We start from the raw sequence: 61274 nt of genomic DNA on the forward strand, positions 1-61274 counted from the left end.
TCTCCAGCTCTCTAACCTCCATCTTCCCTGCCCCTCCACCACCCGTACATCCATCAGAGCGCTGTCATGGTAGAGGGGCTTCCATGCTCCTTCCTGATGCGGCCATCAAGGCCCTCCATCTAACACGAGCCGACACATCATAATAACAGTAAGAGGCCTTTCCTGTCCAGTGTCATGCTTGGAGAGATTAGTTCCCCTCCACAAAACCCAGGTAATTTGCTTTTGCTGAAACACATTTGTAGATCGTATTCTTTCAGGTTAACTAGTTCATGAGAAGAGATGAGACACTTGCTGCACACTGTTTGCTTCCTTAAGCCATTATTCCTCTCAGCCAATTTAAATACAAACCAAACAGCTTTTTTTCCCTGCATGTGTATAGCGTGAGTAGCTGAATGCATACATGTAGTACTTCAGCAGTTAAAAACATAATACTTTTTTTAGACATGTATTTCTATACACATGCATATTGTGTTTGTATGCATCACAATATGGAGGTATTCTTACATTTCCAAACATCCTTGGAATGGAATGCAAAATTATCATACAAAATACTTTGACTTTAGAGATATTCATTTAACGTATACTGCTAGTCTACATGTTAAAATCACGTTAATTACCAATGAGGACTAATGTCATTATTTCCAACTGAATTACAAAGACGAACAGGTTTGAATATGTCACTGACTTCAAGGAACATAAATCCATCTGCAACCCTGAATTAAGGACTGTCAAATAACATTTAGTCTGGGCTTCCAAAAAAAAAAAAGAAAAGAAATGGAAGCTTACGTTGAACACGATTTTGTACATAAGCTGAAATAAAACCCAAAAGTCTCTGAGCAGGAGTTCATTCCTGCAGGTCTAATGTCTATTTCATTCTTTATTAATCACCTGCACTAAATCCCCTCTGTGTATGAATGGGCTGTGCTCTGTGTCTTCTCACATTTGCTGCATGATCATATTTCATAAACACTGCATTTGAATTTTTATGTACAGAGTATGCAATATCCATGATAAACTGAATATGTAAATAGGTAACCTTTATTTATGAGTCCCTGCCAGAGTCGTACTCTTAAAGTATTACTTTGGATGATAAGATGGATAGACAAAAATGTTAGTTAGGGGAATACTTGTTTGGCCGTGGGATGATTGATAATTAACAGGTTAATCTATACAAGTTGGAGGTTATAATTCACCTGCTTTCATACAAGTTTTTTTCAAGGCAGAAAAAATGAATGATCATATTTGTAAATTTAAACCATGACTAAAAAAACCAAGTTTTAATCCTCCCTTCGAAAGAGACACACACAAAAAAAATTGTCTTTAATGCTGCTAGCTGACTTCTATTAAAATGTATTGTACTGCTGTACAGAGCGGAGAATATCTACAAATTTATTTGAATGAATCACCCAGGGAAGTGCCTAAAACTAGTCAAGTCTCTGTCTTTTAGTCACACGTTTAATCCTAATGCATTACATTTCCGGGCTGTGAGTGCCTTGGAATTACCCGTCCCGTCCTGGAGGAGTCCTTTTTGTTATTGTTTAGAGAATGGTTAGCATGCCGGGGATGCTCCAAATACGATTTTACATCAACTTATGGAAATCCATTGTTCCTTGAACATTTCCACATACAAACCAATATATGCTTTTCTAAGAGGTCTAAGACCTCAATTACATCAAAGGCAGTTTGTCCTGCTGCTGGGCTGCCTGCTAAAGGGCTTAAACAACTGTGTCAATGCTACCCCCTTGTGACCGCACTGCAGCAGGAGCATTTCTGTGCAGCCGTCTTTCACTGCAAGAAAAACGGTCCACTACAATAACATGAAAAACAATCAACATATCGCATTTGAACTTATATGAAATATCAAAAAGGACTTATACAAAGAAAATAATTTCAACATTGCTTACTGTTTCAATACTGCCCATTATTGTGCCCCAGTAATTCTATCCAAGACACCTTTATTTCAACAGAGTCGGTGTGTAAGCCTCGTTTTGAAGGGCAATTGTCTGACGTCTTCATTGTAGTTTGAACTATGAAGCAGAGAATAATAAAGATAAAAAGAAAGTCTGAGAGATTCTATTTTCACAATAGGAATTGAAATGTGTCATCACAGCACCTATTGCATTTGTAGCTCCCAGATCTCTTTCATTAAAACCAAAGACGTCTAGAAAGTTGCTATGCTGACGTGCAGACAGATGTGCATGTCAGAGGCATGAGAGGGAATATTTTGGAGGGCACTCCTCCTGCTGTCCTAGCCTCGGCGAGAGAGAAAGCATGCAGTCTTTTATTGTATGGACTTGAAAAGAAATAATTAGACACGCAGATATATAATTCTGCAAAGCTGCATGGCTCACTTGTCACATGTGGCAGAAAGAAAAAGGGGCTGAATCCTCTGAAGTGCAGTTTGCCATAGGCCGCTGCTTTTATTTCCCAAGTTTGCTCTACCTTCAAAGACACCGCGTGGGATTGGGAAGTTAGAGCACCGGGGTTTGTCTTCTTTTCATTGTAGTGGGAGTCTTGGGAAGCGGGAAATAGGAAGGATTTTACAAATATTTGCATTTTGCTTGAAAATTAGTTCCATTACAAATGATGCTAAAATTACAACATACGTACAACAACCTAATGATATGACAGATGTAGGATCGTTTTAAGGCCAAAAAACAAAACAAAAAATCATCAAACAATGCCACATCTGCATGTTTTAAAACTATAATTATCATGCTAGCCATAATGGTGTCAAATTTAAATTACAAAACTGGTTGAGCTTTTCTTATAAACTCTGTAATGACAATGAAAAACACATTTTTCATCACTAAAAAGTGGAAGGAAGTAAATCAATCAGAATGGATATGCCAATACTAATAAGCACTGAAGCATGCCTGGTGAGACATTAGTGGTCTAAAAGTCTGCGAAAAAAACAGGCACCATATTCTTTTACTGTGGCTCCACATACAAAAGGTTTTAATGCTTTTTTTGTTTACCAAATAGTGTAGCAAAACAGCATATAAAAGCAAACCAACACAATTTAAATGAAAGCCTATGATTGCCTTGTAAAACTACATTGTAAAAGAGATGGACGTTGGTTCATGTAACCCCAGTCTTCCTCCATAATTCACTGTGAAGCGACGTTGGCTGAGGCCATATTAGGGGGCTGCACTATGTTGACATCTCACACAGCCCCTGAGGTTAGGCCATGTCAATCACAGGACATGTGATTGCAGGAGTCCCCGCCTGCCCTCTCATTGACACCTCCCATTGACTTTCCTTCACGCAGATCACTGAGCCTAAACCATTTCATTCAGGGTGACCCACCGTCTCCCCCCACACACACTGGACAGGTTGATTTGTGCCTCGCTGGCAGGCTTCAACAGAGCTATGACTTTTATCCACTTAAGTATGTATATTTTACCTGACAGTATGGTTCCATCTCTCATTAATAGTCAGTGCACACTGGAAGGCATGGCTCCCAGCCCCATGCATGTAACAAACAATGTTCACTTCCAAAGAAGAGAAATAGTGTTTGAATTATTTTCTTCCCTGACCTTAGGTCCATGTATGTAAACATGTGACCTAATATCATGCTACAGCGATGTTATTTATGTCATATAATCATTTCAACTCCCTCAGGATGCGGTCGGCACACAAACATGACCAAAATACATATTTAGATTTATTTGTCTGCAACTGTCCAATAAAACATATCCTTTGCATTTCCATCTCTGGGCTTTAGTCCCAGTGGGAGTTGCTGGCTGAGAAATGTTGTGCTTTCAAGCTTCAGGGAACAACGATGTGAGCAATGTTCAGGGTGGGGGAAAAAAAAAAAAAAAAAAGTGGTCCGCTGCCTAAGTGTTGTACTATAAAGAGAGAAGAAGTAGGTTTTCACATTCCAAAAGCCTCCAAGGGTTTTTAGCTCCGCAGTGGAATGTGGGTGCAATCATCATCCTCATCTCAGGAGACACTATTGCAGCCTCTCAACCACTCACTCAGTCTCTTTGTCTCATATTCCTTTTATTTCTACATCTGTAACATTATTTTCTGGCTTCTTTTTAGTTTGTCCATCTCTTAATGCCCCGCCTCACCGAAACAAGCCAAATGAACGGCATGTTTTCTATCAAAGAGAAACGTTTTCGAAATACCCAAATGAGCCTCAGTTATGTCATTGCTGCTCATGAAAATAAAATGCACAACTTTGTAATGAAACAAGTCGATTGTAAAAGCGGAATGAAATATTTTATGATGTGCTTATGAAGAAAGAAAAAAAAAAGAATGTCTTGATGAAAGCTGTGCCCTTCAGTGCATTGTGGATTTCATCCTCATGCCATCCACACATGTTTTAGGGTGTTTGTGGCAGCAGAGGCATCCCCTCGGTGACCACAGTCATAAATGAATTACTATAAAAAGGGTTACTCAAGGGCTAGATGGCTTTTACGTAATTGTGCGGTGGTGAAAGGGGGTAAGGGTCTTTCCATAAAATTTCAATAAATTGTGCATTTTCTCAATGACTTGTTGCCCCAGTGAACAGTATAGTAAGAACACTAAACTGAAAGAAATGGGGTGCAAATGCTGGCAGAGGCAATGCCATTTTGAAACATTAGAAAGGTAGCAATACGCTTTTATAGTATTTGCATATTTAGGCTTATTTAAAATGTCATTAGGAGGTCATCTGCACATGTGACATCTGTGCAAAAACTGACTGCTAAGTGCACCTCATATTCACAGAACATTACAGGGCCAAATGAAATTCAGGACCAGACTGCTATTCCCCCTTGAGTAAATCAAAACCCTTTCTTATTAAATATGCCTTTAAGTACAACACCAAGTTAACAATGTTACAATAAAATACACTTGTAGCTTAAATTGTCTCATTTACCACAGAAAATGTGAAGCAAATTCAATCAAATACATGTTTAAGCAGACTGTTGCCAAAACCAGTGAGCTCAACAATATAATGCTCCTGAAAGTAACTGAAATCCTATTTCTCTATGACAAAGGTTCCCAAACTTTTCAGACCACTAAGTACTAAACAAAAGCTCTCAAGTATCACTTCTCACTGCAGAAACCAACAGTGGTTTTTCACTGATTTCACCATGCAATAGCCTCAGAAAGCCTAAATGATGACGACGACAACAACAACAACAACATCTCCAACGTACTGTTTCAAAATCAAAGAATACATTTACAATTCTTACTAGAAAAGACGCCACCCAGCGACTCTGACTCCTCTTCAGGATTGAAATATTTGTTCAAGCTAACGTTCGTGTTACGCAGTATCGGACGTGTTACGCGTTATCACCCAACGTTAGGCACAAACAATTATTAAATCTGAAATATTTAAAGGATTTACAACTAATTTTTACATCACTGTAATCTGATGTGTATATAAAATAACTGTTTTTTTTAATAATGTGAAATTAAAGGAATTTAATTTTTTGGACTTGGGCCAACTGGAGTGCAACTGATAGATATTTCAGCAGGGGTCTCGCGTACCACCAGGTGGAGTGTCCACAGTTTAGGAATCACTGCTCTATAACCGAACATGGTTGTGACTAAATAAGCAACAATCTAAGATCAAATAATGTGATTGTTTTGGGACTGTGGGGGTGTGGCTTGAATCGCTGCTCCAGACGTGCATGACCTTTTCCTGTGTATGGACCCCAAATATACTGGTTGAAAAAATAGGTTTGAAGTTGTACATATATGCAGCTCAAATCACAATGCAAGCCATTTTTCAAACTCACTGATATTAAAACGTTCTTTACTACCTCTTTGAAACGGTTGGCAGCTGCTCTCTGGGTATCTGGAATATTGGTTTCTCCCACTTTCTGTAATTAGCAATGATCAAGAGGAATTATAAGCGGCAGTTAACAACATTGGACTCCTCAATGACCCTGATAGATGGTCAATTATAGTGATCAGGTCATGGCGTTTATTGGATTTAAAGTGGCAGTGATGGGCCCTTTTGGCCTAGTGTGGGTAATTATCACATTTATGCATGATTTAAGGCGACAGTGTATAACAAGAAAGACTTGACTTAAATTTAATCATTTTCTTATCTATGCATTTATGCAAAAGTTAACAATGGATGGCCATGAGTGGAATAATGCAATGAGACTGGAATTAATGTGATATCCACGTACAGTAGAGCCACTGTGCGGGACACTACATGTTTGAGAGTGGAAGAGAATTTACTGCTTCGTAGAACTTGTGCCACTAAAGATTGCCCTGGGAATGTGTTGTTGTTTTTTAGTACTTATATGTACATGAAATACATGTGTGTAATTCCCTTCAGTGTATCAAAGATGTGCTTTTCAATCACACCTAAACTGTTTTACAAAAGTGGTTGTGGTGCATTTTATTGTTACTTCAACAAGGAGCTGCATTTCCAACAAATGCTCAGAATAAAACATCTCATGGTCAACAAGCCTTTAGTTTTGCTAGCAGGGGAAATCTGCCAATTGAGAGAAAATGCTATACACCGATCACAGCTGTCGATACATTTTCTCTTCTTCCCCATCATCCATTATTCTTTGCCTGTTCTGCAGAAAAAGGCATGTCGCCACTTTTGCTCAGGCAGCCACAGACAGCTTTCTGAATCTAGACACCAGAGTATGATCAACGGGAAATCTGCTGCTCAGCTCCTCTGGTAACGGAGAGAATGCATCAGTGCCTTGTTTATTTACTTTTTCCACATGCCAGAAAAGGTCAGAGTCAGAGGATTATGCTGCATGGCCCAAGCAGAACTCAATAAAAGCCCAGCAATGAAAACAATATCATCCATATTTTAAACAGCTGGCACCAAACAGAGGGAGTCTTACACTAGGGTGCCAATTATTCTACTTCTCAGGGTTTCGCAGCAAACCACAGTAGCTAAGGTGTGCCTTTCAAATAAAACCATTACTTTGTGTTGTTTTTGAAACAATGGAGATATTTTGACAAATACGAGAGCTATCATTTACATGTAGGTGTATTTTAATCATAAACCGCTAACTAATCCTAAACACTTAGGGGGAAGTGCAGGTTTATTGGAGTTTAAATGCAGATGTTTTTCAGGCAGCAAGTGTGGTTGTTTTCATGGTCTGGGTTTGTTTTCCCTCCATGGACTTATTAAAGTCAGTGCAGCACAGTCTGTGCTCTATAATCCTGATGTATTATTAATCATGTCTTCCCGTGCAACTCCAAAAACTTCCCTTTTTGATTTTTTTTTTTATCACATGAAAGTGCACTGAATTTGAAACAAAGCCAGGTCCTGGGTGACAGGATGCTTTATTTTCTTCCTGTTACAGAATTTTAAGCAAGTAAATACAATGGCAGCATTGTTTTGGAAATAGTTTCTGACACAATATGCCTTGTCAATGCACACTACAACATGTGTATGGAGATTGATGTTTCCAGCATACACTGTTGAAAGTTCACTACTAGTGTCATTCAAAAGAGATGTCTGCTGACAGGCCAGGAGATATGTTGCATATACAGGAAATGTTATATTTGATTTCATAACTATTAGTGTTGTAGGATTTTCTAGCTTGGTTTCAAATGGTCATGTAAAGAAAAGTTTGCATCCAATAAGTCCTTTACTTTTCATTAATTGAAGAGATTAATGAAATGTCATTATCTATACTAAGGGCCTGTATTTACCTTTTGCAGTAGCCTCAAGGAAAACCATGCTTGTTTCAAGCTTCAAGTTTTGTCCAAATAAATTAAAAGAGCAATTTGATTTGATTTTAATCACCCATAAATTGATTTTCATAAGACAGCCTGGCTAAGTCTTTCTCTTGTCGGAGTTATATTGCATCTTCTTTTATCATATTTGGTGATCAATAAACAACCCTGCAGCAATGCGGGAGTCGTCCTCACATATACCACACTGCCATCATAGCAGGTGCTCATGGCATTATTTTTTTTTTACCTTTTTTGCCTCGCATGGGTAAGATGATAATCCAAGCCTAGTCCACTGACAGACTGCAACATGATTCACTTGGACAGTGACTGACTGCACATCCAATTTGTTTCAACTCCACAGCAGCAGCTTATTATCTGAAATGCATGAGATGTCTGTGCATGAGAGGCGTGATCAGCTGGGGCATGCGCTGGGGCTGCTGGGAAAGTAATCAATAAGGGATTGTCTCTTGTAGTTTAGGCCGACACAATATGACAGAGCTGAAAATTAAACAGGCAGATATTAATAATAATGGAAATCAGAGGCTCATGGGTGAGAGCAGGGGGAGGGGCGAAACTCAAAATATACATCATGTTCGGATGTGGGTGTACGCACGCATGCAGGAGGGGGTGGAGGGTGGGTATACTTAGTGTTTTTAGCTTTTTTTTTTCTTCTCTGGAAATATGTGAAATATGAGACAGAATACAACAGCAAAGGCATTTTGTGTACATCTTTGAAAGTCACCCGACATGAAGAGTATTGCCGACAATTTTAATGTTAATGGTTCTTTTCTGACCTACTAGAAACAGTTCACTGACCACAATTATTTCAAACCTCCACGTGTAGTAGTTTTATGCTGTTTAACACAAGTGAACTTTTGGCAAATGTTTTAAGCCCCTTGTGGGTTTGGCATATTACTGATCAGCAGATGTTCATTTGAGATTGATGCTCATAATATGCAACAGCTGAAATGACTCAAGAGAAACCTAATCCTATGACTGACACAATCTGACTGTCTGCATGCATACGTTATCATTTCATATGAACTTTCTCCGCTCCATGAGAAAATTTGGAATATGGCACAGAACGATAAGCATTCACACGTGATTCAAAGCTTAAGATTACAGAGACAGGGCATAAAAGTGCCTGATTACATGATGTAAGAGGGGTCATGGGCAATAAAAGAAACATGGAAATAAACTGAGGCGGCTAAAGAGAGATTCCCCTGCCTTGTCAATTAGCCACGGCAAGCCGTTTCTATTGTTTGAGCAACAAACGCGCCGTCCTGGGTGGGGGAGGGGCGGAGTGGGGGAGTTAACAAACTGCATTACAGGCCATTACAGATGCAGTGTCATTGATTATTTATACCCTTATAAAATGCCTGGCTCCCTGGTGGACCAGGCTTGCTTGGCTTGCTCTGATAAAATGTTCCCTCTAAATCACCACACCAGAGCAAACAACACATTCAAACACATAAGAGAGCGGAGTGACAAAAGTCCTGCGTGTGTAATAGATGTGAAGATGAGTGTGTGAAGGGCAGAAACTGTTGCGATAGCCTATCACAACATCTTATTAAACTAATAACTCTTCAACATCTATCCGATATAAATGACAAGTGTGATTTGATTAATTTTTAGTTGGCAGAATCTCCGTCTTGTTAGAAGTAGATTCCCTCCCTACTGGAGTTTTGTTCACGCTGGATGTTTTGCATTAGTTAGCAGGGGAGCAGATGGCTGCTACTAGCTGAGCTCACGAGGAAGTCAGCACTTTTTTGAACTTTCATGTTGTCGGTGTCGGCGCCGGAGCAGGACCTTCTTCAAACAGTCACCTCGCCATGGGAATATTCCCTCTCGGATATTAATGGTCGCCCTTGCCGAGACGACCACCTCAGCATAAAGCCCACTGGGATGCGGCGTAGCAAATGCCACACCTTTCACCGCCTTGCTCCTTAATGACACCACCCTGACATTGTGGCGCCTTCAAAAACTCAGTGAATAACATATATCAGCCGCTTAGTCAACTAAAACACTCGTGTAGTAATTTGACACAATGCCCTCTGAATGTTTGTTAATGGCATGATATACGGCTGCTCATGAAATACAACCTTCATCACACAGCTTAAAAGGTCCAAATGCCAGATGTCCTACGGCACCGCATGTTGAAAACCATGCAAGAAATACATGATGGTCTCGATAGTGACAAACGCATGCCAAATGAATTGCAAAGAGGTAGAGTAAGTCCATATTGGACACACTTCCCAGAGCACGGAAAGTATGAAAGAGAGGACAACATCTTGTATCATCTATCTTCCTTAAATGCTGAAGCCGTGACAAAGTGGATGGAGAAATTATGATAAATGATAAGACGTATTTAGTCAATATCTGTAATTCTCTTTCTTCTCCCTGCTGTGTTTTTAGCCTCACATTGTTTAGTTGAAAAGACACCCATTCATTTAAATTGCACTTTGAAGGCCAGATTGTGATCAAATTGAAATGGACATAGTACATGTTAATATCAATATCTCCATCTAGGAGATAGATTGTCAAGGTGCCTTTTTGTGAATTTATATCTTATTTACACTTTGAGTGGGGCGGACCTGCAGACCACACATTCGACTGTAGGTGTTTCTTCTCAGGAGCACCGCACATCATGAGAAAATCCTTTCCATTCAACTCAATTAAAACTATATAGCACATCTATTAAGCAGTTTAACACGGGGAGTAAGGGACAGGTTTGCATAAAATGAAAATTTTATTTGACTTATTAGTGACACCTTTCAGGGACGACTTTGGTTTATTACCATTAATTAAATGTATAACTCATTGCGAGGAGGGGTTAAGGATCAGATTTCAAGTTGTTTTTTTTTTTCATCTGTCACATTAGTGTGCCTTCCGATGAAAAACAAACCCATAGTTCAATTGTACTAGAGACTTATTAGGCCCCCTGGTTATGTTTTATTGTTAAGCCATAATAATTATGACGGACAAATTACCTATATGGTCATTTCAGTTGGCTTGTTGATCACATATAGCATTTAAGACCACACTAATTGGATTCTGAAGTATAGTCATTTCTGCCATTCATGAGTCTGAAAAAATGTATCCTATTAGTAGGTGAAGCATTTCAAGGACTTGGATAAGCATGAACTGTTCTATGTTAAATTACCATGACAGAGATAATATAATATAAGAGGAAAAAAAAATCTATTTTGACTGTTCATAGGTAAAGCACAGGTGTGCCAATGTTATGTAATTATACACAGACTCTGTTCTATTCCATTGACCATGTCACAGTAAGCCAGCACGCACAATACCAGGCAGGACCCTGACACTGAAAACAGAAGAACTCAATCATTATTTCATTGTTTACACCTGTGCTTGTCCTACTGTGACATGCCCAAAAGTCTTTTGATAAAAAGAAACACTGCATGTCGAGTACAATATAGCTTAGAAGCCGCTCAAAAAGCATGCTCTCCATAACATAACAGCCATGTAGTTTAGATCAAAATGTTTCACAAATTTATAAATGTCATATTTAGAAGTTTTTCAAAGAATAAAAATCCCTCATGCCTGAAAGTGGCTTACATATAACTCTAAACCAATGATTGATGAATATGCAAGTAGTCCCCGCCTCTTTCTCTATGCACCCTGTATGTGATGGATAAAAACCTGGCTGTCTTAATCTGTGTTTTCAGGTCTGTCACTGCAGTTCCAAAATGGAAAGACTCCACCATGGTGACAGCTTCTTGTGCACATGAAATGTCTTGTAGAATATAAAAAACACTATATGAAAATGTTAACAGGGTTAATTACTTGATTTTCACTGAATAAGGACTTTAGAGAAAGAAACAAATGCTCTGGTACATACAGCAAAATTTAACTCTGCATAGTAGTTTAACATAAATGCACTGATAAGTCAGATAAAAAAAAAAAAATACAAGAAAATCTTTTAAACTCTCTCACGGAGGCAAACGGTAGCCAGAGAAGTGTGTGAAGAATGGGGGTAACATGGTGATGGTTCCACACTGTCATTAGGATAATAGCAGCCCTGTTCTGAATATACTGGCCTTTCCAGACTCCTGGCAGGGGTCCCAAAAACAAGAGCATTGCAGCAGTAAAGTAATATCGAGTCCTTTTAGACAGAACTTCAAGCTTTATATTAACATTCTTAAATGGCATTTTTATGAGCCCCATAAATATCACTGTGAATACGACCTAACATTTTTTTACCCCACTTTCACTCCCTAAGAAGTCAAATTCACACATTAGCTTTCACATTTTATCTTTTTAAAAAGACATTGGGCAGCGCTTTAAAGTGTAACATTAAGTTTTGCAGCCACAACACACCTTTTAAGAGCAGATACTCTGACATGTCAATGCAGGAACAGCACAGGTGTAAATAATGGCATTAATGATCGCTTTGCATTGTGGATGTTGGCTCACTTTGTTAATGATATTAATAACACCTGTGCTTCTCCTAATATAACAGGTCAAACTATCTGCTGTGACAAGGATCAATAAACGGCTCCCGCTTGTTACGTCATAGAGGTTAAAAGACTCTGGTGACCACTGGTCTTGTAGCCCTATCTGGCCTGTGGGCAAGAGGAAGTACTCTAAACTGCCAATAAACAGAGCAAGATGTGTGTCAGTGTGAGCAGCCCTGGGAACTGAAAGCATGACAGGAAGATGAGTGAAAAGTACCATGCAACACAACATAACATCCCCTCCAAGGAGAAAGACGTGATGGTGGTTCATAATGTCTTGTTACGCCACACGCACATTCACACACCTCACTCAACTATTCAGAATCCACACAGAATTTCAATTTCCTACACAACATACCAGAGTAACATCTAATTACGCCACTGAAGAATGATTGAAGGGTGCAGTAATGGCCTGAATGGTGACTCCGTGAAACACCTTGTTACAAACTGTTTCCTGGATGCCATCAGTCACAGTGCAGCGGGGATACACTACAGCAACAGGTAGCTGACTGTATACAGTCAAAGGAGCTCTCTGTGTGCTTTGACACACAAAGTTGAAGAGTCCAAAGGGAAAGGACGAGGACAGGGATGAGAGCAAAGGACAAGGGGATCATGCTGCCCAAAAAATGTTTGCAGACTGGATACTGAACACCGTTGTTGAGGTTACTATTTATCTCATGCCAGCCAAGTTGGCACGCACATCTGGCGCTGGGTACTTAGTGCAATTATTTATGATTTCCTCCAAGATTTAAAAGCTCTTCGCCCGGCCTTGTAATGCAGTAACTGATTGCACTGCTAATGTAATTAAGGGGAGATTATGATGTCCACGTGGCACACCAGATGGTGGCATTCACAGCGATGGGGGAAGGCACAACTGGCACACCACTGCACAAGGGCAGTGAGGCGCAGTCAGTCGGAGCAGTCCAGACTCCCCACCAGACGGAGGAAAGTATATGTGTGGATGTGCATGTGTGTGGGGTGTGCGCGCACGGATGCATGCGAGTGTACGGGTGTATGTTTGATGATAAGTTGAGTGATAAAGTGTAAGCTGATAGCGATGAGCATATGTAAAATACTACCAAAGAAATTACTTCCAGCAGGCGAGTCTTTAAGTGCACGAGATACATTCAAAAGCACCACAGGTCAAATGTACTTATATCATGGAAGGCTGTCATGTTATCTTTTGGTATTTCTAAGAAATGTCCTCTTTTTTTGGAAGTGATTTATTGTCAACTATAAGTGTGAAGAATTTCGTAAATGAATCTGACAGTTCATACATTCTCAACTTGTGCAATTCAGTGCTTTAGCCAAGAAAACAGATGGCATAAATGGAAAATTAAATCACATTTGGAAAAGCCATCATGTTTCAGGGAGATTTCTCCAGCCAGGGCAACAATGAGCCTCGACCAAACTGACCTTTAATTAGAAAAAAAGCATGATATTCTAAAGGCTTGCAAGGCTGTATCCTATGGGGGCACTAAGGGTAGGCTTCTTAAAGCTTGTTATTATAAGCTATTCAGGAGACACAGGGATTTTTTTTTTTTTTTTTTTTTTTTTTTTTTTTTTATGCTTAGACAGAAAAGAGAGGAGGAGGGGGCTGAGGGTTATATATGAAATGAGACCTGCAGATTTCTACACAGCCCATAATGGGTTCACGCGGGTGACGGGGACATTGGGGCGCAGTAGATTTCCCAAGTTGAGATAGGGATATTATTACTCTCGGGGTGGCAACACAGAAATCTCCATCTTCAGTCCCCAGACTAGTGTCAGCAAATTACAAAACACAGTGAATGACCTTTACACGTGAAAAGAAAACCTTTGCTGTTTTTTTATCATTTAGGTGCAAAGTCATTCACAAAGGTGTAATTTTGGTCAAGGGGCTCTTCTGTCATCCACTGATTACCACTCATGACTTCAACATTGTTAAGACTTACTACAATGTGCGTGTGATATTTTATACAAGATAAGATGAGCCATTATTTATGGGGTCGACTGTAACCGAGATGTGTCATAAAGTAAGTGTGAACAAAGAAATCACAGTTATAATGAACCTTTTCAAAATGCCAGCTGTAATGCTATGTATCCTACACTGGCTGCTCCCCCACAGAAATCTGCCATGGCCATCATTCATCTTACCACACAATCCTCGGCATGCGATGTGTCGCACATTAAAACATTGTAAAAGCTGATGGTTTTCACAGTTAGCATGTGTTGCTGATATCTCCAGACTCTCAACGAGTGTTTCATCACCTATTCCATAATTAGACCATTACTATAGCAGGTGCACCTCTTCCCCGCCGCAGTTTTTTTTTTTCTTCTTCTTCTTCTTCATCTTTTCGACTGACACCTGAGATTTTATATTATCAACTTCAGCACTGCCACAAATTCTACATAAAATGAGCGTGCCTGTTTCAGTGGGCCGTCAACACCTTGACGTGATAACATGTGTTGGTAGGATTATGTGCGCGTGAGGTGGGTGGTGGTGATGATGTGAGGTGTTAAGAGTGGGTGACAAAGATTATTGGAAAAGGAAATCTTCCCAGAAGCAAGTACATTTCTTTGCGGCTGATATCCACATGCAGGGAGCTGCAAACACAGTAAGCTGCTGTGCTATATTATCTGAAGAACACTGTTCAGCAGCAGCTTGCAGCAGTTGTTGTTCTGTCAACCATTAATATGTCCAAAGGTTTTTTTTCTCTCCTCAGATTATCAACTCAAACTCCGATTTAAAGCAGTAAAGGACACCTGGGTTCAAATTATACAATAACAATTCAGGAGGGTCAACTTAAAGGGAACCGAGTACAGAGCAGGCACGTGCTTCAGAAAACTGGTCCTGCCTGATCACTTCCCTCCTGACCTCCTCCTGCCTACTGACCCTCTTCTGCTTTCTTAATACAGCAGCACATAAGTGTAAAAATGTACCATCATCCATACTGCCCATTAAGCCTGCGTGACGACCACAGAAAATACAGGCTGTATTATCATCTCTAGTCCTCACAAGTTTCAACTTATTCTTTTTCAGCACCAAAAAAAGTGATGGATATCTCCTCTTCTTATTCATGATAATTCAGTGAATAAAAATCTGAGTTCAATAAAATAGTCATACATTTAAACAAATGCAGTTACTCAGCTTTCAGCACATGTGGTTTTCATATATATTTTACCAACCAGGTCAAATATCAATTCCTGAATTCCTGAGAAAAAAATAAAGGGGTGCCTGTTATAAAAGCTCATATCAAAATGCCTAAATAAAACAGCACAGCCAAACAAAAACAACAAAAAAACGATTCAAATTAAATAATAAACACTATATTGACGTTAAAAACATATCTCTGCAATAACAAATCCTCCATAGTCTCACTGCTCATGACTGATCTAACATTAGATAATATATGACATTTTACATTAGTAATGGTATACAAATAAACTGGCCTTGCCTGGTCAGCCATGTCTCAGTCCCAGCTGATGCTGCTTGTTGCAGTTAGCCGCCAGCTTCTTCCTGCTCAATCTTAAAAAAAAAAAATGTTTTGGTCCCTATTTGGTAAATAATCCGCCGAACGACTTGTCGATCAACGTGTCCAACTACAGGCGCTAGTTGTTGACTTCAACCCGTCAAGTTTTGGTCCGTTTCATCCGAGTTTTGTCCGAGTCCAAAAAGAAATCTTAAACTCCTTCGCATGTTTGCGGCCCACATCCGGTCACGTCACCGGAGACCTTTGACCCCTCTCTGACGACAAACTTCATGTCCCGAAAGATAAAATAATTTGGAACGTGCGATATACTATAAACTACTTGTTTCAAATGAGATGTTCTTAAGATATGGACACTAGTCAAATTAAAAATACACGTTTATTTATTTACTTTTTCGCATTCAAAAATGCATTCAATCATCTATCTATCTATCTATCTATCTATCTATCTATCTATCTATCTATCTATCTATCTATCTATCTATCTGTCTGTCTGTCTGTCTGTCTGTCTATCTATCTATCTATCTACCTATCTATCTATCTATCTATCTATCTATCTATCTATCTATCTATCTATCTATCTATCTGTCTATGTATCTGTCTGTCTGTCTGTCTGTCTGTCTGTCTGTCTGTCTATCTATCTATCTATCTATCTATCTATCTATCTATCTATCTATCTCTCTATGTATCTATCTGTCTGTCTGTCTGTCTGTCTGTCTATCTATCTGTCTGTCTGTCTGTCTGTCTGTCTGTCTGTCTGTCTGTCTATCTATCTATCTATCTATCTATCTATCTATCTATCTATCTATCTATCTGTCTATGTATCTATCTGTCTGTCTGTCTGTCTGTCTGTCTGTCTATCTATCTATCTGTCTATCTGTCTGTCTGTCTGTCTATCTATCTATCTATCTATCTGTCTATCTGTCTGTCTGTCTGTCTGTCTATCTATCTATCTATCTATCTATCTATCTATCTATCTATCTATCTATCTATCTATCTATCTATCTGTCTGTCTGTCTGTCTGTTTGTTTGTTTGTTTGTTTAAAGTTAAAGTTAGAAACTAAATAAAAACACATGATTTACCGGCTCTTCGGTTAACATCAACAGTATGAATGGAGGTGGTGGAAGTTTTCGGTCATATGAGGTGGCACTTTTCCCCTGAACGTCTCTCTCGAATTACAGAAGTGTTATAAATTTTAAAAAGGGAGAGCTGATCACATCATGTTCAGCCATGTAAGTCAATAAATACATCTCACTGTGTGGCCCCAGTGAAGACACCCTACCGGCATATGGCACCATGTCACAGAGCAGAGCAACACATCTTTGATTTGAATAAATTAGGATAATAGTTGCACAATGAAATAATTTATTTGATTGGTACGATGGGGGTAGAGATAATAAACCTGATGATGGGAAGGCATCTGTCGCCTGCTGGTGTTTTGGACAGTCTACAAAGAGGCTTTCAAGTTTTGAACTCGGAGATGTACATCCTATTGTTACAGCTAAGCTAATACATTGCTCTTTGTCTTACTTCTATCTGATTACAGTAATGACGTGATGATTGGAGAGACAAACAACTGTCAGGAGGCCTGACCTGTAATGATAGTTATTTAGTGAAGCACCACCTTAACTTAGTTAGAATAGCTAAATTGGATCACAGAAGTTATTGCAAAGAAATACACTCATTAGTCGATGTGGTATTACTGCCTTAGGCCTTTATTTTCTATGCATACACCAGTCAATCCAACAAAGTAAACGGGCACGTTAAGCATTCATATGACTTTCTGATTTCAACATATTCTTATTTGCATCGTTAAGCATTTCCAAGTGTCTCAGCAAATCTGCAGATTTATGATTAGGACCATTATTTAAGATAGCCCACATTTAAATCACTTTTCAAAAGGGGTCCTGCGCAGCAGCTTACAACTTTTTTTATTTATTTTTTATTTTTAATGAATAAATATCTACAGAGATCTTACACCTGGCACGCAACTGTCGTAAACACGATAAGTGTTTACATTTTGGTTAAATAATGTCCGACACCTGACACCGGAAGCGTTTACTTCCGACAGGTTGGTGGGTTGAAGTCCGAAGTTGAAAAGGAGACGGGGACTCAACAGGACGACAGGTTTCAGCAGGTAAAAACAAAGAACACGTGGAGGACTCTGGTTTCTCGTTTTACATCTGGGTTTAACGGCCCAGAGAGATCGTGGTGGGGTCTCCGGTTATCAGTTAGTTCCAGTTAATTAATATGGCAGCCGGTCGGCAGGGTAAACATGAGCATATTGTAAACAAGCTGCAAGTTGAAGGTTAGCTGCAGTGTTCGGGAAATATACTAAATTACCTTTAATTACCTGTACTTGTAATAAAGGTGGGGGTTTCACGGACTTTGCCGCATTTAAAACGCCAAAATTGTGAAATAGCAATGATAAATGCTTAAAAAAAAAACCTTGGTCTTAAGTTCCAACAAAACGTGGTAAAACGAGCGAGCGACAGACGAGAAGGTTTGTTTTTTGTAATCAACACGGTACCTCGACATTTTTAATAAGACAACAGACTGGTACATGAAGTCGACTTGTGTGTCCCTGTGATGGATTTTCTGACCACAGTGTTTACCATTTAGGTCTAAAACGCTGTCTTAACAACTCGTGGCTATATGAATATTCATGAATGACGATATGGACTCAGCATTACGTCACCTACCTTCTGCTCCATGTAGTTGACTAATATAGCTGTTCTGCATTATGGATGTGGAGATCGAGCCTCAAGTCCACCACACTCACTATAAACCCGTTGTTCGATATACCAGTCATACAATTCAAGTTTGTATTCAAGGTAGGGATGTTTTCCTCTGGAGATGGAAATACATTTGGATGGATTTTTTATTTTTTTTTCCCTTGGTCTGCCCGGATGAGTCTCTAAGCCTTGATGTTGTGCTGGGAAAAAAAAACAAAAAAAACAAAGCTCATTTTGAACAAATTATTGTTACAAAGAGATCCTTCATTCTATTAGCTAATTTGCTATCCTGTTTCATTTGAATAAGTACAGCTATCCAACATTTGTTAAAGAGACAGCTGTTTCTGGAGCAAATCCCCTAATTTGATCAACTTAATTGCAATAGATTTTGTAAATATCAAGATTGAATGCAGCAACTTTGTCAGTTAGTACAAGAATGCTTTAAACCTAATCTAATAAAATTGCGTAAGGGAACCTTTGTAAAGCCACTTACCCTGTAAAAGGCTTGCATACCCATTAGGCAAAAATTCCCTTAGACAGGAATAGATAGCAATTGATTGGGACTTCCTTGAAAATATGTGATCAGTCCCCCTAATTTGTGATTTGGTGAAGTCATTGGGTGCTCTCCAAAGGCTGTTTTGTCACTGGTCTCACTTGTCATTTGATCCTGGATTAGGCGTCCACTTTTTCTTCTAGATCCTAATAAGCCTCATCAAGTAGTCAATAGTGTGGCCACTTTAGCCAAGAAAAAGCCTGTCCATTCTCCATCTAATGACTATGAAGGGTGCAATGTTCATTTTGATTCACATTTTGTGCATTTATTCAGTGTTTTCTAATTTAAAACAATCTCTTTTCCTATTCAACTGTATAGTGGATGTATCTAAAGATGAGTTTTCGAATAAAAAAAAACAACAACTGTTGATCAGTTTAGTATGTTTTCTCTGATGAAATGCCAAAAGTGTGATGAGGCTCTTCTGCCCTTCTAACAGATCTCCGACATGTCTGAAGTGAGCAACCAGCTATCTACGGACTCCATCTCTGCTGTCGGAGTAGTCACTTCACTCAGCAAGGTCCCTGACGGCTACTATGTTGTGAGTAGAGATGTCCTGAGCCAATGATAATTATCGGTATGAGGGCTGGTCCGGGCATATGTCATGTTGATATTGGCTAAAGTAAATCCAATACTTTCTTTGCTGTATTGTGCTGTGTTGCCCACCTCTGCCTGTTTGTGTTGCCGGGTTGCTCAGTGACAGCCGGAACTTTACAGTACAAGCTTTTTGCTGCATATGAGGGTGAAAACTTCAGTGTCTGAATCAAAAAAAATATTCAGACATACATTACATTTCATTTAGCTGACGCTTTTATCCAAAGCGACTTATAATAAGTGCATTTCAAACATGAGGGTACAAAACCCAGAACAACAAGAATCAAGAAAGTACAATATTCTTCAAGAAAGCCAAACTATAAAGTGCTATATACATACAGGTGATTGATTCTGTTGTGGCATTCAAATTGGCAAAAATTATCAAATTTATCATTATAGAAAGATCAGTGTAAAAAGCATTCAGCTGATTATCACTTTCACTGTTTAAATGATGGTACATGCTGCTAATTGACTGTAATTCCATGAGTAACTTAAAGAAAGGCTAAACTAGAACATGCCTGTTGTTTAGGTCGTGTGCTCTCTGTAGTTTGAATCCTGCCAAAGGTTGTTTATGAGGTAAAAGAGGAATCGGGATGTAACACTGCTGTACAACTGTGAGTATTGTGAGATCTCTTATCTGTAGCTGATTGCATCACATCTGTTTCTGGAGCTGCATTGTTCCAGTTGAAGAGGAATTGGACTTCTTATTTTGAACCAGAGCTTTCAGTATCTTGATCAAATATAGCTCAGGAAAAACAGGGTGGGTCAAATTTAGAATTTTATACGGCTATTATTTCAGTGTGTAAGATACATATTTAATCAACATTAGCGTAAATATAAGGAATTGGATTGGACGCGATATTGGAGATACCCAATAATTTGAGGCTGATCAGGAGTGTGCCCAATAAAGCTCGATCAGGACGTCCGTAGTCATATTTGGTTGAACTGTAGGAGCTGCAAAATGTTTTCAAACACAGTTGAATTTCACAGGCTTATATCAAGCCTACACTTTATAGTATCTCCTTTTCAAAGCACAAGTGTAATAAAAGACTTTGCAGGAGTTTCCTCTTAGACTTTTCCATCACAGTTTAAAATGTTTTTGCCAACATTATGACAGAGCCAAAATCCAAATTGTCAATCAGTGGTGGAAGGTCTAATCGGAGATCTAATAAAGGTTTTGTTTTGGCTCTCTGCTCTTGCTGGTACTTGTAATTGTTGAAACTGATTGTGTAGCATAATGCACAGCCAGGATGTTGGCAGCCTTCCCTAACTGTTAGATGACTTATTCATTAGGTTTACTTTGATGATTAGGAGGATTCCCTTTATTGGTTGCCATCAGTGTTGTAGACACACCAGAGGGAAGGGTTTAATGATGTTTGGTAGATGTCCATATCATTTAGGTTTTTTTCCATGTTTCCTTTATATACAAGTCTCACAGCAACTTCAGCATTAATAGGAATGCGTCAGGATGTGAAGCAGTGCAGGATAGGTTGGCTAATGAAAACTTTTCCTAACTGAGTTGGGGAGGGGTAAAAAAGAGAAGAGAGTGTATAAGTTCAACAAAGCACAAAACAAGCTCAAGGGCAGATCTCTCTTCCTATTCAGTCCTCTTTTGTTTTCATCCTTCGCCCCCCAAACCCTCCCTCTTCTTCCAGTTTCCATCTCTTCCTGCTCCACCCTACACACCCAGCTTGTTCTAATCTCTGGCAGATGATGGTGGGTTGGCATCAGAATGGAGCCACTGGCAGGGAAACTGCATACACAACACACGGCAGTGACAAACGGAGAGAAACCCCATCAGACTTCCTCCTCTGCTGCTCCAGTTCATCTCAGTGGATGTGCAAATACTGCGTATTGCACATCCACTGGTGCAGCACACCAGCAGTTTTAAGTTTGGAAATAGTTTACACTTACTTAAACAGGAAACTATTACTGCAGTTAAATGCGAGACATTAAATGCCTTTTTTTTTTTTGCCACCAAGTTTTTTGGATCATGATTTGGATTTTGACTTTAAACCACCACAAAAGCAAAGATGCATGTTCGTGTGCTGCTGCTGCAGCATGTCCATGTGAGTGTGACGGAGTGTACCCACGTTGGGCATCTGCTTTTGTAGATGCATATTACTCTCTGAATAATGTGCCCTTAAAATAACAGTAAAATACTACGCCACTGACTTAAGACCAGATATTACCAGCAATCACTTTCCGCTGCCTCAAGATAGTAATGCAGCAACAACACACCTGACCAAACACACTTACAAAGACACTCCCGCTAGTTGGTGCTGCTTTGCTCCGGGTGGAAGATAGTGGCCTCAGTCTTGTCCTTTTATGATGTGAATGTGTTTTTTGTTTTTTTTGTGCTTCTTGTCTGTCTGACACATTTGTCCCTGACAGGATAGCTTGTTTGTTGGAAAACAGGGTTACATTCCAGACAGCTTAGAGTCTTTGGGAGGCTTGTATTTTGAGTGATATAATTCACTCAACATTAGTTTTTCTGTATAAAGTAAAATAAAAAAGAAGATAGCCTTGAGGGTAATAACATGCCAGAAATAAAAAGTGAAGTACAAGTCAGTCTCCAAGATAAAATTCAAGGCCTTTCAGACTCTGAAGCACTATTTCATATTTATTCATCCCATCTTCAAGAACATCTTTTGAACATCACTATGGGGTCTTTCATCTGCAGACTTGAAATACAAACAAAAATATCAACACTCTTTATCGGCGTGTTAATGCACCACTGAGGAGGGGAAGTCTCAGGATATTAAGCTGTATTGATTTTTTTTTTTCATACCAGAAATCTTTTCAAATTCCTCCTTAACACTGACTGCTCACCATACTTACCATACATTTTATAGAGCAGATCAAAGGGGCTGATTACCTCTTTTGCTCTCTGATACGGTGCGCTCACATCTCTGAACTTGAGCAGGTTGTTCCAACACAAGAGAGCACAGGCCCACATCAAACGCTGTTCCACTGGGATCAGGAGCTTTGCCGAAGCACCAGCAGCCACCCAACATCAAATAGTAGAGCACACTCCTGCTCTGTGCAAGGGTTGCAAAGAGGATATGCCAGCAAGCTGTTTCCCCCCAGCTTTCAGCTAAACTAATTGCCCCCGCACCCTAGGACCCACTCGACTGCACTTAATGCACAGCCATGAGAGTTACACAAATCTTGGCTTTCTTGCTGCGATTCAGATATTTCCCCAAAATTTTAAACAATAATTTTAAGTTATTTTTGTCAAAGGAGCTGCAGCTTTAGTTCTTTAGTATATATTGTCAGAAGTCAGTTTATTTTCAGTTGAAAGATAAGACCTGAAACATTTTATCTTTCCAGCTTTTCTGTTCTTCTTTGAAAAGTCTGTTTGATTCCCTGTACCCCTCCTATTTCTTCTTCACCTGCTTTCACTCTCCAGAGATTTTTGATTGTATGCTTTTATATCTTTGTATCCACAGCTGTACCTCTCAGTGCTTTCATAGCAACTTGCTGGTGGTGTCTGTCTCCAGAGATGGTTCATAGGAATATTCAAGCACCCCCCTAAAGACATGTTTCATAGGTGGGCTTTTTAGATCACTGCAAGCTGAAGATTTTAGGAAGTGGCAGTTGAATCTGTCATTGCGTTTCAAATCAAATGATACAAGCATATCTCAATATCAGAGCTCTGATATCTGTTATCAGACATGTGACATTCTCCTCATTGAAGTCTGTGTAATGACGGAGCCATGCACACTTGAAAGTATTGCGAGGTAAGCCACTGCAACTTTACACATGCTTTTTGTTGCCGTGGCTCAGCAGTCGGCGTTTCACATTCAAGCTGCGTCGCATCCTTGCTGCCGGCGGCTGTGGCAGGATGATGCCTGAGGTGCCTCCGAGGAGGACCGTGCCCTCGTTACTCCTCAACTTGACTTTGGGTTTCACAAAGCGAGCCCTTTGTTTACGCTGACAGAATGCGCTGGCTACTGACCTGGAAAAAGTGGCCAAGACGGGTTGTCTTGTAAGGAAGAGGGAGGCTGGTGATGTATAGGCTCCTTCTGGGACCTTTCATGGAACTGCTGTTGGAGACGCCCCGCAATCCCTCTCTCCGCTCATCTTCTCTTCTTCTCTCTCTCTCTCTCTCTCTCTCTCTCTCTCTCTCTCTCTCTCTCTCTCTCTCTCTCTCTCTCTCATCCTACTATCTGTCTCCGTTCCGACTCCAGTCTACGCTCTCATCCCATCGAGTCAGTGGTGGTTTTGCATGAATCTCCCCATGCCATGTTTCCCCCCCACCCAGTCACCGGGGTCATTCATCATTATTGTCAAGGGGGTAATGTGTGTGGGTGGGTGCAGAGATCTATGACTTCTTCATTTGAATGAACCTCATTAGATTGACTCTTCTTTGTAAAGGATCCCTTTAGAAAATAACTGTGGCAGTTATTTAGGTGATTCTCACATGATAGGCAATGGAACATGACGTTTCAGCCAAGCATATTTGCTCGAACGATGGAGGAGTCTCTGTGATGCAGTCTGCAGGTTAGATTTTGCTTTATCATTCTGCCCTGCGTACCTGCATTTACATAGCAATGTCGTGTAGGACCTTGAGCTTGACTTGTGGTGCCCACATGCTGTCAATATGATGCAATCTATTTTTTTTACTGACTCTACTGCTCGTTTACAACTATAAATGGCCCTATTGTACAAGGGCAAACTGCTCAGGTCTTTGGATTTAGACCTGTGCTTTAAATTCTCTCTAATTTATTCTTGGAAAACTTGTCACCTTAAATAATTGAAGTAATGCTATTCATAGTGCATGCGCAGTGTTCTCGGTTTACCTGTGTGTTGCTCAAGGAATATCACAGCAGGTTTATTAAAATAAAAAAAAAGATGGATTCCATATTTACTCCACATATAATCCCTGCTTTCCCTTTTAAGCACATTGAAGTTTGGTTTCCTTATTAGAGCAGATCCTTGTCAGGGCATCTTTAATCAGCCTGGTCCCAAGGGATGATATTTTTAGCCACCTTTTTGGAGGCTAAGACTCCTTTACCCACGCAGCGCACTAATGAGATGGAGCACGAGTGTAGGCAAGCGTTAATTAAGGCTAGTATGCAAAGGAAGAGGCAAAAGCAGCATGCTCATGGCATACATACATTAACTTTATCCCACCTCCTGCATGTTTTTTTTCTCTCCTTGTTTTTTTCGCTCTTTTTTTTTTTTTTTTTTTTCACGTAGGTTGCACAAACAACAGATGGCTGTGATGCCGACCTGTGGAAGGACGGCTTATTCAAATCCAAGGTCACCCGCTACCTCTGTTTCACCAGAAAAACTGTAAGCTTGAATGTAAACTTCTCCCATTTCCCTTTGAGTTCTTCACCGACACCTCATCTGCAGCGCTTTTTTTTTTTTTTTTTTTTCCTCCGCCAGCAGCTATTAGCCGCACTCCTCTGCCACACGAATATCTTCATGCACTTTGCACTTTGATCAGTAAAAGTCCCACTTAAAAAGGCCAGCATTGGCAGTGCAGTTTTAAAGTTTTTACATATAATGGATTTGCATGCATATTCCAGATGAATAATATCACAGAGATATTTTTCATATTGTAGGCCCTCCTGAGGGTATTATTTATGTTTATTCATGAAATAACAATGAGCTGTATTTTAACTATTCCAATTTATTCAATCAACAGTGTCCCTGTAGAGAAAAATGGTTCTACCAGTGATTCTTGAAAGCTGATGCACATATAACTTTTGAATATGAAAGTACTTTTTTTTTATGGAAGAAATTACACCACAAAAATCACATTCAGATTGTTTTTGTTGTAACAGCTCCCAATTTGAGCAGCCATGACTCTCGTGTGGCTGAAATGATCTTTGCATTTTATTTCTTATAATGCTGTTGGGTCATTTTTGGACTCATGCCTGCAGCCTACAGCTGATGTGTTTCTGCTCGCCTGTCAGCTGCACTGTGGCCATAAATACGCCTGCTTACATCGCCAGGATTATCAACCCGTCCAACCTCGGCTCATACAGCTTACTATTGGCTGTCTATTAATTAAGTTTCCCGGGGTTGCTGGTGGATAATGCCGACAGTATTGTAAACAAAACCTGCATTTTTTTGCTATTACTTTGCATCAGCTCAATTTTAGGACTTAATCAAGTCATATTTTTCTCACTATGTCCTCTAAAAGCCAGGCACCTTGGCAGCGGCTGCCTCGTGCCTGAGCTCAATCTGGCCCTCAGTTTAGTATATAGCATACAAATAGCCTTTCCCTAGTTCCTGTATATTATCTTAAAATGTGTGTCCACATTGTTTTAAAGACTTTGACACAAATAAAACATGACAGAGCCATCAACAAAGGCTATTTTGTCTGCCAGTCAATGGAGCTCCCACTGTAATTGTCTATGACAAAAACAGATTCTGTAAAATTAGCCCCTGAATTATGTGGGGGGAAGTAAATAGTTTGTGATTTATCATACTCTAGTTTGGAGGTAGATAGCTCCTTTTGTCAGGTCCTGATGGAAAAAATCTTTCCCCACCCAAAAAAAGGGAAAACACACACACAAAAAAAAGGCTTCATGCATAGTAATAACATTCATCCATATTCCTCCTTACGTCAGTATAAAAACTATGAATAAAAAATGTCTCTAATGGTAATGACTGTCGGGCAACAGTAGCAGTGGAATCCAGGCTTTTTCGGACGCATCAAGTCACGCCTGGCTCGCCCCACTCTCTACTGCCGCTGTGTATTATTGCAATTTATTATGGCAAAAAATGAAAATGTAATGGGAGGCAGGGAAGAGTCATGCTTGAAAATGTCAACTACACAGTCCCTGATTATTTTTAACTAGTCCCATTCTGTTGATCAGACTGCCTGTTCTTGTCTCCCATCATCCCGCAGCTTCTCACCAAAAGGTTGAGAATGATTACAAGTTCAAAGATGCATTCTCTCGCTCCAAAAAAAGCTATTAGAGAGTAATTACTTGAGCTATTTTGTCAACCATTCTCTTTAGAGACTTCCTGAGCTTTTAGTAAATCACCAACTCTATTATCTCTACATTTTCTCCCCTGAGCCCTCCAAAAATGACTAACCTTTTCTTCTTCTTGCTCTCTTGTCCTTTTTGTAAAAGTTGAATTTGCATATGTGGTTTTAAATGTCTTGCTTTTGCTCTCCATATCCTTCAGGGGCCTGCTGTAGTCGTGGACCTGAAGCTGACTGACATTAAGGACACGTTGCCCGAGTTTTTCACACCTGTGCAAGAAACAATGGACACAAGTAAGTAAACAGTCAATACCGACCACAGGCTCCCTCCCTTCCCCGTCTTGTTTTTTCACTCTCCGACCAGCTTATGCGGAGGTCCTCAGGGGCAGCTTTGCTTGAGATAGTGAATGTTTTATGGGTGCAGGTTAGCTTAATTTATGGCAGACTGTGGAAATAAAATAAACATTTTGCCCTGGAGGTACAAGAGAAGAGAATCATGAGTCATTGTTTATCTCAGCTGGAGCTGTGCTTTTCTTTATGAGGGGCTTATTTATTTATGTATTTATTTGGGGAGAGGACGAGTGGTTGGGGGTTATCTAATATTAATGAAATGCATTCCCCAATGCTTTAGTGCTTTTTGAGTGCTACGTATTTCCCCCCCCCCTCACTATCCATGCCTTGGAAATGTAATAATATTTTGGTGTGGGGAGTGAGGACAGCTTGTTTATTATTTTTATTATCATTGCATTTGCACTAGACTTTCTAGTGTTGCAGGGGAAATAAATGAGCGAGGCACAGATGCAATATAAGAAAGCATGGGAATGCTTTTTTGCCAGAATGAAGAAAAGAGATTATGTTCTGTTTGGCCATGTTGTAATTTAATGTTTTATTACTTTATGTGAATCCATGTTTAATGTATACATGTGACATTATGTATGAGTCCCTATCTACAATATCGAGTTGAAATCCCTGTTGTGCACTAAAGCTGATGGAGGATTCACTTGCTGCTGTCATTTTACCGACTAAAATGATAAAAACGATAATAATGCATGTGAATTTTGTGGCTTTCCAGTGTCCAGTCATTTCCCTTTGAGCATAGCAAGTCACCCAGACACTGATATTGGCTCATCTCTTATTCTGAGACTGGTAATGACTAAATAGCAAAGTACACATGGGATTTGTGAATATATATTTTCTCCTAGAGGTTGTAAATGTCTATAAATCTTTTTCTTTTTTTTAGCCTGAAACTCAGAAGAGACAGAAGTGAGTATTCAACCACCAATTCTTTTCTGACACCCTCATGTGTGCTTGACTCATCAGAGGAAGCTGCCATGAGGAAGAGGAGGCTCTGTGTGAAAATGAGCCCTCGTGAGGCTGTCGCGACAGCTGTATGTGACATCCAGATCATCGCAAAGTCCAAGTACCATCTTGTTAACTACACCTGTATAGGGTGAGCTTGTTTGACACCGGGAATGAATGAAATCCTACAATGACTCATTTTGTCATTTGCTGGTAGGATTGCTAACTTTGCTTTTTAAAACTTTGTGAAACACTTCTCCTTTTTTTTATCTTTACACAGTGAGATAAACAATATGGGAATATGGTATCGGGTGGGAGATGTGCCTCAGCATCAGTCGTCCCAGAAAAGCACAGCTCCAAGTGACGCCCTGCCTGACACAGCAAGGTACCATCATGCCACAATATTCAGCAGTGCAACTTGTAGTTCAACTTTCCTCCATGCTTTCCTTTTTATTTCCCACTCAATGTACTCGTGAGCTTTTGTTACTCTTCTGCACCGTATGTACGACAATGAAGACACAAGCAATTGATCACTCCCGGCGCAATCTGCCGTAAAGGTTGTAGCTGGACAATGAGGTAGCGAGGGTGAACCGGAGAGACAGGCTAACTAGACAGGATCCCCTGAACAAGAACATGAGTTCAATGAGGGCTAAACTCCTGCTATTTGCGGTGTGTCCCAGGAGGGCAGAGGCAGGTCGCTGCTCTGACTGAGGTGACAGGAGTGTTGTACTGTGCAGACAAAGAGGAGGAGATGTAGCCCAGAGAGGGAGCGACAGCTGCAGAGGAAGGGAGGAGAGCTCCAAGATCTATGCCATGCTGGAATGTTTGTCCCCTCCTCATGCTCATGCTGCTCCGGCTTCCTCCGCCTCAGGCCGCCGAGTGAATGGAGCAAACCTTTGTACTGTGTCCAGATCAAACAGCTCAATTATTTATCACAATGAAGAGCTGGGGATTTCCACAGCAAATTGTAAATAAACAATTGAGACTCCTCCTCAGTGTGGTCGTGCTGTGGAGAGGGAAGCTTGGCACGGGGCTCTGATGTCTTTGCCAGGTTGAAGTGCTATGTTCTGCCATCCTGTGCCGGGGCTGAGTAAAAGCCACTTAAAAGCCACAACAGGCCAGAGCGGCGGATGCCAGCAGGCATATTGAAAACAGAGCTTCTGTTCACATGGCTAACGCAGTGGGATGAAACAATAAAATGGACAGCTGTGGATTCAAAACCCAAGCTCAAACTGCGTCGAGTTTTGTGACTCGTCCATATTTTGGAAGTCGATGGTCAATAATCTTTGATGTGTTGGAAGTAATGGCGAGCGCTCAGGCCCATGTGCGCCTTCCCAACTCTTGCCGGTAATCCTCAGTCCTTTTGAAGCCCACTTTCAAGTTGGTGAGGCTCAGAGGTTGGAATAAATTGCACCTCGAAGCGACTCACACCCCCCTCCCGATGCCTGCTGAGATCACAGGCTGCTGTTTTTGTATTAACATTAAAATTCATTCCACAGTCGAGAGTCTTCTTTTGAGAGTATTTCCATCCGTAATGCGTTGACACATAAGGACAGGACTGTGGGCAATTTACACAGTGGCAGTTCTTTGACTGTTTATTTCTGTGTCGTTACATGCACTTCAGACAGCCATACATAAAGCTATAAATAGTTCTCTAATTTCTTTAAAGTCACAGATTAGATAGTTTGACACAGAGATTTATAAACAGCCACTCAACACACTCTGATTCTTTAAGTAAGTACAGTACCACAGTGTAACTGTCTGTGCAGTATCACACCACTATGCTTTATTCATATTCAGCAGGAGGAATTTCTCTCCTCCATGCCTCCTTCAGGCTATCTATAACAACTTTATGGCCTTTGGAGAATAGCACCTCTTAAATTTAAGTGCTCTTTACAGTCAGTGGAAAAGATGTTTTAAATACAGTCAATAATGTGTAAATTTTTAATGACCCTTATAATTTTGAAAGCTGCAGTGATCCTTCTCAAATGTTACGTTGCCTCGGGCAGTAAGAGCTTGTTAGAGTTGTGTACAAACGTAAACCACAAATCAGTTGGGGTTTTTTCAGCAGCAGAGCGCTGCGGTGCTCAGTAACTGCAGCGCGTTGCATCATTATGGGATGCACACAGTTATTGCATCAAGGCTAAGGTGTTGTATTTGAATTGTTTTTGTATTGTTTTGTCAGCTGGAAACAGGGTGTTTGCAAATCTTGGAAAGTTTTAAAAAGCTATTCAGTTACCTCAGAGAGTCCTCAATTTAATTTACAGAAGTCTTAAATGCTTTCTCATTTTTACGCTGTAGGCAGTAATGTTAGTTATAAATTTGTGTCTGTGTTATATTATGAGCTGTCAGGAGATGTGAAACACTTACAAAGATTGAGATTGTTGCAGTGAGTTGGAGTGAGTTAGAGTTTTAGTCAGCACCATCAGACCGAAGTACTGTCTCTACTGTTAGCCTAAATATATAGGTGAAAGGCGTTTTTATCAAAAGCTTAAACTCGATAGAATTGTGAGAGCAACTAATGATTGTTTTAATTATTGGTTAATATGCTGACTTTCTTTATTAATCAGTTATTGATTAAGTGGATCAAAAGTCAAAAAGTAGAATGCACACAGCCCGTGTTTAAAACTCAAAGAATTGATTTACTGTCATATATGACGAAGAAAAGCAACAAATCCTTACATTTCCAATGCAAATCGAAGTGATTGAAGTTAATAATTGAATATCATTAGATGCAAGTCAGTTTTTTTTTTCTTCTTTTAACTAATTGGTTTGCAGCTCCTAACAAATTCAGTCATTTTTAATCAAGATTTGTACCGTGATGTGCAATCTCATTTTCTTTTACTTAAGATAGACTTTACGAAATTTGTTTGAGAAATGTATTGTTCATAAACCAGCATCAAAAGCGTTACAATGATACCCAGCCCTGGATATGATAATAAAGAGTTGATTGTCCATCACACTTTGGCTAGTACGATCATTAATCATAAATTAAAATGCATATTATGGGGTATTCAAAATAACAAAGTATTAAAAAAAAGTCATACATTTAACTCTGTAAACCCAGCAGAAACGCTGTAAAAAGAAATACTAGAAATTAGTAAAAGAATAATTACTTTCCCCATTCAGGTACGTTTATTAGTTGAAGTAAGATTAAAGATAAACACTAAACTGAAATAGTTATTTCTTACTGGCTCAGGCTGTTGCACCATATTGAGCCACTAAAACTCTGGGTAGAGGCCTGTTGAACCGTCTGCTGTGCAAATGCGTTTAAATCTTGTGTTTAATGTCTCCTTATCAAGTTTGTCTAAAGCATTTCAACCAGCGGCGGCATTTTGTTTTGATTCATAGCTGCAGCTTGATGTCAACCACTTTGGCTTGTTCTTTGTCAAGACAGACCGTATCAGCAACTCCCTGACTTTATAATGTAAAAAACCTGCACCATCCGGTCAGCCTTTTAATGTGTCCAGTAAAGTATCTCCCTCCTTCCTCCTCCTGACCAACGCTGCCATTTGTTCTCCTGATAAAACTGTCATTGCTGAGGCTGATATCTGACCTCTACAGTGACTGCTAGCATAAATTAGCCTCGTCCTAATATTGCAATTTCTTTCGCCTCACTCAGAATCAAGGTTTTTGACATTTCTCTTAGAAATTGTACACACGGACACTTTTTAAATCAAACTGTACAGTGATAAAAATGTCAAGGCCCGGTATCTTTTTTTTTTTTTTTCATTGCATAGCTGGCTTTTTTGATAATACACAAAACCCAGAGAGCCATCAGTGTCAGAATTGGCATGCATATCAATACATTTTGGATTGCACAGTCTTCTACCTGTGACACTCCACACATTGCTGCAGCTCTGCAGGAGTATTATATCAGCTTTCATTGCACGCTGGTTAACCAAGACTTCCCACTGCACACGACTCTTGAGAGAAAGACACACCGTGACTGTCAGTGTGTGGTATGACAGATCTCCTGTCTGAAGAACAATCCTTCCCAGCTCAATCTCGCTCATTACTTTGCGGCGTTCAGAAAAGTTGCAAAAAGTGGCGGAGATCAAGCAACAGGATGCAGAGTGGTGCCAGGAATGATCGAATGATCAGCTAAGATCTGATGGGCGCAGACTATTCAGTGATTTGCCACCAAAATTCAGAGAGATCCTCTTTTCAACACCTGACACTGAGCTTAAAGGAGGATAATGATGGGTGAGAAAGCAGCTCCCACAAAGCAGCACTGTTGGCACATAGAGGAAGGTGTGGAGATGTTGTCACGGGAAAGGCAGGATGTGTGTCAAAACAAGAGCTCCCAGCTCTCTGTATCGCAGCTCCGGCTCTTCAGTCAGTGATATTACTCTCAATCTCATCTTACCTCTCCGCTGACTACCGCTTGTCTGTCCCCACTGTCTCTCCCACTTTCTCTTCTCCTTCCTTCCCCCCCTCCCCTCCCCTCCCCCCCAAGTATACAACTCTTTTCCTTATTCCACGTGGGACAACAAAAAAGAATTACATGCACAAAATCGTCTGCATTTTCATATTCATGTTGTCAAGTACTCCTCAATGTTGTGGTTTGCTTTGCTCCACTAATATGATTTTAACTCCGGCAGATTTCAAGGGAACATAATACTCTTGATCCACGTTGTAATTGCGTAAATCTTTCAGGCCGTGTTCCCAGTTTAACTATAATTTGATGAGGAACTATGCTATAATTGAATATTCAAATTAGGAATATGTGTCAATATGGCTCTCCTTGCCTGAAATGAGGATTAATTGTTGTCAAAACTCCAGTGGCCAACATAATACGAGGCCCCAACACTGCTGTTGATTAGCAAATCCACTTGCCATGTTTTTGTTTTAAGAATTAGTTGTCTAATTGATTTGCCATATGTTACCCTCTCCAATGCACCTAAAATTGTATTTAGAAATCACCAATTTGGATTGAGACAATTTTGCGTTTTTCAAACAGATGGGAAAAAGCAGCCCTGGAGGTTGCCTGTAGAAAAGCATTTCATGAGCATGTTCTTTTGTTTGGGGGGGATTTCAAGTACCATTTTCATTTTTTTCAAATACATAGATAAAGAGACAGACTTAATGCTTTTCTGTTGTCTTTGTTTCTTCCGAGTACTAACGTAACAACACAAACACGGACAACTTTAAAAGACATTTAAACCATTTGCCTCTAGTTTATCAGTCCATGGCATGTCTCGGGACTTTTGAAAGATGTGTACCTTTCTTCCTCAGCAGTGGAATCAACCTTTGCAAGGTAAAAGAAGTCTGCGTTGAATATGGCAATCGTTCCCACAAGATTGATGCCAACCTTTTAAAAATTCACCATTGGCCTGGATTTAACATGGCCAAATGCTGATGTAAATGAGGAGGAGAAAAGTCGACCCTTTCATTGCAAATAAATCTGAGTTGCAGGCTTCACCTCATAAATACCACAGCCTGTCACAAGTCTTGTTTTATTGCTCTTGATGGAAATTATTGCATTTATTTATCTCATCCGAAGAGATAAGGCTTTGAAAGTCACAACTCAACACACGGCACCTTCAGAAAATGCAGATCTGCCTTTAGTCTTAAATTTTAGATTTTTTTTTTTTGATTTTTACACCCCCTGTAAGTGAGGATTGATTATCCATAAACACACCAAATACAGAACATGATACACAAAGCACACTTCATTATTTGCAACGTCACACCTGCTTACTCCCAAAATATGTCTCGTATTTGTTATAATTTAGCACTTTAGTTTCTGCTCCCTCTAACAACAAACTTTTATGTCTCTTTGTCTTCCAATCACATCAATTCCCCTTTTAATGATATCGCCAACTGCTTTGCATTATCATTATAAGATCGTTTGTTTTATAATGCCATTGTGGAGCTCATTGTACCTTCAGAGCATGTCATGTTATTCAGCTCTCTGTTAAAGCTGTGATTTTTTTTTTTTTTTTTTTTTTCTCCCTGCTTGCTGTGGATTTATCGATCCGTAGGGGTGAGTCACAGGGTGTAATTCATGATAGCTTGATTGATGAGGATTTCAATCTTATATGGTTTGTTAACTTCAACTGCCCACAAAGTGCATTCTGTGCTGTTTTCTGTAATACAAGGCCATGAAGCAGTGGGAAAAAAAACTGACTTCCCTTGAATAATGGAATCTCTCAGTTCCCCCAGAATTAACAAGATCCTGCTCCAAACCCTACGTTAAAGGTCTGTTGAAGCCCCTGGGCAGCCGAGGCACAGTTTAACTTCAACCATATTTCTCCTCTTCAGATTCAGCCGGTTATTTCGTTGCTCCGTTTTGCTTTCAGACAGTTAGGAAAGCCTTTTTGTTAGAGGGAGAGTCCTTACTTTTTATTCTTCAATACATTTTCATCTTATTTTACATTTCCGAGGCATGTCTTAAAAAACTCTTCAAAAGTTTACATGCATTTTTTTGTATGTTTTTAAAATAATCGTCAATACAATAGTATTGATCAATTGACTGAACATTGTTGCTTTTGTTCTGCCAGCAGGAGGACCATGAGCAGGCCATCCTATGAGCACCAGAGCAGTGGGAGCTACACCATGACAGGTAAAAGGTCTCACACTAATGTATGCAAGCCAGTACACTTTAAATACTGTTTATATGTCACCATAGGCAGTTAACTGAATGTAATAGTATTGCTGCGATTGTATTAGCTTGTTAAACTGCAGCTCTTACTTTAAGGGAAAAGCTTCATTTAAAAAAAAAAAAAAAAAAAAAAAAAAGTTAAAGTCTTATACTAATGTTGCACTGCATGTTTTTACAAATGGTTTCTTCTCCGCCTGTGCATACATGTAAAACTAGCCCCTTTGGTACTTGATCTACAAATGCTGTGTGTCTAGATGTTCTCACTGATGGATACTATACAGAGCTTTGCTTATCTCAGTGAACGGGACTTCCCAGAGGAGCGCAACATTACACTCAAAAGAACATTTAACAGCTGTCAAAGATGATCCATCACATGCCATACTTACATGTGTACCTTGCATGCACTGGACGAATTCCTTTCTCTTTGTCAAGGAGAAACTCAACAACAGTAACAATTGCCCGTGACTAAAACAGGGGGGAAAAAAAGGCTAATTCGTTAGGAAACAGAGCTTAGGTATGACAGTTTCAGCGCCGCAGAGTCAGAGCCGGCTGAGACGCTCCAGCCTTTAAAGAGTGTGTGTGTGTGTGTGTCTGTGTGTGTGTGTGTGTGTGTGTGTGTGTGTGTGTGTGTGTGAGCTGCACGAGGTGAATGAGGCAGGCAGGTTTTTATCCAGCTGGAGAGAGACACCATGTGGTGAGGATTCCTCCTGCTGCTCCAACACAGGCACACCCAGCCTATGGCCATGTTACACCTATCCTGTTTGATACAAGTCAAGTATTCAACAATCCTTTATGTGAAATGTACAGTTCATGAGTTAATTTTTCACGACTTCATTTATTTGAAATTTATAGTCTAAAAATTTATGTTGACTGTGAAAAAGAAAGACGGAAAAAAAATGTTGTTTAATTGAGAAAATGACTTCCTGATTAATACAACACGCTGGTACAACAGTCATTTTTTAAGCCAGGACAAGAAGGTCCTGAAGGAGCTGACATTAACACACAGCTGAACAGTTTGTGGCATTTGGTGTGGGATTCCTCCACTGGGACGGGGTTTGATTGACAGTGAGGAACATGCACATACTGTACAGAGCGCTGCCAGCAGTCATCATTTATCTTGTGCAGATGAACAGACTCCCCCTCCCCCTGCCCCCCCACACCTCCCCCCCCCCCCCTTCATTAGCTGGTCAGATTTTAAAGAAAAGAGTGTAGTGGAGTTAGCCTGAGATGATTCTTGCTTTATTACTTGAGACTGTGTACTCGTCAGCCTCACAGCATCACTCTGTGAAGAGAACGCAACTTCCCTTCATTAACAATGTGATAGCCTGCAGACCAAGTGTGAGGTCGTAGCCGACAGCCTATTTGTGTTAATTGTTAGCATGGTGGTAGCGCTGGTGTGTGTGTGTGTGTGTGTGTGTGTGTGTGTGTGTGTGTGTGTGTGTGTGTGTGTGTGTGTGTGTGTGCGCGCGTGTGTGTGCGCTGTCGGTGCAAGAGCGCCTGTGTGTGCACGAGTGTGTGTGGGCTGACAGCTGGCCAGGTTCGAGTTGGTCTAAAACCATGTGCGCTCTGTCAGGGTTGTACAGGCGCCTTCTTTAGGATTGATGAATTGCCTGCTTTCTTGATTAAACCCTCCGTCACTTCCCAACAAAACAAAAAACCCAACACACACACACACACACACACACACACACACACACACACACACACACAAAAGAAAGAGGGGAGGAGAGGTAACATGTCTGGGAAATCTGTCATCTGCAGTCACGTCATGTACAGATGTGATGTGCAGAAGCTTTGACATTTATTACCAGAATATTAAAAACTAATTCACATTTATTTTGCAGCCCCTCTCTCACTTGACAGTTCAAGCTCATTTGAAAAGTTATCAAGTTTTCATAGCAGCTCCAACCTTTTGCTTTTCTTCACCAGCGTTGCTTTGATCCATGCCAAGTCCCTTTGGCAATTAGGTCTAATATTCATGCATTGACAGAATCAGGATATTTTAAAGGTAATTACAGGTGCATTCAACCCCGTCTGAAAAGCATACGTCTAAAACTCTAAAATAAAACTGTGACGTCTGTTGCTTTGCAGTCTCTCCTTATTCCCTGCAGAACAACATATAGTATTCAGCAGGCATCCACCTGATAAAAAGGTAAATGTAATAAAATGTAATACATTTACATATCTACAGAATTAATCAAAAATAAATCCTGACATTGGCCCTGATCTAACATAATATGGAAAGCAATTATTTCCCTATCCATTAGAGGAACTTCAATTAACAGACACGAGGCAGTTCATCCTTCAGAAGAGGAGGAGGAGGAAGAAGAAGAAGGAAAAAAAAATAGGAGGCTCAAAATTAACTTGGGTTTGCAAAATATCTTGGCAGGATGACAGTGATTTTTGATTCTCAGGAAACAATATTAGAATTCTTATTAAACTATGTGCATCTGCTTTTAATTTGCTGCAAATAATTGGAAAATGCAATGGAGCTTTCCAATTAAAGCTCCACTTTATGCTGTTTAATAATACCCTCATAATATTATAGCTTATGAAATGACAGGTGAGTTGGTGTATGAATAAAACATAAAGCCCTGTAATAAGAGACAGAAAAAAAAAAAACGAGACAGTTGTTGGGGGGCTTTTAAATGCTCGACATAATTTGCATATATTAATCTCCTCTTTTCAGCCTTATCAAGTATTCCACTGTATTTGAAGTTAAAATAGTCGTGACAGGCAGGGGTACGCTTCGTTTTTCCAAGGATTTATTACTTGTATAATTCTGGATCTTTAATAAGCCAATATGACTGATCCTCTGAGTTCTGTGGAATTTGGTTAATTGTTCCAGATGGTGCTCACTGATTATGCAAAATTACTTTCTTTCTCCTCTTTTTCCCCCAACTACACCATTTCTTGATTGACTAACATGGAGAAAAAAGATTATTTTTGGCGCCGCACTTTCATTAAGAGGGTTCTCATCAGGTTTCAAACAAAAGTTCCATCTTATCTCCCTGTGTAGTTGTGGGCGAGGCCGTGCAGAAGGGAGGAGATCAGCCGGCTCTTATCTCAAACCGTGATGGATCTCAGCTGCTTCTGCACCGCTGGTGTTATATTTTAGAATAACACAATTCTTTAGGCTGAGGGATTAAAAAACACGACCTCTGGATAGTGACACAGAAGTTATTATTAGTGTATGCCGTTCTCTTTTTTCTCCTTTTTCTCTCCTCTTTCTCTCTTCTGAGAGATTGATGAAATGACCAAGCATCAGGGTTTGTCCTCCACTTGCAGCTCCATCCACAACTCACTAACATTCTGTTTTGCATCAGCTAAACTGAGCTGAATGAATCATTTATGGAAGTGTTATGGGGGAGGTATGGGCAGATTTACTGCGGCGCTTTTACTTTAGATGGAATGGGATTTCTATGAAACCGATCTTGATGTCTGAAGTAATGCCAAAACTTACATCAAGACATGAAAGGAATGCTCTTAAAACCCACGTTTTGCCTCTTAATTCCCCTGGTCAGCAAAAGGCGAAACGGAGAGAGAGGGAGAGAGAGAGAGGGAGAGAGAGAGAGAGGGAAAGGGAGGGAGAGGGAGGGGGAGGGAGAGAGAGAGAAGTTCACAAGGAGAATAGTATTTACATATGCACACACACTAACACGCATATTCTGAAACTACTCTCAGTGGCTAATGATATAAAGGAGTGCTCAATTCTGTAATAATAAATCTACGGCTTATAAATTACTCAGTGTTTAAATTTGCTTTAATTCCGTGTTAAGTTTCAGCTATTTGTGCTTTTTCCATCCTGACATGGCAGCATAGTTTCCACGTTTTGATGTGGATACTGCTGAACTAAAGTGAGACATTGACCAAAAATCACACCAACGTGAAATGAACACAATTCTATGCTAAAGAAACTGTGAAAACAACATAGAATTATTGTCTGTGTCGTGTGATTCTCTCTTTTTTTCTGGATTGTATTCTGATCTGAACTCAAGCTTTGTTTCCTTTTTCACAATAGAGTTTGAGCAGTTTGAGATATTGTGGGATACGCTTCCGTTATATTTCCTTTAGTTTTTGTATGATTCTGGAAATAATTAGTGTGTATTTAAAAAAAAAAAAAAAAAAAAAAAAAATTCTAACATTGATTTAACAGAACTAATCCATTCAGTCGTGACCGACTGAATTTAAATACAGCTTTTTATTCTGTATAGTGTCTGTGTCCAAAAGCACCTTTGGATTCTAACCGGTATAACACCGTTCAAGGAACTCCTTTTGACTTTTATTCAATTTACATGTCAGTAATCCTGTTGTACAATCCATGTTTTGTTGCAAAAAATGATCGATCCTGGTGTGATGGTGCCATTAAGTATCGGAGGATCAATCCTATATAAATCCTAATGGAATTTTTGACTGGAGCCTGAAGGCCCTGTGGCATTTTTGGACCTTTATTACAGTCAAATAAGGGACTTTAAATGGCTTTGCATTTGCAGGCCAGACTGGACTCTGGAGTCTCATCCCTCATTGCTTTCTATCCATCCCTGAGATAGAAGCAGTGCTCCATTAGTTTCAGTGTCCAGACGTGGACAGCCTCAATGGATGGGCCTGTCACGGCTCCCTCATTTGCCCCATGTACAGCAGGGTTTTGTTATCACACATCTAATTAGAACTTGATAAAAAATATTTCACAAAAATCCAGTCATTAAATATAGTTTAAGGAGATTTATGGTCAAATATGCCTTAAAGATCTTTTAATGGCTCTGCTGACTTGTTAAGTTTGTAATTAATGATCTTCTAATACATACTGTGGTGTGATTTAGAAAGCACAATGAGATTCTGGGAATGAAGTCGTTTTGGAAAAGGGCATCTGGGGCTCCCAGAAGCTGTATTAAATGGTTCTGCTCAGACTGGTTTTCTCAGAACCATGAAGTCTGCTGTGAAAAAGTTCAAACACATCAGTGTCTTTACATTGATGAGGCCGTTTTAATGTTCGGGTGCAGGGAATAGTGCCTGATTATAAAACAGTTGCTTGTCATTTTATAATAGTCAATTAGTGCGTAAAGAAAAGTCGTTGGCTCCTCTGGAGCAGCCTTTTAATAGTGCATAGTTTTATTTAGGTAATGGAAAGTGTTTATTTTTAAAGTCCACTAGTCCACACAGTGAAAATAAAGAGTAAATGCATATATATCAAACTGTAAATGCATTGTACTAATACCAGTCTCCTGTTTCATCAGGAGAGTAATGGTGTCCTTATTAGCATAATTAATGACAAATGGCAGTGCAGCATTGGTGAATTGGTTCTAGGGGATGATAAATTGGTGGATGCCCAGGTTAGTGGCTGCCAAGGAGGCCTCTTTGGCTGTCATCCCTCCTGCTTCCGCTCTGGCACAGTTCATTACTCACCGTGTGAGATGCCACTTTACATTGCCTGGTACTGTGAGCATGGAGAACTTAATAATGCCACCCACAACCACATAGGGCCTGCTGCTTTACCCACAGTCCAGAGGGCAAGTAGCTCAGCAAGGGCTCGGGGTTGTGGGGAGCAGGGCTACATGGGAATCATCTCGTGCAGCTGCACTGATCAAAACAGATCACGTGTCAGTCACTACTTCAGGGGAGCTGGGGCCATATGACCCAGTCTCCAGTGCTGGTGAGTGTTTCTTGTTAGGATTTCTGGGGCTCGCCACATCCCTCGCATCATTACGGGTTAGTTTGCCCACAGAACCGCTAATTAAGAGGGGATTTGTGTAATTGTGCCTTCTGCTGCGTCCCATCCGGCACATGCAATTTACTGTCAGCCCTCTGCCAGCTTTTACACTTGTCCAGAGAGGCGTACCCCATTTATACACACATTCTGCTGCACATTTACCAGCAGCCACAGCTGGGGATCAATGCCAGTGCCATGGCAGTGTCTTAAAAGACACTGTGCTGCTGATTAAAGTCTGATTGTCCATTTAATTTCATGAGCGCCCTCAATAGCCAGCCAGCAAAAAAAAAAAAAAAAAAAAAAAAAAAAAAAGGCTGCTCCCAGTCTTTCTCTAGTACTGACGGAAGAAGAACCAAAACAGGTCCTCGCATAGGCTCAGTCTGACCTCAATCTAACTTGCATATAGGCTTTATGAAGAAGTTATTACACGTGTACACTCCCCCTCAGTGCAGCAGCGTTTGTGGCTGTCTCGCCGTAAGTGTTGCTGGCTCTGCCCACTTTCTGGAAGACTGATGGGCCAGCGCCCGACTGGGACTGGCTTCTGGCTCCCTACCCACAACTAGATTTCAGGGGCTGCTTGTCACAGATGGAAAAGTAAGTGGGTCATTGTACATAAGCTTGCCATTTTGCAAACTGCAAAAAAAAAAAAAGTGAACTTTAACAATGGTGAATTTTAAATAAACCAGTAATGTATTATATATGCTTATTTGACAATATGTTCCGTTTTGGTATTTGTCATGAAAAACGTAACTGTTCACCTCGAGTTAAAAAAGTCAATTTCATACATTCGATTTTTTTTTTTGCGTTTACCTATACTGTATTTTAGGAGAGTGAAGGGTTTGGGCGTTTACATTCAATACAATATTCATTCAAATTAATTTTGTTTAAAAATATCCATCAAAGTGGACCAGCTTGTGTAAAATAATTCGGCTTCTTTCCCCTCCACAGTTTCTCTCCATAAGTCTGAAGTGTTTAGCAGCCCCAGTCATTAGTATGTAACTACTGGATCTCTTGCACAGTACTCTTAGCATTCAGAAAGCTTTTAAACTTGTTTACATTTTTGAACATTTGGATGAAATTAAATTAATATTTTAGTATAAATGAGCTGACTTGCTGTCAGGAGATTTGCAGCAGCGGCTTCCACACACTACAGTGAGATTTGGGAAACGAGCTGCACACAGCCGGCAGAAACAAATAAAAATAGATTATCAGAAACCCTCAACATCATTTCAGCGCATGATCTATTTTAGTTTCAATGTTACATGGTTTTTAGAATGTTAATTGACTCGCCAGTAAACATTTAAATAATTCAAAAGTTATACTTCCACGTTTGCAAGTGAGATTTTTAATACATTGGGAAGTTCTTTTTCTTTTTTCTTCCACCCGTCTGTCTAGCGTGTTTGAAAAAGTGGGGAAAAGATAAAAGAAAAAGAATGGGTTTCATAGAGCCATAGTCATTAAAAGAATCTGAAAATAGCAACTCGCTATCATCTGTTCTCATAGCACGGGTCAGGAGCTCTGACACCTCCAAAATTCCTCCTGTCAGGGTAGGGGGCCATTTGTATTCTCTCTCATTAGGCAATTTGACTAATGACCTGCCGCGGCTGCAGAGCTACTGAGGGACCCGGAGCCTCGCGCCCTCTCTCTTGCAGCAGCCTGAACACACACCCTCTATTGGAATGGCACAGATGGCATGCCCGGGCGACAAAATAAACTACAATATGTCTCCGAGATGCTGTCAGGCCTGGGCACTATTTCTCATGTCAGAGTGGGGCTAAGGGCTGTGAGTGGGCATAGGGGGTCCTCCTCCAGCTCCTCTGTTCATCTACTCACCATTATCTGCAGAGGTGACAGAGAGCGGGGTCTGCAGCTAGAATAGCATTTCCATGGTCTGCATAAAGAATCCGGCTCAAATTGAGAGTCACATCGACAGGGAAGGTGTTGCGATGTCTAGCCTGGCTACACGTAGGGAAAGGCAGCATCCAATTGTTTGGAATATGAAATACAGCAGGTTCCAAATAAAGCTCCAACCTATTTTGGACCTGCTGTACTTGTTATTTTCTTATCATTTTATGGTACTAAACAATGGATATCAGCTCAATCATGAGTAAAAAGTTATAATAGAGGTTCACTGGCACGTTATTGCTCTGACGGTGACTTTCTCACTTAATTCTGGTGCGAGACAGATTCACCCAAGTAATCATACTAGACAGAGATCAATGCAATTCTGCTGAATTAGTGAAGTGTAAAATAAAAGTTCATCAACATTCCTAAAGTGCTACTCTTGAGCTGTGGTTCAGGTAATATGGGGTACGCTCGATCACCCACGCATATTTTCCCATCAGTCAGTGTCGGAGCACAACTCGCTGTGGTTTATGTGTTTGTGTGTGCTGTGCCTGTGTTGTTGCGTGTCCATGTCTGCCATGAGCCCTGGAAGTGTGCAATGTATGGTGCTGCTGAAGTCCTGGGTGACAGTGCATCCAACAATGGAAGAGTGAGGGATTAGTGCTCAGCCCAGCGTACGAGGGAGCCCTTCCCGCCCTGAAACAGCCATTCATCTGTGCCCAGGGGCTGGAGATGACAATGCAGCCATTGCTCATCGCACCTGACGGAGCCATTAATAAGGCAATGATCCACACGGGGCCTGTGCTGACTTCGTTCTTTACACTACAATCACTCAAGCCACAGGGTCCTCCTTACTTAACGCCACCTCTGCGCTCGCCGTCGTCATCATCATCATCATCATCATCATCACAATCACAATCATCATCATCACAGTCACTGTACCAAAATTCCTGCCAGATGTTTTCGTATTGACTGCACTCACATACTCCAAATGCCAAATAACTACCCAATTCCCCACCCTGCAATACACTCTTGAGGTAATGGACTGTAACCTGGCCATTTGAGCGGCTGGAACATGCTTCATACTGGGATTCCTGGTCAGAAGATTGGATTTACATTATTGTTGCCCTTTGCACCTTCAGATTTCTCCATAGAGCAGAATCCATTCCTTACCACCAAGTCATCTCCTGTGCCTCTCCATTTGTCTGAATGTAAGATAGCCTCTCTAGTATAGATGGTGGAGGAATACAAAGTGAGATCTGGTTTTAAATGTAATCCTTGAGCAATAAAGAAACTCTCTGGCCTTCAGCTCTGTGCATTCATCTGTCCGTGCCACGCAGATCCATCAGCGGCTACAATCTCTGCTTCCCGGTGCTGGCTATTGATTCTAATGTATTCTCCCTGCCTACCTCTGCCTGGTGTTGGTGCTCCCAGCGACACAGGAGTGCATGTTTATTCACTTGCAGTTATGTGCTTAAACAAGCCATCATGCCTACCCAGTCGCACGCTCTTGTTTGCTCCTTCAAATAGCCACACATTCAAAGCTGCTGCAGCAAGGCGGACAGCGTGACTCTGGATTCAACATCTCTTGAACGAGTGGAAGGGAAGATGAGTCTAAACAAGGAGTGAACCTTTCAGTATTTTTTTTTTTTCTTGCCTCTAGTAATGGCTGTGTCTTTGGGTTGGTACGTCCACCACCTTTAATCAGGCTCTGATATATCAACAACTACTGGCTATATTATCATGAAATGGTACAGAGGATGAATCCTGAGGATTTTGATGCACCACCATGAAGTTGCTATTTATGGTTTTGAGTGAAATATCTCAACTATGTGATGGATTCCCATTGAACTTGGTACAAACACTCTGAATGCCTTAATGTTCCATCATCAGCTCAATTTCTTCAATACTTTATTCATAACAGATATGAATAGCTTCAGATACAATTTCTTCAGCTCCCATAAGATAGCACTCCACACTTTATATTGTGAACACAGTAAACCTTTAACCTGCTTCACATCAACCTGTTATTATTGTGATTATGAACATGTAAAAATGCTGACTTCAGCATGTAGCTAAAAGCACCTCTGAGTCTAAGTGCAGCCTCACAAAGCAGCTAGCACGGCTTTACTGCATTTTTACTATGGCAGATGATTGCGAGCCAAGAAGCTAAAAAAGCTTTCCTGTGGTCATAAGGCTGAGGGTCAAGCTTTGATTACAAAGATCACATTGTACTACACTTGTGTGCAAAGTGCCAAACCATGGATCAGTGTAATAACCAAGAAAGGAAAGCAAGTCACATAAGTGTCAAAGTGAGGGATATTTTAGAATTTCATACTTTTAAATATTGCTGTGAACAGGAAAGGCCAAAAGCAGTGTCAGCTCCCAAACGATGACTCATGAACAGCTTCAGCTTACATTTATGAGTTCCTTTTCCTGTGCCAGCGGCCTGATGGACTGCGGGTAAGAAAACACCAGTTAGAAGCATGGCCTTTTGATACTTGGGGCTCCTGTTGGAGCCAACGGCAGCAAGTTTTGTGCCTCCAGATTTGGGAGTTTTATAATGAAGCTGAGCAGCTGCAGTTTTCCCTTCAGTCTGCAAACGAGAGGCTTTGTGTCTCTTGTCACCCCGTGTTAATTTGGGCCCTAATGTATTTTATAAACAAAGGGCTGCTCTCTAGCCTGACAGTCGTGACACCTTGATTCCAGTGCAGGATGCATGCAGAACGGGGTTACACCATTAATAATCAACTGGCAGCCATCACACCATTTTAACCACGATCATTATGATAAAGGGCATACACTTAATTACAGGCCTGCTTAATTATAGCTCTGTTGAAGCTCGTTTGTTTGGTCAAATGCTAATTATACCACCACGCTCTTGGCAAGTCCTCATTTCAATCCACTTTTTTTGCCGGCTGAACAGTGTGGTTTATTTTCATGCAAATTTGATATCTGGTGAATGTTTTGTCTCTCTTCTTTCCACTTTTCTGTGCCTAGTGTGAGTGTGTCTTTGTTTCGGAGGTGAACATCCCTCAGACAAGACAGAATCGGGAATAATCAAGAGTAATTAAACTGGAAGAAGGCCGGGAAAGGGCTGGGTTTGAGAGAGTGGAGGTGCTCAAATACAGCAGAGAATAAAAAAGCCTTTCATCTTCTCTCCGTAGACGGAAGGAGGGGAGGTGTCGGGGTGGCTGGGGATGTTGATAGCTTTGCTGTTTTATAATCCCACATTTAGTCTTGTGGAAATACTCAGGATCAAGACTAGGGAGTAGTATATTTCTGTATAAAAGTCCAACTTCAGCTGTGTTTTTTCTTACTTTTTCTTTGCAGCTCTGGACGATGTGCCCTTTGTGATCTCTGAGAAGTTTTCTGAAAAACCCACAGAGGTAAACATTCTTTGATGATCTAGTGACAAAACATGAAATTATTTCTCCACTATATATATATAAAATAGAGTGGTAATGAAAGTTCCTTCTCTGATAACCTCTCTTCAGGTGAATACCACTACTTTCCTTTCCTTCCCTTTTCTTTCCTTTCTTTCCCTTTTCCTCCAGACTGAGTGATGAATGAGTGCAGTCAGGCAGAGCTGGCTCAATGCAGTCCATTTGGCTGGCTGGCAGTGGTTGTCACTATAGCCCCGTTTGTATTGACACAGAGAGGGAGAGGATTAAAGATTTTAAGCATGCTTACTTAGCCATGAGCCTAACCGCCATGTTTCTTGTGTGTTTTTTTTTCTTCTTCCTTCTTCTTCTCCCTCCTCCTCTCCCTGCTTTTGATTTCAGATGCAGCAAGTCAATTTAATGGGCATTACGATCAAATCCCTGGCAGAGATCGAGGAGGAAGTGAGTAGAGGCTGCAACGCTCGGCTGCCGCTGACGCCGCTGGCCCAGAATGCAAAGCAAACGGTCTTGGGGTTGTAATTAAGTGTCTGAGACAGCGAGGCCCTGTTGGCTCCACTAAGCCCCAATTGAATAAAAGCATGGCCAAGCTAGGCAGCCATTCTCTCTTAAAAGCTTCGTCTCCTGTTCCAAAACACTTGACTTTTATTCACCGATTCTTCCCTCAAACAGCTCAATCTAGTATCTCGCACAGAGCCGTACACATCTTAAGGAGCCTTTTCTGGTCCGATTCTTCATGTTTAACTTTTTAAGTTTCCAATCAGCTTCGTAGTTAAAAAGTTAAGAGATCATGTAGAGCAAATAAAAAGCGCCACAAAGTCTTCCCAATTTCTGATGAAACACTGTAGCCTAGAGGCATTGGTAGGAAGAAAATCATCTGTGTGCTGCTCCTTCTTTAGAGCTCGTGTGTTTGTGAGGAGAAAGAAAGAGAGTCAGTGTTTGTGTGTGTGTGTGTGTGTGTGTGTGTGTGTGTCTGTGTGTGCGCGCTTTAAAGAGAGTGACAACCCCCCTTCTCTCTCATTAGCACGGTATCTTGGTATCAGAACTGCCAGGAAGTGACAGACCACTGTAAAAGAACAGGTGCTGTTGGGTTTGAGATGTGTTACAGAGCAAACACTCCCTCATCAAACCATGTGTCTGTTCTGCACTCTGCCTCTGTCTTCTGTCACATACTATCCAAATCACACAGAGTCGCCATCTTGTCATATGGTCATCTGAATGAGGCTCGTTGTCGGCGCAGGTATTAATGGCATGTACATGTACAGTATGCATGTGTGTGTGTGTCCGGGATGGAGACAGGCTGACTGCTCATCCTATATGTTCTTGTCTTTTTTTCTTTCTTTTTTTCGCTTCTTCCTCTTTTCTCCCATCCTCCTTCCTCTCCTCCTCCTCTTCCTCCTCCTCCTCCCTTTCTTCTCAGAGAGTGTGATTAGCAGGAGGACACATGGTGAGCTGAGCTGGGGAAGAGAAGGGAAGGGCATGAGAAATCATTAATTACAGCCGCGCTGGAGCTGATGAAGTAAATGTGAGATAGTGTAACACACAGGATTTAGTGAAGTGGACGACAGCACAAGATTAATGGTGGGGCCAGGCTGATGAGGATGAAGTCACAGCTTAGCTTGATAATTAGTTTCCAAGTGGAAACATCCCTCACCATTGTGTTATTTTTACTTCTCTCCTCTTATTATTATCCCACACTGATATCTGCAGAACAAGGGAGAAATATAGTCAGTGATTTTCTCACAAACACGCTGGAAATATGCTGTCTGTAAGTTTTCTTGTGTTTCTGTATCACTGTTAGTTTAATGTCTGATATGTCTGCGCTCAAGGCTTCTGAACAATTGTCAGCTCATTCGTTGCAATATAAAACATAAAGTACTGAAATTCAGAAAAAGCTGTTTTTAGTTTAAAATTGTCCTGGTTTTTTTTCTCAGTTTTTGTGTAACTCTCTTCTTCTGTTGTCCAGAAGAGGTCACTGTCCCTGCTTATCTGTAGTAGATTTTTTTTTTCCCCCTCTGCAGAAACTAGAGGCGCTTTCTGCACCGATTCTAATTGCCTCGTTTTTAAACCCCATTAAAAAAAATATAGATTCATGAAAGAGATGTACTTTCCAGAATTATACATATGCACATGTAATTGAGGAAAACTGTTGTAATCACAGCCACAGTTGCAGATAAGACCATTTCCTAACAGGCATCACTTAAGCCATGTCTCAGATGATGTTGGTTCCAGCAATTAGGCATTCTTTTCATTTCCCAAATGACTCGCAAAACTTGCGGATATTATAATTGCTTTTAGCCACGCATATCTAATTTGTGTCTTTTTAAGTGTTAATTAGTACGCGATTTAAAGTGACATCTTTATGTAGTTTACTCTGCTGAAAAATGTTGTTGGCGGCTGGCTAATGATTTTCTGAGGGAGTATACTTGGGTGGAAAGAAGTGTGTGTGCCCATATGACAAGATTTTCATTAGCACCTATGTATGATTGGTTTTTAGTGCTTGTAGGGAGTTATCTGTGTGTGTGTGTGTTTGCGTGGGTGTGTGTGTGTGTGTTTCCAAGTGAATGTATGGAAGGACAGTACTGTACAGGGGTATGTGCGAGGGAGAGCTCCAAATAGAGGTGGAATTAATGAAGACAACATGTCACATATTTTTGGCAGTGGAGCAGGGACAGGAAATGAAGCTCGGCTCGTCTGGGTGACTGCCGCCCATGTTCCAGTGTGTCACTGTCCTGTCAGCCTGTGTGTAAAACTGGCAGACATTGATACATGCTCTCCCTGATAACACCCCATTCCCCCATCCATCATTTACACACACACACACACACACACACACACACACACACACACACACATACATACATACATACATGTATACACACATATACACATACACACAGGAATATTTATTTACTGTGCCAGATGTTGGAACAGAATTTGTGTGTGTATGTGTGTGTGTGGGGGGGGGGGGGTTCACAAATAACAGGCTTGTGATATGTGACAGGTTTTGGGGTAACTTGCAGCTTGCACTAGATGAAAATCGGGGAAGGTGGTAGTCTGATCCAGAGAACCCAGTTTCAGCCATTGTGGCTCCAGCAGCTTCTGTTGCAGATTTGGAAACTTATTTCAGTGATCATACAGCATCACCTAGTGCTGTGTTGCAGTAATACAACTGCCTAACTTGGTGAAGAGTCACAAAACTTCACTGTTCAGCCAGTGGAACGAAAATATCCTAAATGAATGAACTTTGTATTTTTTAATATATGTATGTATGTATGTATATGTGTATATATCTATATCTATCTATATATATACATATATATATATACATATATATATATGTGTGTGTGTGTGTAAATGTGTATATATATGTGTATATATATGTGTGTGTTTTGGAGTTATGGAATAGATTTTGGAAAAATGGATTAGAGGAAGTTGCTGGGAACTGCTAAAGTTTTGGAGATGCACAGAACCAGCCTTTTCTACTCTAGTACCGATTCATAGTAATAATTAAGGGTCTCCACTGATACCAAAGACCATTGCTCATTTCCCCCCCCAAATTGAACACTTGTATACGTCAGTGAGTCATTTTTATGACAGGTAACTCGATGGCAAAGATTCATGTGGCCCTAAACCTGGATGAATGAAGCTGATTGTGAATGCATTAACTTTTATAATAACATTTCCAAAGAGATCATTATTAAGGGGGATCTGTCACATTATAGCCAGCAGGTCTTTCTGTATCGGGGCCAAAAGCAGTCTGGCGTTACCTTTTGACACTCATTAGTTTTCCTTCTTTTTTTGTTGTTGAGGTTTTCAAAACAAAACAAAACAGACTTCTGGCACTAAAAATTCAAATCTCTACTCGGTGAAGTAACAAAGGGTGATTTTGTTCCAACAGAAAGCAATTAAAACTTAGTTTTATAGTCAATAAAAATGAATAGAAATTACAGTCTTTCCTGTCCTTAATACCACATAAACCAAAACTGTTTGAAGCCATCTTGCTTGCCTTATAAATTGTCATGTTCATGCCATGCCACAAGGGGGCAGTGGTTCTTTATATTTTCCTCAAACTTTACTATTGCTAAGTATCTAATTATTCTGCTCATGTATGCTTGTGGCTTCCAATAGACTAAATATTATTAAGTCAATATGTTTTTAATCTATGGTTCAATTCCTTCATCTGCAGTTACAAAATGTAACTTGTGTGTCTGCAATTTTTCTAATGATTTACTTATATTTTTAGTTCCGGTTCATATTTAATATAATGGTTGGTGTTCTGTTTTTGACCCTGCAGTATGATTTCATTCATCAGTGTGTGCTTCCTCTTCTTCTTCTTCTGCTTACAGTTCCACTACAACTTCAGCACAGAACGAAGCGTTGCTCAATAACGTCCTACCCAGTCGTCCTCTCCAGTTGACAGAACCACAACATCTGGAACAAAAGGGATAGTTTGTAAAATAATGAACTAATGAAATTGGATGCTATGTAATTATAGACAAAAAACAAATTTTATTTTATTGGATTATTTTTAGAGAATTAAGTGCTTGAAATATTTGTGATAATGTATAACTTTGTACATTAACGAGAAAACTGTTTTTGAAAGTTGCTTTTCTAAATGTGTGTTAAATTTTATCTTTCTTAGATAATCTCCCAAAATGTGATTTAAATGTATCGTGCTGAAAATAAAAGTAATTAATAGTCCTCAAGAGATTTATTCATAAAAGTATGTTAGCTGTGACTCACATTTTGCTCATCAGAATAACAGGTCCGTGCTGACAGTGAGAAGCAGTCGGGAGGACTAAAAGGAGCAGAGAAGCAGCTTCATCACACACAAACAGGCTCCTCTGATGTTCATTTTCCAGCTCAAGCATCTTTCCATCAAAAAGGCCATCATGAGCAGCGTGCAGCAAGAGTGAGCCGAGCTCAGAGACACAGGAGCACTTACCCCAGACACTCACCCACGTCAGCAGTGACACTTCTACTGAGTCAGCTCTTTAACAACATTAAATTTCACTTGTGATAAACACACAATTTTTCCAACCTGCAGCGTGTTGCAGGGAAATGAGTTGGAAAAATTTAGAAAATCTTAACTTTTGCCTGCAGTTTTATAGAATCCAATTTTTTTCTGAATGTCCAAAATACTAGAGCATCTTTATTTACCAATTAGATTTTTTTTTTCTCTTTTTAACAACCTGATCAACAGCCTGCTGCCAAATTAAGAAGCAGAATTCACACTTTACTAAAACATCCCTGTCCTCTCACTGCTCACATGTCGTTTGCCACTAATTAAATTGTGAGAATCCATTTGCACATTTTTGCAGGTGTAATTGAAATCAGAGACTCTTGAATAGATTAATGTCCCTCTTGTTAATTAGACTCTCCTCCTGCTATGTTTGTGAAGTTGTGGAATCTGCTAACAGTGCAGGGTTTTGGTGTTTTCTTCCTGACCAAAAATTCCTAATGGCTTTTGATATTCACAGGTGTTTAATGAAGCGCTCAGCGGATGACAACCCGCTGTGCGTGTGTGCGTTAACTCCTCGGTTCTGCTGCTGAAATCAGAGCGACGGCCTGAGGAATCCTCTGCAGAGGGAACAGCTTTCACGCTCCTTCATGAAGGTGACACTCATGTCAGTGATGCCCTAGAGCACAGTGACAGGTTTCAACAGCCCTCCTCCCTGCTGTGTATAAAGTCCATATATATATATATATATATATATATATATATATATACAGTATACCATATGTATTCCCACATAGTCAGTACAAGCCATAGGTGGAGCTGTGTTCACTCTTTATTTTCCAACAGTACTCTTTTGACTCGTATATGGGAAAGGAATTTTAAATACATTTGACAATTTTTTTAAATTTTTTTAAATTTTATTTTACTACTTATACCAACTACTAAATCCATTATGATTTTCTATGATATCCTATATTATCAACACATCTAATGAAAAGACCAAAACCTACGTGGGATTTTAATACCACATATTTGTGTTATTATATTTTTCATTACAATAGAAAACCTATTAAAAAACAAGATTAGAATGACCATTGGCTCTGTGGTTTAAAGGTTACTGCCACAAACAGCCTCCTGATGCTGTAACTACTTACTGAAGCACCATCTGTCTATTAATCTACAGCTGAAAACAGTCTGCAGCATCTGCTCAATTTACTCCTGTTTGGTTAATGTTTGCTAAAAAACTGGTGTCAAAAACACGGCGGGAAGTACTAGAACAGCGGTTCTCAACTAGTGGTTTGCGACCTAGCAGTGGATCGCGGGGGCATTTTGAGTGGGTCACTGATATGTGCGAGGAAAACAAAAAGTTCAACCTTTATTTTGAAGTCTTCAGAACTTCTGCCACTGCGCTTTTATTTTGGACATATGTGTAATGACAAAACAGTAATGACAAAATCTAGCATAACATCAGTAGTTAGCTCTCATTTGAGCCTTCGTAAATAGGTTTATGATTAGATAAGTCTGCCTTTATATTAATTTCAAAATAAATGCCTTTTTATTTCTTATTTCATAGTGTATTTTAGTTTCTTGAAACTTGATGAGCCTTTTTATTTCACTAGGTTTTTAGCCCTTGTTGCACATTTTTAAGTGACATTTTAACACTGCATGAAGGCATTGAATATTACTGCACAATTTTTTTTCTTAAAAATTTTCAAAGATGTGGGCTCCGACATTTTGACGAAGAAAAAAATTTGAATCGTGAGGCCAGAGCAATTAAGAAGCACTGTTTTAGAATATGGGCTACTGTGTTGTTTGTTGTGGTCTTATCCTGAAAAGTGATAACAATTACAAAAACATGATATATTGCCATCTTTATCCTTTAAAAAAAATGCCCCTTTTGACGGCACTGTAACATCTTAGTTTTGTGCTCAATGTGAGCAGCACTGAAGGTGTTGCTGTTGCCAGAGATGGACAGCAGGGAGAGAGTGATGTTAGCTCTGCAGTGTTTTAGATGAGGCTAATCACCAGTTTTGCTTTCAGAGTAAGAGAAGCCGTGATGCCAAACCCTCCAGATGGGCAAAGAGCAGCGTTGCTCTCAGAACCGCAACTCCTACATGAACCCTGCCCATCAAAAAGCTGCCTCACATGGTTTCACTTTTCCTTTCACTCCACTTTATGATATGGAAAATAATGATGATTTTCAGAGACCACACTTTGAAATTAAAAAGGAAACAAGCTTTTTTGGACTGCTGTAGTATACATGATAGTGGAGTAGTTACTGTAGGAGCTGCTGTCTCTAAGCCTTTCACATATGGCAAATCTGTTTCGAGGCATCTAACCTCTCTTGCTATCTCTTTCCTACCAAGGCCCACTCTTGGCTCCTCAGTCACCGCTGCTGCGTTGCCTAGAGGATTTGGCTCGGCTGAAGTTGAACTGAACTGCAGAGCAGCACATCAAAGCCCCACCCTCTGTGAGTCCGCCAGATGTCCCGTGGTCATTTTTAAACTCACACCCCGGCGCATGACATGGAGCAGTGTGTAAGCATGTAGACAGAGGTAGATGGGCCGCTTGGAAATTGGAAAAGGAAGCCTGTATTTATGAGGTGGTTTGAGGTGCTGTGTTAAGACGGGCTTAGCCTGCCACTCTCCCTCTGACAGCCCTGTTTCCCCCTGAGCTGGGGTGACCAGAGACAGAGTGAGTTGAAGGAGTAAAGGCAGGAGGCCTGTCAAAGCAGGTCCAGACCGGAGCTGGACCCACGCTGAACACACTCTCATGCAGGTGATGCAGCAAAGTACATTGGCAAGAGATGTAAAGCCCCATCTAATGTTCACTGGAGTCATATTTTCATTATAAGAACAAACAGGAAACGTATAACTTGTGTTTCCATCAGCCTTGTGCATGCTGGGATAAACTCAGCCCTCATGTTCAGAAAAAGCTTGGAAGAAAAATGAGTGAATGAGCAAGATTTTTTTAGAAACAGAGATCCTCAGATTGTAAGCGGTGAAACACTTATCGACCATTTTACCGCTTACCTCCAGTGGTCTCTTGTCTTTTTGTTCCATGTTGATGTCATCAAGTGTTGCAGTGCCCCACTGAGACTGAGAGCGAGAGGTGAGACGTGTGGTCTTCTCCGTACCGCCACCTTAACAAGCTGCACTCAGAGGGGAGCCGCACATCAAATCTGTCTTTCTGTACCTCAGCTAGAGGTAAGATGAGTGATCTCCCAGAGCAGGCATCCCCTGTTTCCTCCCCCACACCGCGGCTCTCCTCCCCTCTCTCTCTCTCTCTCTCTCTCTCTCTCTCTCTCTCTCTCTGCCACGGCGGCCAGCCCATGTGAGTCAAATTATTGTAATTGAGCAGGGATGGAGTCGGGTGTGAGGTGATCTCTCTCTTCGCCCCTTCCCTCCCTCTCCCTCCCTCCCTCTCTCTCTCTGTTTCTCTCTTGGATATTTCGGCACATGTTGTGAAATGACCGGCTAGCATCTTTTCTTCTTTCTTTTTTTTTTCTTTTTTTCTTTTCTTCCTTCCCTCTAACACTGCCTGTAACACAGAAATCAATTAACTCCTTTCAAGTCAGATCAAAGGCCCAATACACCGTCCAGGTCTGTCCAAAACCTGTGGGACAATTAAGTCTCGCTTTGGACAGCGCCCAGGCCGGACAGATGAAGGGAGGCTGCTGCCACTGTTCATGTACGTGTGAAGCAGTCGTAAACAAACCGGGAGTTATTGGACAGGACCTCAACGAGCATCCCCCCCTAATTTACCACTTAGTTGTGCATTAATTTAGTTTAATAATAAACAGCGTGATGGTTTTGATTCCTCTGCTGAGGACATCATGACAAAAGGAAAAGTTCAGCATGTATTTGTGCAGATGTTTGTGCGCTTGCCTGCCTTGAGGCTGACATGGCCAGGTACCAATGACCCCTGGTCACAAACATGCAAAAGGCCTCCCGCTCCTCCTACATGGGAGCAACGCACTCAAGACTGACTCAGTAGTTTCAAGACTACAAATGATCTGTGTGGTTGTTTTCTATGTCTTTGTTGTTGTTTTGTGTGTCTTTGTTGTTGTTTTGCATCTTCGCAGATATTTTATGTCTGCAGTAATGTTGTTTCCTCGTAGTTGATTCTTCTTTCGCATCTTTTCGGAACAGTTTTGCATATCTTTCTATTCCCTTTTGCTTTTTGTGTTTTTCAGTCATGTATGTCTCTGTATTATTTTATTTATTTTACGTCTCTTTGTGGTTGTTTTGTCTCTCTGTGGTTCTTGTGATGGTAGTTTTAGGATTATTTTTAGTCCTCTTGCTTATCTTTGTTTTCATTGGGTGTCTGGCTCATTTTGAGTCTCTGTGTAGTTTTGTTTTTTCGTGGCCTTTTTAGCATCTCTTTGTAGTAGTTTTAAATTTCTATAATCAGTTTTTGTCATTCATATCTTTGTGTAGTCATTTCACAGTTGTTTTGTATCTCTATATTTATATTGTGTCTGATTGTGCTCATTTTGTATCTCTGCTTTTTTTTCCTCTGGTTGTCTTCAGTTTGTGTATCTTGATGTTAGTTGTTATCTTTGTTTGTGGTTTTATGTTTGGAGGTCGGGATTAGTCACACTGAGTTTTATTATATTGATTTCTATTTGTTTGGCACAAGCATCTTGCATCCCCCTCATTTTGAGAAACGTTCTTAGTTTTATAAGTATCGGGAAGAACTTTAAATACATCCATTTTCATTCATACTCTGACTTTCTTGGTTGTCGAGGTGTCACCTCCCTTTTCCCTCATGTTTTCCAAAGGGGAGGAAACATAGTCATTTTCTTTGTAATCATTTACTCCGTGTAGCTGTTTTGCATCTAAGTTGTCTTTTTGTGTCTCCCTCTGGTTTGCTTGTCTTTCTGTAGCCTTTTTTGCATTATTGTTGTAGTTTTTAATCTCTTTGCAGTCATGTTATTGTCTTATTCTGGTCATTTTTGTGTCGTCGTATTTGTTTTGGGTCTTTTTGCAGTTGGTCTGCATCTCTTTGTGGTCATTAGTTTGCCTTTCCAAACAGAAATGTTAAACCTCTGGGCCCGTGCCCTGTGGGAGTCCCGCTCGGTCACGTCTCTGTCAGCGCTGTGGTGACACAGCATAGCAGTGCGACATCAAACTGGTCAGACACGGGGGAATGAATGGAGTTTTCGTCCACAGACAGGTGCACTGACCCTGTCCACCCTTGAAGGTGCCACTTGCATTTTATTGGACATTTATGGCCAGCTAGCATTTTTTAACAGCCACCTGGATGCAATAAAGGGCGAGCTCCTGAGCTCTGGCTGCCCAGAGGATTTCCCAGCAGCTCCCGGGGGACCTCTGGCTAGTTAAGATGTTTATTAAGCTGAAAGTGGTCCAGTGGGAAAACACAGCACTTCTGAGAGATTCGGGCCAGCAGTTTTCTTGTTAGTCAGAGCGCTCCCCGGAGGATTGGGTTTCTTTTCCTTTCAAACCTCGGAAGGAGGACAGGGTCAGTTCACAGGGCATGAGGTTGACCAACTGGTAACTAGGCGCATGAACCCAGGAAGGGAAACATCTCGAGACCATCAAGGTCAGCTTGGAGTGATTCCCACAGTTCCAAACACCCAGTATGTCAGCTAAAAGCATCCTAGTTAGCTCGGTAGTACAGTTATGGAGTCACTGTTGAAATTTAATCATCTAAATTAAATAAATACAAATATAGAAAGTGTGTTATCAAGGCTTGCATCCATCTGCGATCAGACTTATCAACTACGATGATTGACTTCATGAAATTAAAATGCAAATGTAGTTGTGTACTATACTTTACAAACATAGTTATGTCTTTCTTTTGTTGTGCACAACTGACAGTCTTTGAAGAAATTGTCTGTCCAGGACATTGTGATGTTAGTTCTGCTTGCAGTTTGACAGATCTTGACCTCACTGAGCTCTGCTGGACCTCGAGTTCAAAGCTCTGGTCTTTAGCTTCAGGCACTCTGCCCTAATAACTTCAGTTAGCCCCTGTTTTGCTTTCTGAAGGTCTTTCAGCCGTACGGAGAAGAGTTTAGACGAAGGAATAGTGTAGTTAAAAGCTTCTTTACGGCTCCGCGTGATAAATATTGTACTTTTGTTCTCATTCATTTTGAACTTTGTCGGGGCCAAACTGCAGAGCCTGGTGGTGAGCACATTGTGAACCGAGCAGCACATATGCGGCCAGCGATGGGTTTTTAGTACTCTCTGCCTAATGTTCAGGACAGATTAGAAATGTTCGCCTGTGACAGATGCTGTCTAGATCTTCACTACCAGATCCACCCAGCTGCAAAACATCTGCTGGATTTCTACCTTTCTCTCTGAAGTGCGGCCTATTAATGACACACTCACAATCAAATTCGTGCACATACGCTCACATTCAGCACACACAAAACACATCCGGCGTGTTTGATTGAGACAGGGAAAAAGAATCACACGTACACAGATGTATGATTGGAGGGAGGTTTTATTGCTGCTGGCCTCGATGGACACATTTTCTGCATGGTTTGTATCCATTATTCATTTTTTATTTGTCTTTTTTTTTTGGTCTTTATTATTGTTCATGCAGTACATGTAACTCATGGATGAATGCTGATATAAGGTTCTACTGATTTTCTAGTTCAATTGCAGCTCTATATCAAAGCCTGTATATACGTAGATGTGTGTCGAAAATCTTTCACTACTTGAGCCACAAAGTCTGCCAGCACATGCAGTTTCTTCAGCAAACACAGAGTTTTTACATTCCACGTGAAGGCCGGCGGTTGTTATTGATGGCACACATCCTAAAATCATGCCCCTGGCCTCCCGCAGCTCCGACTTTTTCGTCAGAGGAAACATTATTTTTGCGGAGACAAATCCACTGAATAACATGATCATCTGATGAAAGGAGCTGCAAATCTTGCTTGAGCCGGAGACACTTTGGATAATGATGAAAACAACCATGCAGCAACAAACGCCATGCTGTCCCGCTCTGGCACGACAATGTATAAATGTCAGTTATTTGCGTGCACGAGTTTTTAAACGTGTGAGAAAGACTTTTTTGAGCAAACCTTTGTTTTTGTTCTCTGTCACTCCTCCACTCTGTACCTCTGTGTGGGATATTAAAGGGGCCTCGTTGGATAAAAACTTAAGACTCTTTAGGCGCTCATCAACGCAGAATGTGACAAATACATGTGGGTGTGTGTCTGATGGAGACATTAGGAGTCCGTGGTTTAATTTAGTTTAAAATTACCATGCACTAAATTGTTCCTCATGTGTCTGAGCAGCTTTGGCTCACATGAGGACTTGTTTGGCCATCGCCTGTGTGTGAAGTAAAACAGACGAGAAGGGGAGATCCCCCACATCACAGAATAGAAAGATGTTGTTGTTGTATAACGTTCATCTTTCGCCATCGGTGATCCAACTTTGACCGACTTTTTATCAATGTTTTGGGGATAATCCTTCAGAAAAAGAAAAGCATTTACTAGGCTTTTGCAAAACATTTGATGTTTGTTTTTTGATTATTTTATTATTTTTGACACTGTAGCACACACTTTTTTTTAATTTACATTTGAGTTTTTGTAACTCGACAATGATTTAAAAAAAAAAAAAAAAAAAAAAAAAAAAAAAGGTTTTTAAACTTTGCAAATTATAGTAGAGATCATGTTGACAGGAAATACTTTTTTATTTATTTGTCTACTGAAATAGAAACATAAAAAAAACAGCCTAACTACAATATAGGACAATAATAATAATTATATAACTTTTCAAGTTAAAGTTGTTGTATATTTGAGGGGAAATAAATAATTAGATACAAATGAATAAATTAAGATAGATAGATTAGATAAATAAATAAAATCCATGAATAATAAAAGTATATCTCCATTATGTTTGTTTATCCAATAATACATTGTATTGTCATTTTAATTACAATATTAATGACATTTTTGTCATCAATATTTCATGAAACATTTAACAGTAAGTTGTCAATGCTGCAAAATTGCACTGATTGTGTCTACAATCAACTTCACACAAACCTTTCTGAGCAAAAAAAAAAAAAAGTAGATGCACCTTTTCTGTATCTTATATCCTATATTTTTATTAAGTAGCTGTTTTATTACAGGATTTTAAAAAAAAATCCATTAAAAGAACAATATGTAGACAGAATAGTTAAGTAGTAAACAAAAAGTATTAAAGAAAATAAGAAGAAATAAAACTGACAAATCAGAAGTCAAAATATATATAATACAATGAGGAACATACAGTGCAGCATATTTAAAACCTGCTCAATATACATGGTATTACACTTAAAGGTAAAGTAGCAACTTTTGTCATATCAGTGCCAGAAAACTGAAATTAATGGATTGTAAAATAATCTACTCAACGAGCATTATTTATTTATTTGGGACAGGTAGTATTTTTTTAAAGAACAAAATTGGATTACTGAATTTTTTTAAATGCTTCAAATTAACAGCTTGTAACAATCTAAATATTATACGCCTCCATGTTTTTATTATTACTGGCAGGAAAATGTAACTATGAAATGGAAATTACCTGAAAGTTTGTTTAAACAGTTTTATTGTTAATGTTTTCAAGTAAAAAAAAACAAAAGTAGGGGATGCAAATCTGCAAGTATTAATGACATTTTGCATTAATAAAGATAAAATATATAAAGTCATAAAGATGATTTAAAACGGACCTTCAAACAAAGTTTTGAAGACAAATTCAGTTCACTGCAACTCAATGAAAGTTTTATGTAATTCTTGAGAGAAAAGATGTGCATTTTGTTTAAAAAAAAATTACTATATTTACAGCATTTAGACCAGTAATATTTTCATCATCATGATTTAATTTTAGTGTTCTCCAATTAATAATGTTGTAAATTATGATGGAAGTTTTGCTGTGGAGGGGCAGAGGAATTTGTACTGGCTAGTTTTGTCCAGCAGGGGATGATGTTGTAATTCAGATGGTGTGTTTTATGGCTGATCTGGTAACATCACTAATACCACAGTGAAGTAATATGTGTCCAGACTGAGTCAGGGGACCAGGTGCATAAATCTGACTGCATCATGGATCACTGTCATCAGATGAGCCGGTCCTTCGCAAAAAATAAAAAAACACACACCGCAGTGTGTAGCTGTGGTTTGTAGCTTGGAATAATATTGGTTTACTAAAAACATAAGAGAATTGACTACATTAAAAAAAAAAAAAAAAAAAAAAAAAAAACTCACAGCCTTCCATATACTTTCTACAACATTTTCATTAAATAGCTCTTATTACAGGCCCATTTTTCTTGGATTTTTTTGAAAGTGACAAATATTACCATTATAAACAAGAGATAGAGGACTTTAAAAGGTATGTTTTAGATTTCTGATAAGTTACTGCTATTTGATTAATTATTGATTTAAAAAGTAGCAACAAAGCTATAAATAACCACCATTTAGATTCTTACATGATTTTAAGATCTGTCTGTCTGCCTGCCTGTCTGTCTGTCCGTCCGTCCACCCATCCACCCTCCCACCCATCCATCCATCCATCCATCTAAATTATATACATTATGGTTTAAATTTGTTATCACAGCATTTGTTTAATTTCAATAGTATTTTATTAGTATAATATAGTCTATCACTGGTTAGGAAGAGGACTATATGATTAGATGTTATGTTAATAAAATTACAGTTCTGTTTAGCTCCATGTGTTTACAAACTGTGGTCTGCAGATGCAGGTAAACACATTTCAGACTCCCATTTCAAATTTGTATGTCAGCTGGCTGTCACACAGAGGCCTGTCAGGCCATTTGTCAAGAACTCAATAAATTTGTCAGTGGAAAAAAAAAAAAAGAAGCTGAATCCAATAAATCATAACATAAACAAATCTAGCCATGAGTTGACAGTGCTGTATTATACTTCGGTTTAATCCCTGGGGAGCTGGGATTATCCTGCAGTATCATTGGGTTTTTTCTTTTTTCTTTTGGCTGCCTTAGGAAGAGAAGAAGGGCCTGTGTGGTTCAGGCAAAATAAAAGAAGAAATATATCACTGAGTGGGAAAAAAGTAGATGTGCTGAAAATAATTTCACTGTTTATCTTGTTTGTTTGCATCTGTGAATTTTAGTGAACCCAAAGAACATTTTACCATGTAAACAAAGTTGATATTGTTTTTTGTTTTTTTTAAGAATAATAATGAGCCCAACTGATGATTTAGAATAAGATTTTTTTCAATCAAAACGACTTCTTAAAGTAAGTAGCCTACATTAGGGCCCACAGGCCTTTAGGGCCCTGCTGCCTATTTGTCATCACAGCAGTGCTCTGCTCTGTTTGTTTGCTGTGTGAAATCACTGTAAAACAGTTGTATTTTTTTTTCCAGGGAAAGCATTTAAAAAAAAGAAAATGCAGAAAACCTCAAGAGTTTAACAAAGACAGATTAAATTACCGACGTTCAAACCTTCAGTGAGCCTCTGTTGATCCACGACGGTCAGCGGCTCCGTTGACTTGTCAAGAAAAGTGCTCTGCCCCTGAAACGCCTTCACAGCCACAGTAATGATTTTAGAGAAGCGTCCATGCAGAAATCTGGGTGCGGGCTTAAAGAACAACATAACCATATTATTTGTAAGAATTCTTTGTAAGTCTCTCCACTGTCAAAAGTGCGTGTTGCTGTCCCATGTCAGTCTGTTTATAAATGCAACTCGGCAGCAAACAAATTAAGAGAGTCTTTCATTCGAGCTTTTTTTTTAAAAAAAAAAAAAAAAAAAAAAAGGGGGGCATCATGGAGAGCTTAGAAACACTCATTAAAAGATCAAAGTGAGTTAACTATCAAAGTGCTCTACCCCTGCAATTTAAGGAGCCATTATGTCTTTGGTTTGCTGAGTCTCTCCTTTGAGGACGTGAAGTGTTCTTCCCATTTTCACCAAGGTATTTTATTTTGAAATGCTTATCGGTGCGCTTTGGTTTGGGCATAATTGAACATTTCAGCTCAAGCTAACCTGTAGTTGTGTTGTAAATAATAATAATAATAATAACGATAATCATAATAGATT

At 40.0% G+C, this 61274-nt stretch overlaps 1 protein-coding gene across 1 annotated transcript; it reads left to right on the plus strand.

The window, feature by feature from the left end:
• Positions 1 to 17719: 17719 nt before the first annotated feature.
• Positions 17720 to 50002, plus strand: mvb12bb (multivesicular body subunit 12Bb). Its single transcript, XM_069138509.1, has 10 exons — positions 17720 to 17745; positions 19333 to 19434; positions 24693 to 24788; positions 26643 to 26733; positions 27760 to 27889; positions 28019 to 28123; positions 34245 to 34306; positions 45231 to 45286; positions 45683 to 45742; positions 49648 to 50002. Exons 2-10 carry the CDS (start codon positions 19342 to 19344, stop codon positions 49687 to 49689), a joined length of 735 nt encoding a protein of 244 aa, XP_068994610.1. The 5' UTR covers positions 17720 to 17745; positions 19333 to 19341; the 3' UTR covers positions 49690 to 50002.
• The last annotated feature ends 11272 nt before the right edge of the window (positions 50003 to 61274 follow it).

Source organism: Embiotoca jacksoni, unplaced genomic scaffold, assembly GCF_022577435.1.
Source record: "Embiotoca jacksoni isolate LCO1_2020_lvr unplaced genomic scaffold, fEmbJac1.0.p SCAF_8, whole genome shotgun sequence".
NCBI lineage: Eukaryota > Metazoa > Chordata > Actinopteri > Embiotocidae > Embiotoca > Embiotoca jacksoni.

Bases quoted from the DNA above. Each gene is read 5' to 3' on its own strand.
- mvb12bb (XM_069138509.1), top strand. From the start codon at position 19,342: ATGTCTGAAGTGAGCAACCAGCTATCTACGGACTCCATCTCTGCTGTC. The intron at 19,435-24,692 runs GTGAGTAGAGAT...TTTTTCACGTAG, and splicing joins TCCCTGACGGCTACTATGTT to GTTGCACAAACAACAGATGG. The intron at 26,734-27,759 runs GTAAGTAAACAG...TTGACTCATCAG, and splicing joins GCAAGAAACAATGGACACAA to AGGAAGCTGCCATGAGGAAG.